Genomic DNA, 72,089 nt, shown 5'->3' on the forward strand with positions numbered 1-72,089 from the left:
AATCTTGTTCCAAATGTGGCACTGGATGCTCAAGAGGGTAATACGGTCCACGCCATAGAGGCGACCAATCATTGTACTTTTGCCATGTATACTGGTATCTGAGCCCGAAAGTGGTACCATGATTTTTCAGCTATATTGCTTTGGTGATACCGTGGAGGTTCTTTCCTAACCCTTTGCCAGGTTCATATCTGGATCATGCTAGTATGCTTACCATTTTGTTACTCCACCACTTATCCTTCTCGACGGCATTGACCCGTTCGATGTGATGATAGATTTCCCCTCCTAGCCTTCTTCTATGTCCAATGGCCGAGATAGTTTGACTAGTGTAGATGGGGTTACTTCCATCTTCGTGAATGATTACTTCCTGGCGGTTCCATTCAAACTTCACGGCTTGATGTAGTGTGAAAGGCACGCCTCCAGCAATATGGATCCAGGGTCGGCCTAATAGAAGATTATATGAGGCTGGTATGTCAAGTACATGGAATTCAACGTCGAACCAATTTGTCCCCATCTGCAAGCAAAGGTTGATTTCCCCGATCGTGGCCCTTTGGGACCCATCGAAAGCCTTTACATTCATGCTTCCTACTTGTATCTCGTGGAAACCTTTGTCCAACCTCTTCAGAGTGTCCAATGGACAAATATTTAGGCTCGAACCCCCATCAACTAGGACCCTGGCAATGAACTTGTCTTCAAATTGCACTATGATATGCAATGCTCAATTGTGATTCAAACCCTCAGGCGGTAGCTCATCTTCGTAGAAGATAATCTTATGGCTCTCCAACACTTGCCCAACCATGTTGGCCATTTCTCCACCAATAATGTTATTGGGTACATAAGCCTCGCTCAGTACTTTCATCAAAGCATTCTTCTGTGCCTCTGAATTCTGCAATAGTGACAGGATAGATATCTACGCAGGGACTTTGTTCAGATGGTCAACGACAGAGTATTCTTTTGCCTGCACTTTCCTCCACAGGTCATATGGCTCGATCTCAATAATAGGCTGCCTAGTAGTGGCCTTCTTACTTGAACCTCCCAGGTGTTCAAGTGTATAGACTCTTCCAATTCTAGTCATTCCATGTGCAGCGTCAGATTCCTCTATCTTGGCCTTCCCTTTTCATCGAGCCTCGGCAACATAATCCTAGGGTATTGCTTTTGAGTTGAATGAGGGTGTGGTTAATATTGTCACAGTAAAAGGTGTGACCACTTCTACTTCAAATGGAGCGGAGGTGGCTACGGGCGGAGCCACTTCCACCTCGAATGGATATGATGCAGTTACCTCAACCTCGATTGGTGCCTGGGTCTGAACCACAATAGGAGTAAGTGTGACTAGAACCTTAAAGTCATCGCCTTCTCGAATAAGCCCGATCGACCCCTCAGGGTTCCATTCTTCATTTGTCTCTATCACATGTACACCATCGTCTTTGTGATCAGGGGGGATTGTTGCGGATATTAGGTGCGGATATTAGGTACGACTTCCTTTGCTTGTATGACCTTGTTGTCAATCAGCGTCTAGATCTTATCCTTCAACGTTCGACACTCAATAGTGGTGTGTCCTTTCATACTAGAATGGTACGCACAAGTTTGCTTTAGATTGACCCATTGGGATGGATTTTCTAATTCCACAGCGGGAACATGAGTGACCTAACCTGCGGCTTTTAACCTTTCATACAGTTGGTCGATAGGCTCAGCAATGGCGGTGTATTGTCTGGGTGGCTTGCGGTCGAAGTTGGGTCTTGGTCTTGGATAGTTTTGGAGAGCTGGTGGTGATTGGAAGTGAGATGGTTGGGAGTTATAGGTGTGATGGACAGTGGCTGGTAGGGAATATCTGGGAGATGAAGGCTGATATGTAAGTGGTGATGCTTGGTATGTGGGTGGAGGTGTTTGATATGTGGGTGGAGGTGTTTGATATGGAGGTGGAGGTGTTTAATAGGTAAGTGGAGATTTTGGGCCCTGGGCCACCATTACTGCCTCAACATCTCTCTTCTTCGCTATGCCACCTGATTGTAGTGCCTTATTCGTGGCTTGCAGTGCCTCGAAGTTCATTATCATCCCGCTCTTGATTCCTTCTTCGATTCTTTCTCTAGGTTTGATGATGTCATAGAACTTGTGATTTTCGATAACTATCAATCTCTCACAATATTGTGGAACCTGTGCCCTGACGAAGAATTTATTCATCTATTCTTCATCTAAAGAGGGCCTGACTTTGGCTGCTTCCGACCTCAAACGAGTAGCATATTCTCGGAAAGTCTAAGTAGGTTTCTTCTTAAGATTCTGAATGTAGAAAACATCTAGTGCATTCTCTGTGTAGAACCTGAACCGGTCCATGAAATCTGATGTCATGCTTACCCAATTGGACCATTTCTTGGGATTATGTCCGATATACCAAAACAAAGATTCCCCAGTAAGGCTCCTCATAAAGAGCTTCATCCGGATCTTTTCATCTTTTTCAACCCCAACAAGCTTGTCACAATAGGTCCTTAGATGAACCCTGGGATCACTTGTACCATCGAACATTTCGAACTTGGGAGGTTTGTACCCTTCTGGAAGTTCGACATCCGGCTGTATGCACAAATCTTCATAGTTCAAACCTTCTATCCCTCTGTCACCTTCAACACCTACTCGGCTTGTTAACTTCTTAAGTTCTTCGGCCATGTTTTGAATGAGAAGGTCTTTCTTGGAATTCCGGTGTATCGGAGATTGGTTGGGTAATGAGGTATAGTTTCCACATATATGGGGTTGCTTTGATTGGTGCCCGGAACTTAGGTATAGTGATGGTCATTGGTGGAGTTTTGTGGATAGGGAATGAGTTGAGGTGTGTTTTGGGGAGTGTGGTAAGTGGTTGTTGGTGGGTACTGAATTGGTTGATGATGATGTTGTGGTGGAGTTGGTATTGGCAGCAGATTGATATTTTGGGGTAGAGTTGCATATTGATTTGGTAAAGTAGGATTTTGTGGCTGTTGGTTTTGTGTGTTCTGAGGAGGTGTTGGGTTCTTCATGTTTTGTTGGTTGATATCGGGGACGTTGAGGGTGAGTGACAAGTTTGCCAAGTTTCGAACCTGCTCAAGTTCTCCTTGCAATTCCAGTATCTTTTGTTCCAGTCTCAAAACCAGATCAATTGGGGCCGGAGTACTACGGCCATCTGAAGTCTCTGTGTTCTCAATATTTTCCTTTCGGATTCTACTTAAGTCGTCCATCTTTGTTTTTCCTATGTCTTTTGTGTTGCTTGAATGAGGAGGAGGTGGAGGGCATCTGGATCTAGTATGATATGTTGATGAGGCCAGTATGAGTGCATCAACCTAAGGGAATGGGAATAAAAATAAAAATAAGCAAAAACAAAAAAGGTAACAAGTCAGTGAGGATCTTGAAACGTTTGCAGTATTTAAACACTTATTGCAAAAATGTAAATTCGTGTCCTACTTTGGGAACCTCGTTGTGCCCAAGGTGGGCCTAGCGACAAATAAACTTGGAAAACTTTTAATGCCAATAAATGCTTCATTTCATAATATAAAAAATAGACGAATCCCAGCGACACTAAGATAATAATAAACTAAGTCACTATTAGCACTTGGCCTTATTACATTTTTAGGAAAAGCAAGTAAATCTAGCCTATTTGGTCCCAGAAGGACCTTCCCTAGATTCGATCTTCCGGACTCCATCATATAGATCCCCTAGCTCGCACAGCCCCAGCAGCAAGTAGGCTCTAGCCAGATGTCCTCCCTCAGCTCCTTCAGCGTTCTGGCAATTTTTAATCCTCTTTATGACTTTGCCTTCTAGCTCCAGTATTCCTCGCTCCAGATATTCCAGTTTCCTGTTGGAAGTGATTGCCATCTCTTTCCATTCCTCGATCAACCTCACATTCCTCTCATGTATTTCCGGGTGCTCATTCTTAGAGTTGTGGACCCTCTTGCGCAGCCTGTTGTATTTGACTTAAGCTTCACCTTCCTCATCTATGATTCTGTTCCCTTGACCGGTCCATGGTGTCACCATTCCTTTTAGATTGTCCTCCCACCATGCCGAGTATAGAGGCTCGCACCCTACATAATACCTGTCTAGCTCAACGGTGCTTTTCTTCACAATGATTTTATAGTGCCACATATGCTGAGCCTGGCACTTATAAGGGACGTCATCATCTTGGAAATCTGCCCTGAAATGACTCATCTTGACAACCCTTGGTACAACCTGTTTTCTGCCTGCTTGCCTCATAACTTGCATAGGGACATATGGGTATATCCCTCTCACCCGATCAGCACCAAGTGCGGAGCATCCCTGGACCGTATAATAAACTCGTCGGTTGAGAACCATTCAAACATCCATTGCACCTGTTCCTCGGTTAGATTGTCGAAGAACTCTACCCATTCTCTGGTGCTTTCCGGCTGAGCAAATCTATTTGGAATGTAAGTCATCTGCTTATGGTAATGGAAGGAAATATGGTCGTTCCAAGCCCTTCGCGGAAATTCTTGACGATAGCGACCATTTTGGAAATGCTCCAGCAACCATAACTGCAGCAACAAATTACAACCCTCGAAATGATTGACCCCTCTTTGATAGCGCTCCAGAGCCCTGTAGATGTCAGTTATGATCATGGGGACTATGGTATATGTCTGTCCATTAATCCCTTCCATCAGAGTTTTGGCGACCATGGCCAACCAAGTGTGGATTCTTCCCTTTTTCATTGGGAACATTATCAGGCCTAGAAAGCACACAATGAATACAAATACTCTGCGGTGGATGTGACCCAGAGAAGTGAGAGAGATCTCATCATAGTAAGTGCGAAAAGACTTGATATGGCCATACCTCTCGTACAGGTATTCGAAAGGTATGTAGGATTTCTTCAAGTACACTAGGTCGACATTCTTCTTCAGCCCCATCATCTTCAAAAATCCCCTACCCGTACAGTTTTCTGGTACCAATCGCCTGGGATTTTCCCAAGTCAATCCCGCAAGCCCTCAAATTTCCTCTAGAAGCGGTGTCATTTCTGTGTCACTAAAATGAAACACAGCTCTTTCACTATCCCAGAATAAAGTGGCAGCCTTGATCAGTTTGTTGTTTGGCTCAATATCTGGCAAGAAAGGCAGGTTACCCAGGTATTTTCTCATATGTTTCTTGTCGCTTGAGGAAAGGTCGTCCCACCAATATAGCAGCAATGGTGGGATGTTGCTAACCATACCGAATCTGGGGACCCCGTGCCTCATTTCTGCAAAACAAAAGGGTTAGACCTTACCCCCACCGGACTCGACTATTTATACATTTATGATCAACATATCGTCATTAATTCTCCAAGTTAATGCACAGAATGTGGTTGCGTCCGTTGGGATTATGGAAAACCCGATGGACTTTAGATAAGGCTTATCTTAAAGGATCATTATGTGGACAACATAACTGATCCGACTAGGTTTGACCATGATGCATGCACAATTTTAACCATAGTAAGGTTTCTATGGGGTTTTAGACTGGTACCCTCAAGCGGACAACTTGAGGGGGAAGGCACGGAACCGTCGACTGCACCGCTGATTGACTGGTTTTACCGCAAATAAGCCTTTTGGAATTTAAGGGTAGTAAATAGGAAGAGTGCAACCACTCATTAAAGTGTTGCTATAGGATTTGATACACACGAGTGAAATATGATACGGAGCATGATTTATACAACAATTAATAACATGTAGTCAAGTATTTTCACGTAGGAAAAATAAATACAACATTTAAATAATTTAAAGACAGTTACAGGAAAAAGAAAACAAAGAGGCAAGTCAGTTTCAGGGATAAAGAACTATAAATACTTTAAAAATGGTAGTTAAATTCAAATAAGGGAGAAAGGTATGGGATGAAGTATACTTGGACTAATTTGTAAAAAAGATAAGTTTGTTATGGTAAGAGCCTAAAGGTTTCCCCAGCAGAGTCGCCATGCTGTCGCGCCCCTTTTTTTCTCTGTAGAGAGAGGTCCGGGTTTCGATATTCATGAGGGGTAATAACTCCTTTCTTTTAGGGAATTGGGTATTTGAAGAGTCGTCACCTAATAGGTTATGGTGCGTTAGGGCACCTAGAGTGATTAACTCTTGGATTAGTTTGCATTACCAGAAATTAGGGTAATGGCTCGAAATAACCTCGAGGGGAAGGTGTTAGGCACCCCTCTTGGTCCACAACTGTGGGTCCCGGCTGAACTTATATTTACGAATTAGTCCATTAACAAATAAATACTTGAAAATAATTACAAATAAAGCACGTTTGTATAACTCAAATAATAAGGCAAAGGTTTTGGGCAAGTTGTATATAGAACAAAGTTTGAACAAAAGGAATTTCGAGAAAGGGAAAATCCTAGGTTAGTTAGCCTATAAGATCACCCCATACAATGTCCGGTAAACACTCCTCAATGAGGGACTACACGTGACATTAGCGCATAGTCATCATATCCCATATCTACCCTTCCCATCCCCTTAGCGGTCATTAACGCGAGTGTTAGTCAGTGATCTCTATTGCGTGCTATTACCCGTTCCTTCTTAATGGTTCTGGAGGAAATTTAGGACCTCTACCTATATGTGGTTCTAGACATACCCCTAAGGTTTAAAGGTGAAAATACTAGGGCGACTGGCAAGAACAATTAGGACCTCAACACATAAGACAAAGAGGGAGCAATTAGAGGCTCAAGTTTACCTCCTCAAACAATACAAATAAGCAGCACGACTCAAACACAAATAAAGGTCTTTTGTTAAATAGTATCCTAAGGCATGATGTCTAATTGAATATCAAGACATTGAAGATAGGCAGTTTATTCTATAAACTCAAAAGTAATGGCCCTATCAGTTGCCTACTGATTTTTTAAAGCATGTTACAAAGATCAGAACAACATTAAGTAACAAAAACAATTTCAGAGTTGCAAGATTTGGAAATGCCCTATAGGCTTGCCTACGCGTTGAATAATGGTAACTACATTTTATATAGTAAAACAAGGCAGGTTTTTAAAACAGACTCTTGAATCCTTATAGGCATGTTGTCTAATGATAGATTAAGGCAGTTTTTGAAAGAACTTGTTTCAGGAAAAATAAACCATTAATTAAACTAGTTTCGAAGTGAACTAATCGTGGACTTGGTTGATTTATTCAAACTAAAATGGTTTGAATCTATAGGCGAAATTTCTGGTGTTGTTCCCTATAGCCATGATATCTAGTTTTTTAATACTGATTTCAGAAACTTTGCAGGCATGATGAAAAACACATGTAAACACTTGTTATAACAGAAGTTGGATTGGATTATATCCTATAGGCGTGACATCTACTTGTGAAGTTGATTTTAAGACCTATAAACATGATTTCTATTATCTGAACCGCTTGAAACCTATAGGCATGATTTCTAACATGATATGTTACACCCCATATTTTTGTACATGAAAATATGCCATAAATAAATTAATAAGAGCCCGGAAGTGAGATGTCACATTTCGCAGTACTACATTACCACGATGTTGCACCCTGTAGTATTATACGTGAAATTTGTCGTAAGGTAATTGACATCATTCCAAGAAAAAGATTATTCGGAGATTATAAGGATTATGCTATTTCAAACAAGTAATAAGTAAATTCGTGAAGGTGAGAGGGGAAGCAATTCAAAGGAAACGAATTTTTGTCCAAGTTTGGTATTTGGGATAAAATACGGGTCTAGCGGTATTTCGAGCGATAATACCCGATAATTATAAACTAGTACCATAAAAGTTACCATATGAACACGGTAGTATAAGGTATAAATTATATGACCACCTAATTAAATTAATTAAAAAATTTGGATAATTATTGAGGTGAGAATGTGGAAGCTCCCCATTCCAAGAATTTGTGACTCTTACATTAGAATTGAAAGGTGACAAACAAATATGTTAGTTACATAACACTTCATCTTTAACATCTTCAAATACCTTACAACCACCATTAGAAATTCCTCCAAGCTTGAATAATTTCTCCAGAATGTCTCTAAAGGAGTAAGATAAAGTGAATAAGGTTCATACATGAAACCACACAAGATCTTAATGACAAACTCATATTCAAAGAATATTGCACATGTCCCTTTTGACCAATTTGGTGACAAAAATCGATGGAGCCATCATATCATTTTATTATTGTTCAACTTGAGGGAACACCATTTCCTTCTACTCCTACTTCAATGGATCTTGTTGGTATTAGATACTTTGAGGCTGATTTTTCCAAATCATCAAGGAATTTTGATAGTAATACAACTAAGAATGTGCCAAACATTAGTATAAATGATGGAAGGAACGGCAGAATAGAGAATAGAATGGCTTCATTGTTCCTGTAGTTATTGATGTGTCCATACAGAGTTACACGAAGCTAGTGTGGTTGTACTCAATTGTAGTAGTATCAAATGGAACTTCTGTTCCTCTTAAAGTACGATACAATCTTTCTCAAGAATATCACGTGGATTTTTTTTCACTACTTCAATCTGTTGTAACGTATTTTATCACAATTGACGTGTGTTAGAGGGATTGTCAAGAGAATCAGCTCAGGTATGTTAAGGCTATCCCTTCTATTCTTTTGGCATGATCGATACGATACGAACAAAATGTGCAAATGCACAAATTCCATGAATGACTCTATTCATAGAAGTATTAGAAATATATATGTTTTTGAATTTTCATGTGTCATAATATTTTATCAAGGGTTGCTCTGATAACTATATATATAGTATTAGAAAACTATATATATATATATATATATATATATATAGTTTTCTTCAATTTTTATGCAATTTTACTTGTTTATAAATATTTACTGTAATTATATTTATTTTATAAAAAATTAAAAACTAAATAACTATGGGGCCTACGCCCCATGCCTCGGGGATTACGCCTCGTTGAGGCATATGTAAAATGTAAGGCCCCGTGAAATTTTTACTCAAAAACCCAAAATCTCGTAGTGCCAAATTAAGAAAGTTCCAATGGTCCGATGCTTGTGAAAGGAGCTTCCGAGAATTGAAATCAAGATTGACTATAGCGCCGGTATTGACCCTGCCAGAGGGTACAGAGGGATTTGTGGTGTACTGCGATGCTTCGAGGATCGGGTTGGGTGTGTGTTAATGCAACACAGCAAGGTTATAGCTTATGCTTCTAGGCAACTCAAGAATCATGAAAAGAACTATCTAACCCACGACTTAGAGCTTGCGGAAGTGGTGTTTGCAGTAAAGAGTTGGCGACATTATTTGTATGGGGTCTATGTGGATGTATTTATGTACCACAAGAGCCTTCAATATATTTTCAAAAAAAGGAGTTGAATCTGAGACAGAAAAGATGGCTAGAGTTACTCAAGGACTATGCTATCGATATTCTCTATCACCCGAGAAAGGCCAATGTTGTGGCGGATGCTCTTAGCCGGAAATCTATGGGAATTTTGGCTCATTTAAAGGCATATCAAAGGTCATTGGCTCGGGAGGTTCACTAGTAGCTAGTTTGGGAGTTTTCCTTGCGGACTCTAATGAAGGAGGAGTAATTGTGCAGAATAGGGTTGAATCATCGCTTGTGGCGGAGGTGAAAAAGAAGAAATTCAACGATCCATTATTGGCACAGCTGAAGGAGGGGATTCATAAACATAAGACCATAGTTTTTTCTTTTGGCAGGGATGATGGTACCCTACGGTACCAAGGGCGCCTATGTGTTCCAGATGTCGATGGTCTTTGAGAAAGGATCATGGCCGAAGCTCACACCTCTAGGTATTCCGTGCACCCAGGTTCTATGAAAATGTATCATGATCTCAAGGAAGTTTATTGGTGTAACAACATGAAAAGGGATGTGGCAGACTTTGTGGCAAAATGTTCAAATTGTCAGCAAGTGAAGGTCGAATATCAAAGGCCCGGTGGATTGGCTCAAAGCATAGAAATTCCAATATGGAAATGGGAAATAATCAATATGTATTTTGTGGTAGGGTTACCATGCACTTCGTGCAAGTTCAATTCAATTTGGGTGATCATGGATCGACTCACGAAATCAGCGCACTTCTTGCCAATAAAATCTACCGACACAACAGAACAGTATGCTCAGTTGTATATAAAAGAAATAGTCAGGTTGCATGGCACTCCAGTTTCAATCATTTTATATCGAGGGGCTCAGTTCACGACCAACTTTTGGAAGAAATTTCAGCAAGGTTTGGGTACGCAGGTAAATCTTAGTACATCTTTCCACCCTCAAATCGACGGGCAAGCGGAGCAGACTATTCAGACGCTTGAGGACGTGTAGCGTGCTTGTGTTCTTGATTTCAAAGGTAGCTGGGATGATCATTTATCACTCATACGGTTTGTTTATAACAACAGTTTCCATGCTAGTACCCAGATGTCACCATTTGAAGCATTGTATGTTAGGAGATGTAGGTCTCCCATTGGGTGGTTCGAAGTTGGAGAAGCTGAATTAATAGGGGCGGACCTTGTGCATCAGGCTATGGAGAAAGTCAAGATTATTAAGGAGAGGTTGAAAACTACTCAGAGTCACTAAAAGTCTTATTCATACATTCGTCACAGAGATTTAGAGTTCAAAGAAGATGATTGGGTATTTTAGAAGGTTTCCCCCATGAAGGGTATCATGCGGTTTGGAAAGAAAAGAAAATTGAGTCCAAGGTTTGTCGGACCGTATAGAATCATTTAGAGGATCGGTTAGGTGGCATACAAGCTTGAGCTACTACCCGAGATGTCATTGGTACACCCAGTCTTCCATGTGTCTATGTTGAAGAAAGTAGTGGGAGATCCGTCCACTATTGTGCCGGTTGAGACTATTGAGGTTAATGAAGAACTGTCATATGAGGAAATTCTAGTTGCCATTCTTGACAAGCAAGTCTAGAAGTTGAGAAATAAAGAAATTGCCTCCGTGAAAGTGTTGTGGCGAAACCAGCAGGTTGAAGAAGACACTTGGGAAGCCGAGGAAGAAATGAAGAGGAAGTACCCGCATTTATTTGCCTAGCCATGTAATAGCTTCTATGAATTTGGTTCCTATGAACTTTGTATCACTTGGTTAGTCTATGTAAAACTGTTTCATTTTGATTATATATATTTCCTATGGGGTCGTGGTTGGTGTGGTTATGAATTATGTCATGTCAATAGATTGTGTATATGTTGTTCGGATATGTTTCTAGGGCTCTCTAGCAAGTGAATAGGCCTATATACAAAGGAAACTTTGGCAAAATTTCTGGAAATTTAGAGAGTTAGCCAAATTTGGGGGCTGTTGGTATGTGGTGTGAAACTGAAATTGCATAAGTTGCTGATAAGTGAAACTTGTTCCTCATTCGAGGACGAATAATCTTAAGTGGGGGAGGATGTAAGGCCCCATGAAATTTTTACTCAAAAACCCAAAATCTCGTAGTGCCAAGTTAAGAATATATGTTAGAAATTTATAAAATTCTTCGCGGCTCGCAAGCTCGCCACAGTTCAAACCTTTTGGACTGATCTGTGCATTAAAAAGTTAAGGAAAATGTTTTTCAGAAGAGAGCATTTTTGCGGCCCATTATGCGACCGCATAATAACAATGCGGGCTGCATATCTTCCGCAGAGTGAGTCAGAATATTGGCTAATTTTGAGGTCAATTGTGCGGCCAATATGCGATCGCATAATCGATATGTGGGCTGCATAGTCGTCCCATAACCTCCTTGAAATTTTTGCGAAGGGCAGTTCTGCGGTGCATTATGCGACCGCAGAATAGGTATACGAACCGCATATAGGCCGCATACCCAGGCAGTATATTCAAATCTTGAGGGCCACTTTTGTGGTCCCTTTTGCGGGCCACATGTCAGTTATGCGATCGCATATACGACCGCATATTGAGTCGGGACTCCTATTTTCTAACTTTTAAAACCCGACTCCATTCTGTTAAAAACACCCCATTAGACCCTTTTGAGATATTTTCTACTACATCTAAGGTGAGAGAAAGTGTTCTAGAGGGAAAGAGTGATCCTCACCAAGTCCCCACTTAATTCTTGCTCAAACCTTTGAAGATTATCAAGTAAAGTTACTAGGCCTTCACCCCAAGAGGTAAGAACTTGAGCCTTTGTCTTTGATTTCGAAATTCCTACTAGAATAAGTAACTAACAAGGGGGTACATGGGTATAGGGATGGATTTTCTTGCATGCATGTATGATAAAAAAGGTATGGGGAGACTATGAGCTAAAATATAACAATGGGGTATAGGATGATAGAATCTCTCATAAAAAGGTCTTAAAATCATAATGCACACTTAGTGCTTGATAATGTGCCCAAATGAGCTAGAATCTTGATTATCCCTCTAATTCTTGGTTCAACTTGTAATTCTCATAAAATAGATCGAAGTTGTTAGGAGTTCCGAAATTATTGTAAGAATCTAGGGAAAGATCTATTGATGTATATATGGCTAAAACTTCCTATTCTTAGAAATTGAGCTCCCATGGTGTCCATGCAAACGTTGTAAGTCCGGAATTTGATTGATGTAGTATTTCTTATTTCAAAGGAATTGGTGTTGCAAGAATATATGTGAAAGGTGTGTCTCAATGTGTTCAATATGCTATTCTTGGTAAATTGGGGATATGTGAAGAATGTGAACTATATGCTAAATTATCTTGATTTCAAGTCAAGTTTAAATTGTGATTATTATGCTGAATCATGTGAATTTCTCTTTATGCTTACAACTTGAATTGCTCTTGTATGTGCCCATTATCTTAAATTGCAAATTTGATGTTGAAAGTGAAAGTTATGTGAAATGTGAGTTATGGAATGTGGCCTCGTGCCAAGTATGATGCGATAATTGTGGCCCCAAGTGCCGACAAACTGATATATGTGAAATAAAGATTGAAATGAGGTGATTGATGGAAAAGGAAAAATGTCTTGGTAAGACAGCCTAGCCGATCGGGCCGTGATCGGACTCCATGCCGCACACATGGTGGTATTGTGTTGATATTGAAACCAAAAGTGAGAATGAAATTGTGACTGAGGTACATGTCTCAAATGATACAACTTAGCCGATCGGGTCGTGATCGGACTCCGCACAAGAAAGCGGTGGTATTGTGAATGATGATGCAATAGTTTGAAATATCCCAACCTAAAGCTATGGAAATTATGTGAAAGCTATGTGATTCCTTTTACTTGATGATGTGGTGATTGTTTAAAGCTCGTGTTAGTCCTTATGATTTCTTTGTTCTTGTATGGTTGTTCTTTCTAATAAGATAGTGTTTAGTTATACATACTAGTACTATTTCCATGGTACTAACGTCCCTTTTTCCGGGGGCACTATATTTTTTGAATGGATGTAGGTGGTTTCATAGTAGACAGTGCCGATCGCAAGTAGTGGAGCATCCTCCTCTAAGAAATCTTGGTGTTCCCCTTTTCTTATGGGGGTTATGTTGTACATCTTTTATTATAAATTATCACTTTTGAGGTATGGTCGGGGCCTTATTTCCGGCACTATCATAACTGTCTTTTGTATCCTTAAAGGCTCCGTAGACATTTTGTGTGGATTATGTACGGGTATTAGATGGGTCGCTAGACTATGCTGTAAGTCTAAATTCTTGTTTCCTCTAAACTGTAATTGTATGAAATTTCGGAAACTTAACTATGGTTTAAGGATTGTAATATAAAATGGACTAGCAATGTTTCATGTACGATCTTTCCTACTACCTAATTTAAATGAAAGCAGGGTTTCTTGATCATAGTAAGTTGGTAGAAGGTGTCTAAAAGGCTTGCTTAGTTGGGTTCACTCGATTGAGCATTGGTCGCGCCTCCCGAGGTTAGGGCGTGACATAAAACGCCTCGCCTTACGCCCACGCCTTTTAAAACACTGCTTACAATGCCACAATCTTCTAAGTACTTAACAAATTTAGCACATGAAAATTCACCTCCACCATCACATTTGAAAGATCTTGATACTCTTTGAATACTGTTTCTTAACCATTTTGTGGAATTTGACAAATATTTCAAAGAAATTAGATTTTTTTTAGAGGACACAACCAAGTATATCTATTGTGATCATCAACAAATAAATCATAGTATTTCATATGTTGGGATGATTCAATAGGAGTAGGTCTCCATAAGTCACAGTGAATATAGAAGTTCATTCTCAACTTTATTTCTCAACTTGAATGGTAGTTTACAACCTTTTCTCGTTTGACAACTAACACAAACTGTAGGAGTTTTATTCCAACATGTGGCATTGATAGACTTATTGTTACTAAGTACTTCTAAGGACCTAGAATTTAGATGCCGAAGTCTGGCATGCCAAATATCACTAGAGCTTCTCCTTGTCTGTGTCGCACTCAAAGCAAGAAAGTTGTCCACCTTCAAAGCATATATCTCTCCTCTTTTAGAAACCATATCCATTAGTTTCCCTGTACTCTTGTCCTATACAACAAAAAATGATTCATCAAACTCAATAGAGCAACAATTATATCTAGAAATCTTAATTACACATAAATTCCTTTTGAGCTTAGGAACTACTAGCACTTCACTCATCCTTAAACCGAAAATTGTTCCTTTTCCAACATGTGTGATATCTAGTTTTTGTCCACTTCCTACTACAATTTTATCATTTCCATTGCAAGGTTTAAGGTTGGATAAGTTACTTGAATTGTCGGTCATGTGAGTGCTTGTTCCAGAATTCATACAGTGAGCATTGTCTCCACCACTCTGACTGTTCACATTGAGTGTAGCAAGGGCCTATGGCAAATATTTTGGTGCTTGATAGGAGAGGTCCCATCTGTAGATGCATTTTGCAGTGTGATTGTTCCTGCTATATATCTGGCAGGCTGATGATCCTAGATCTGTCATTGTGAACTGCATAGGTGTTTTATCTGAGTGAGAGGCCTCTGAGTGCAATTCATCAATGTCTGAATTTTGCATTTCTACAAAGGGCTCAGCAACACTATTTGAGACCTCCACAGCCTCGTGCTGATCATATTCAATAGCATCACTGTGATCAGTAGTTGAAGCAGTTGTTTGAGCAATAACATCATCATCCTGATCATTTGAAACATTAGCTGCAACAACATCATGATCAGCTCTCAACACTTCCCCTGTTGCAGTAGGGTCTGATGAACCAGACTTAGCCTGTGATTTTGAGAAAAATTCAAAGAATGTGGCCATATAACTAGAGTCATTTGGTGCACTGTAAGTCTTGTTTTCCTGCATATAAGAAAGTGTTAGTTCATCAAAGACAACATGTCTTGACACAAAGACTTTCCTTGTGGTTAGATGGTAGTACCTATAGCCTTTATGCAGACTGTTGTAACCAATAAACACACATGGATAGGACTTAGGTGAGAACTTATGCTTTCCCTTTAAGTAAGGGAAACACCTGCCCCAAACACTTTCAAACTGTTGTAATCAGGGTGTGAACCATGCAATTTATAAAATGGTATTTCCTTTTTAAGCACTAATGATGGCAATCTATTTATCATGAATACTGCTATGAGAAATAATTCAGTCCATAAATATAAAGGTAACCTAGCATGTAATAGTAGTGTCAATCCAGTTTCCACAACATGTCTATATTTCCTTTCTGCGACACCATTTTGCTCAGGAGTGTGAGGACAAGAAATATGTCTTACAATCAGTGTTTTAAAAAGCATTTTCAGGGCGAGCCCTGGGGAGAAACGCACCAAAAACGTCCTGAAGCGATGGTGTGGGGCGAAAGTCTCAAGAGGCGTACGCCCGGGCGTTTGAGCCCTGGGCGTTTGTTGAATCAGTCCTTCATATAATGCCTAAATTCTCAAAAGTCAGCTTGGTAATTACTCAAAAGTTTTAAAAAGGAATTGAAATGTATTATATTTAAAGGTCAAGACCTTTTTTATTGATTGGCCTAATTCATGGTCTTTCCAATTCTTTATCTTGTCCTCTAGTCTGCTAATATCTCCCAAAAGTAATGCATCTTCAATTTTTTTTTACAAATGCAAAGAGAACTCCATTTCTTTTCATAGCAGAAAGTTCAAAATTCAAATTATAGGTTAGTCATCCTTTTTGTTCCTCCAAATACAAAATTTTATTCTTTTAGACTCAAGTTATTTATGCTTATAAGTAGCGTATAATAGATTGTTTTGACTAGTTTTTTATGGGGATGGAGCGCGCGTACGCACACACACATACACACACACACACACACACACATATATATATATATATATATATATATATAGTTTTCTTCAATTTTTTGTAATTTTACCTGTTTATAAATATTTACTGTAATTATATTATTTTATAAAATATTAAAAATTAAATACCTTTGGGGCTTATGTCCCGTACCTCGGGGCTTATGCCTCGTTGATGCATATGTAAAATACTTCGCCTTACGCCCATGCCTTTTAAAATACTGCTTACAATGCCACAGTCTTCTAAGTACTTAACAAATTCAAAACTTGAAAATTCACCTCCACCATCACATTGAAAGATCTTGATACTCTTTGAATACTGTTTCTTAACCATTTTGTAGAATTTGACAAATGTTTCAAAGAAATCAGATTTTCATTTTAGAGGATACAGCCAAGTATATCTACTGTGATCATCAACAAATAAATCATAGTATTTCATATGTTGGGAAGATCCAACAGGAGCAGGGCTCCATAAGTCTCAGTGAATTTGCAATAGAGGTTCATTCTCAACTTTATTTATCAACTTGAATGGTAGTTTACAACCTTTTCCTATTTGACAACTAACACAAACTGTAGGGGTTTTATTCCAATATGTGACATTGATAGACTTATTATTACTAAGTACTTCTAAGGTCCTATAATTTAGATGTCCAAGTCTAACATGCCAAATATCACTAGAGCTTCTCCTTGTCTATGTTGCACTCAAAGCAAGAAGGTTGTCCACTTTGAAGACATATATCTCTCCTCTTTTAGCACCCCTGGCCATCAGTTTCCCTGTCCTCTTGTCCTTTACAACAAAAAATGGTTCATCAAACTCAATGGAGCAGCAATTATCTCTAGTAATCTTGCTTACAGATAATAAATTCTTTTTGAGCTTAGGAACTACTAGCACTTCACTCATCCTTAAACTAGAAATTGTTCCTTTTCCAACAATGGTGATATCCAGTTCTTGTCTATTTCCTACTATAATTTTATCATTTCCATTGCAAGGTTTAAGGTTGGATAAGTTACCTGAATTGTTGGTCATGTGAGTGCTTGCTCCAGAATTCATATAGTAAGCATTGTCTCCACCACTCTGACTGTTCACATTGAGTGTAGCAGAGGCCTGTGGCAAATCTTCTGGTACTTGATAGGAGAAGTCCCATCTGTAGAAGCACTTTATCGCAGTGTGATTGTTCCTGCTACATATCTGGAAGGCTGATGATCATGTGGTTTCCAGTCCCTTAGCAGCATTTCCGGATCCTTGAGTGTTTTGATTGTTGTTCTGTCCAGCAGGCCTAAAGCCTCTACCTCTTGAACTGTAGTCCACGTTACCTCTTCTGCTTGAGAAACTTCCTCTACCTCTGTTGTATGTCCTTTGTGCTGCAAATGCCATATTGTGATTCACTTGTTGTGGATCATCTCCTTCATCCTCTCTAAGATCAAAGCCTCTTAGGGAAGTCACCAACTAACTTAGAGTTGGATAAGGTGTTTTTCCAAGCATCACTGTCCTAAAGGTTTTGTATTTAAGACCCAAACCTCTAGCAAAGTTGTTGACCTTGCTATCATCATCTACAGACTTGTGTATGGAAGCCAAGACATCACAAATGCCTTTGAATTCCTTCAAATACTCATCGATGGTTCTCTGCCAAGCTTGATGGTTTGAAGTTGTTGCTTCAATTGGAATTCCTTGTCCTTTGTTGCCTGCAGATAGATTTCTTCCAAGCATCCCCACATCTGTTTAGCAGTCATGCATCCTACGATGAGGTACATGCTCTCTTCTAACATTGTCCCAGATATCCCACTCCTTAACAACACATCTTTTTCAACCTAGTCAACAGTAGCCTTTTTGTCATTGGCTTTGTCAACTTCCTTGCCACTGTCCTTATCACTACTTTCACTGGTGCCTTCTATGTTTATAATTTCTGGTTGTCCTTCAATGAGATAATTCAACCTTATTACTTGGATAAGTTGCATCATTTGTGTTCTCTATATCAGATAGTTAGAGGGCTCCAATTTCACATGAAGCAATGAGATGATGAAGAGAGGCTGTTGAAATGGTGTTGGAAGCCATTATGGACAGTGTTGATATTGTTTAGTAAGAACTGAGTTTTGGCAGCGGGATTGACTTCAAAAAAGCTCTGATACCATGTGAAATTATGGTACAGAGACAATGTCAAGAAGGCAATGTATTGATGTATTTTCAGTTACACGAGTCTCTTGTACTTATCCAGAATATTGATCCTAAATTTTGACTATACAACATAGAGTAGGACTCTTCTAGGATAACAAATATAAAGAGTCCTAATTCTTATAAACTAAGTTAAGTAATTGCATAGTTATCAGGTTTGTTAGCTTGATCATTATCTTCAACAGATACAATACAATAGGTAACAACCATCCGAACAAGCTGTTGAAGACAGAGTGAAACTGGCTCCTGACACCAAATATAATTTTTCATGCATGGAAATAGCAATTGGCATGGCAGACATAGAAAGGAAAAAACAATAGAAGGGCACATGGGCAAATTGCAAAGAAAAAAAATATAAGAGTCCTAGTCAGAGTACGTAGAGTCACTTAATAGAAACTTTCCCTCTTGATGTACTTGTCAGTGAAATTCTCTTTTAGCTATTTTCCATATATATATATATATATATATATATATATATATATATATATATATATATATATTCCACTATTCTTATATAATAGTTTCATATGATAATGCAAAAAATAGCTTTATGTTATTCAACTTGCTTTATTATTTAATCAATCTTCTTATCCAAATGTTTAAATTTGCTTAATTAATTAGGCAACTGATTTCTATCCTATTCAGGTGTTCCCCAATTCTTAAAGCTTTCTTTAATATGTATACCTCTTTTCATCAGTGAAAATACGCTTCTTTTCTCTTTCTTAATTCCATGTTGAACATATAATTCTCAGAGAAAGAAATAAAGCAACAAGTTGGTCCAGATTTTGAGAGGGTCTCTTGAAAATAAATAGAATGGATTTTTGCACTACTTTGAGAGACTTTTAATTTGATTGTTTGACGTTATTCATAGTACCAAAATTTGTACATATTCGTCTTGCTTTCATTATATGGTCTTTATTACGATTTACGAGGACCACAAATGATGCATGTTGTCCAAAATTGAGCAATGAATTTAGTCACTTATATTGCGATCCGTCTCTTTCTTGGCTCGGAACTAAAGTTAAATTAAGAAAGAAAACTGAATTTGCCCATAAGGAAATGTTGCAGTAGATGAAACGAATGATATTACACTTTCATGTGCAAATGAAAGCAACTTGTACAACTATGACGGTTGTAGTGGGATAGGAAGAAACCCTTCGCTCTTGTTAAAGGCCTTTGGTTCGAGTTATGAGAATGAAAAAAATTTTAATGAAAAGCTTTTTCCCATTTAGTACGTGGTACGAATTGGAATTAGAGACGCCCCTGTACTAGATACCGAATGAGAAAAGAAAAAAAAAAGCAACTTGCTTAGTTGTTTATGGTTCACAATGTAAGAAGGGAAAACAAGAATGGAAAAGTTTGACAGTGTACGTACCTGAAAAACGTGAGTACGTGATAACAAATTGTAAAGTCTTTTCAACCAAATGAAACAAGCTCAAACTAACGTGAATTCCAGCTCATTCCTATTTGATCACAAACTGGAAAAAAAAAAATGAAAAAGAAAGAAAGAGAATCTCGATCAATAAAATGCAGAAAAAGTTATTAAAAATCTTAAGCTGTTGGAATCTTCAGGTCAACTTTGTGACTTGGTCTAAATAATACTTTAGGCAATTTAATTAATGCACATGCACGTGTGCTTTTGTAATTTTGAACAAAAAGATCAGAAATTCTGCACCAGACCACGTAAAATCACTGTTATAAATAAGCTAAAATACCCAAAATACCCAAAAGGAAAACTAGAAATTTGGCTCTTGGTGCTTTAGAAACTCTATTAATGTTTTAACATCGAAAGAGCCATAGTATAGATAGCAAGTAGTGAATTATTAAGACATCCAATTGGTCGCAATACATGTGAGATTTTATCTATATTTGGCCTCTGATGTTTGACATGCTCCATAAAAAAATACAAATAAATTGTCATAACATTTTTCTTAATATGGGAAAGAAAAGAAAGCAAATTCTTGTGTACTCATGTGTTAAATACTGTTCTAATAATGCAAGGAGTTCAATTAATGATCATATCCATAGTATTATTAATGCAACTTGCCTGTCTTGTCTACTACTAATATAATGGTTTCCAGGATAATTAGCCGATCCAAAACTGTTCTTTATATCCTAATGTCTAGATGCCATTCATAAAAGATAGCTAATTAATTATGAATGTAAAAAATAATTAACTCACAGCTTATTCAACATAAACCGCTTGACAAAACTCATTTCTTTCAAATACGTTAACAATGTACCATGCAATTATTGAGGCGAATCCAGGATTTATACTTTCTTAGTTTATTATTTAAGATTTTTAGCATTGAACCTATTATATTTTTAAAGTTATAGGTTCATATAATACTATTTTGGCAACTTTGATAAATTTTTACTCCGCGCTGAAAATTATGAGTTCAATTAAACCTATTACTAACACTACGTCTGCCTCTGTGCAACTACATCTTTTTGGTCTATATATTTTTATTCTTCTATTTTACGTAGATCCAATTTCTATAGTCAGGGGCGGAGCTAGTCTTGTGGTTGCGGGTAATATTATTTAAACAGTATTATTTTTATTCTGTATTTGATTGGTAATATTATTTAAACAGTATTATTTTTATACCAAAATCATAATATAATTTATCCTGAGATTGATTATCCACGGGGTTGCATATGTTTGGTTTACCATGAGTGTTAAAGTCACGCACTATACATGTTTTAGTATTTAGACTTCACTCATGGTATAATTTATCAATTTGCATAGCTTATTTTCAAGCTGCATGCCCAAAAATTATATTTTTAGCTTGATGTAATTTTTTTTCTCCATAGACAATGTTTAATTACAGAACCTTCTAGCTTTGGTCCAAATTTTATATTTGTTTTAAAAATGCATTACATATATAAAAATTATTAATTTAGAACCCAATAACTTAAAAAAAAAATTAAATGCAAACCCACAAATTTCAAATACCGGCTTTGCCTATAGTGATAATAGGCTAAATCTAGGTAATTTGGCGATTGTTTATGCTTCCACTTGATTATATTCCAATATCATAATATGGTTAATTGATAAAAAATAGGCTCTAATTGTAAATTGTATACATTTCAGGTTGAGGAGCCTATGAGATGCCTTAAAAGTGTGATTGGAACCATTTTGGAGCAAGAAAGACTCCTCGAAGCTGAGTACGCTTGAAGACAAGGAAAAGAAACGATGAAACAGAAAATTGGACATGCCCACCCAGGTGCGCGCCCGCGCTACTTTTAGCGCGTCCAAGACAGAATCCTCAGCCAACTAGCGCGGCCAGATGCGCGGCCAGGTGCGTGGTCGCGCTATTCCAAATTTCGGGAAGAATTATTTAGGGGCAAAATTGGAAATCTGGAGGAAAACCCACTTAACCTATATAAAGTCAAGTTCGCCCAAGGAAGTTTTGGGGGAGAGTCTAGTGCAAGAAATAGAGAGGCAAGAAGCAAGGAGGAGATTTGACCATCAAGTTCTTCTTTTCTTCTCTTGGTTTTTGCTATTTGGGATGAAATTGAACCTATTTGTGATGAACACTAGTATGAGTAGCTAAAACCCATTGTTCTAGGGTCATGGGTGAAACATGAATGTTGTTGTTTGAAGTTTAATTTGACAAAGTTGGTTTATCATCTTGGGTTGTTTATTTAATTCTGCTTTTAATTATTTTGCTGAGTAGCTAACAGTAAAATATTATCTACGAATCTTTAGTTGAACTCGAAAGTGGGAACTTTAGATTGCATATAAAATTAAATAGAGCAAGTTCTTGAACCCGGGCCTTGGGGAACAGATTAGCAATTGGGATAGACATATACCTAATTGCCTTGCTTGGTTGAAATACAGGAATTGTAAATGCATTCTTGTTAATCTTAATTCCATAGACATATAGGCATTGAGTTAACTTGAATAGGCGAGTAAGGACTCGACAGATTCTTATGAGTAACATTAACCCTGTCAATCAACAATCCAGGTAAATTGATTAGTCATTTTAAGCTAAGAACATAACACGATTGTTAATTAGCCTGTGACCCTGAAATACCCTCTCCTACTGTTTGTTACTCGAAATTGTTATTTGTTTGGTTAATTGCTCTAGTTAGATTATTGCTTGGTAATTAGGTAGTAAAATAATTGCATCTCTATTTTGTGAAGAAAAAAACCTCTTGAATAGACAAATTCATTGAGTTTGAATTAGTCAACAGTTAATCATAAGTCTTCATGGGAACGATACTCTACTCACTACTCTATTACTTGACGATCACGTGCACTTGCGTGAGTGTTTTTGGTCGCAACAAGTTTTTGACGCCATTGCCGGGGACTTAGAAATTAGCTACTTGACTGAATTGATCCTTTATTATTTATTTATTAGGGTTTTAACTTTCAGTTCAATTTGTTTGTGCTAATACAGGATTTTCTATTGAATGCGAAGAAGTAGAAACGCAAACAATCTCCTTCCTCTCGATCCCAAAATTGAACGAACACTTCACAGATTGAGGAGGGAGGTGGACGCTAGAACCAGAATTAAAAGAGAGTTGGACATCGTAGTTCAACCACAGCCAATTAAGATGGCAGGTAATGAGGAACGCACGGTGTTCGAAGCCACAAGGCCCAGTCTGGCAAATATGACTCAAGCTATTGTGAAGCCTGATATCACTGGGCACTTTGAGCTAAAACAATACATGGTGCAGCTGATCCAGTCCAAAAGGCTATTTGTGGGCTTACCTCATAAAGACCCGCAGAGGCACATTCAGAATTTCTTGGAAATTACGGATACTTACAATTATTCGAACGTTTCCAAGGACTATGTCAGGCTGACACTTTTCCCCTTTTCACTGATTGGGGAAGCTAAGGAGTGGTTGAATAAGGAGCCAGCTAATTCAATCCGCACCTGGGATGATCTGGCAAGGAAATTCTTAATCAAGTTTTTCCCCACTAAGAAAACAAAGGTATTGAGGAGTCAAATTCTGGGGTTCGAACAACGAGCTAGCGAGACACTTCGTCAAGCATGGGAAAGGTACAAGAAGATGCTCAGAGACTGTCCTCATCATTGCCAGACGGACGAGGTATTGGGTCACACTTTTGTAGATGGGTTAGATGATGCTTCAAAGATGAATCTTGATTCAGCTTGTGGGGGTACTTGCATGGCCAGATCGTATAGTGAAATCCAAATCTTGGTGAATAACTTCACTACTAATGATAATAACTGGCAAGGTGAGGGTGATTCACGAAAGGCAGTTAAGCAAAAATTAGCTGGGTTACTTGAGCTCGACGAAGTGTCAGCCACGAGAGCCGAATTGCAAAGCTGGCCAATCAGATGACTAGGATGACAATGCAGCAGCCACAGACAATGCAACATGTACAACAAATGACTATTTGCTGCGAACTTTGTGGTGACAGTCATATGAGTGATGTGTTCCCCACGAATCCAGAATCCATCTATTATGTGGGGCAACAGAACAGAGGTCCACCGAATCAGCATGCACAATACGGGAATTCTTACCATCCAAATTGGAGGAATCATCCCAACTTCTCATGGGGTGGAAATCAGCAGAATCAGAATCAGCATAGACCCCAAGGGAGTTTCAATCAACCTCAGAGACCACCCCAACAAATGGAAGAAAGTACCAATGATTTGCTACAGAAGTTGTTGATTGACAATCAGCAACTCAGGACCGACTTCAGAAATCTTAAAAGGCAAATGGGGCAGTTAGCAACAAATCAAAACACTAGACCTGCAGGCGCTCTCCCCAGTGATACAGAAAATAACCCTCAAGTGAATGCAGTTACACTTAGAAACGGGAGGGAGCTAGAGGAAGTGCCAAAGAAAGAGAGAGACAAGCCCATACCTGAGGGAGAGTTAATCCCTAAAGTGACTCACGAGCCAAAGAATGATGCTGCAATTCCATAGCTAGTGGAGGCCCCAAGGCCACCAGCACCTTTCCCCCAGAGATTGCAGAAAAAGAATGATGATCACATGTTCACAAAATTTCTCTCTATGTTGAGCCAGGTTCAATTGAATATCCCACTTGTTGATGTGCTTCGTGAAATTCCAAAGTATTCTAAGTATATAAAAGATATAGTGGATCACAAGAGAAGATTAACTGAATTTGATACAATAGCACTTACTGAAGAGTGCACTTCAAGGGTCCAAAATAAGCTCTCTCAAAAGCTTAAGGATCCTGGCAGCTTCACGATTCCTGTGCGCATTGGTAATATTGATGTGGGTCGTGCTCTTTGCGATTTGGGGGAGAGCATAAATCTGATGTCCCTATCTTTGTTCAAGCAATTGGCCCTGGGAGCTCCAAGGCCCACTACTGTGATGTTGCAGCTGGCTGATAGATTGATATCACACCATGAAGGGGTGATTGAAGATGTGTTGCTGCAGATTGGGAAGTTCATATTCCCTGTTGATTTCATTATCCTCAATTATGAGGTTGATGAATTGGTTCCAATCATATTGGGGTGACCTCTCTTAGCTACTAGTGATGTAATTATCAAAGTGAGAGAGGGAAAGATGATTTTGAGGGTAGATGACGAGGAAGCAGTTTTTAATGTCTACAAAGAAATCCAACTTCACCGCCACTATGAGGAGCTCTCAATGATATCTGTTGTTGAGACTGATGAGAAAATTCAATCTCCGAGTGTATATCTAGACGATTCTCTGGAGAAAGCACTTATGTTGCTTGATAGCCTAGGGGCTGATGAGGAGGTTGAGGAGATGATGCATATCCTTGATACATCTTGTGTGTACATGCAAGGGATACACCCCTTTGAGCCTTTGAATAGGCCAGAGGGACCTCATCCAAAGCCGTCAATTGAGGAAACCCCAAAATTGGAGCTTAAGCCTCTCCCACCTCACCTGCAATATGCTTATTTGGGTGACTCTGACACTTTACCCGTTATTATTTCTTCTGACTTGTCTAAATTGCAGGAAGAAAAGCTGTTGAGAGTGCTACGTGAGCACAAGCGAGCACTTGGGTGGACGATGTCTGACATTAAGGGCAATAGCCCAACCTTTTGCATGCACAAAATCCTCATGGAGGACGGACACAAGCCCAGTGTAGAGCAACAACGCCGACTCAATCCAATCATGAAAGAGGTGGTAAGAAAAGAAGTGATTAAGTGGCTTGATGCAGGTATTGTATTTCCTATCTCAGACAGCAAATGGGTAAGCCCCGTCCAATGTGTACCCAAGAAAGGGGGGATGACTGTAGTAGTTAATGAAATAATGATTTAATCCCTACAAGAATTGTCACCGGGTGGAGAATTTGCATTGACTATAGAAAATTGAACAATGCCACCCGGAAGGACCACTTTCCCCTCCCCTTTATTGACCAAATGCTTGATAGATTAGCTGGCCAGGAGTACAACTACTTCTTAGATGGTTACTTGGGGTATAATCAGATTGTTATAGCCCCAGAGGACCAAGAGAAGACCATTTTTACGTGTCCTTATGGCACGTATGCGTTCAAGAGAATGCCTTTTGGTCTTTGTAATGCACCTGCGGCCTTTCAAAGGTGTATGATGGTCGTTTTTACTGACATGGTTGAGAGGTTTGTGGAAGTGTTCATGGACGATTTTTCTGTGTTTGGATGTTCTTTTGATAACTGCTTGATGAACCTTGATAAAGTACTTGCTAGGTGTGAAGAAACTAACTTGGTGCTAAACGGGGAAAAGTGCCATTTCATGGTACCTGAAGGTATAGTTTTGGGGCACAAAGTGTCCAAAGATGGTTTGCAGGTGGACAAGGCAAAGGTGGAAGTGATTGAAAAATTGCCTCCACCGATATCTGTCAAAAGCATTCGCAGTTTCTTGGGCCATGCAGGTTTTTATCGTCGTTTCATTAAAGATTTCTCGAAAATTTCCTCTCCCTTGTGCAGGTTGCTTGAGAAAGATGTCGCCTTCCAATTTGATGATGCATGTCTGAAGGCATTCGAGGAGCTGAAGGGAAGGTTGGTGACTGCACCAATCATAATTGCTCTGGATTGAGAGCAGACATTTGAGTTGATGTGCAATGCGAACGACTTGGTTATTGGTGTTGTCTTGGGGCAAAGGAGAAATAAAATCTTCCACTCCATCTACTATGCAAGCAAAACTCTAAATCCAGCTCAGATGAACTACACAGTCACTGAAAAAGAGTTGTTTGCAGTGGTGTGGGCGTTTGACAAGTTTAGGTCATATCTTGTGGGGACCAAAGTCATCGTCTACACAGATCATTCAGCTATCAGATACCTGTTTGAGAAGAAGGACGCCAAGCCGAGACTGATTCGGTGGGTCCTACTCTTACAGGAGTTTGATTTGGAGATCCGAGATCGCAAAGGAACAGAGAATCAAATGGCTGATCACTTATCCAGATTAGAAAATCGTAATCATGTAGCTGAAGGGGGTGCAATTAAAGAAACATTCCCTGATGAGCAGTTATTGGCAATCACCTCAAGCACAGCCCCGTGGTATGCAAATTATGTGAACTTTATTGCAAGCAGGGTGACACCACCAGAATTGACACCCGATAATAGAAGAAGGTTCATGCATGATGTGAGGCTTTACATGTGGGATGATCCATTCTTATACAGGCTCTGTGCAGATCAGTTGGTGCGTAGATGTGTTCCTAAGGAGGAGATGAATGCCATACTCCATAGCTGTCACGCCTCGTCATACGGAGGTCATCATGGTGGAGACAGGACCGCCCAAAAAGTGCTATAATCAGGTTTCTTTTGGATAAATTTGTTTAGGAATGCACACGCCTTTGTTAAAATGTGTGACAGGTGCCAATGAACCGGAATGATCACAAAGAAGCATGAGATGCCACTGCAAAACATTCTGGTAGTGAAGCTTTTTGATGTGTGGGGAATTGACTTCATGGGACCATTTCCGTACTCCAATGGTCATAGGTACATCTTGGCGGCAGTCGATTTTGTGTCTAAGTGGGTGGAGGCCATTTCTCTTCCCACTAATGATGCAAAGGTGGTGGTAAGCTTTGTTAAGAAGCACATCTTCATACGCTTTGGAACTCCCAGAATGTTGATCAGTGATGGAGGAATGCATTTCTACAACAAACTGCTGAATAATATTCTTGCAAAGTACGGAGTCAAGCACAAAGTTTCCACTGCCTATCACCCCAGACGAGTGGTCAAGTGGAAGTATCAAACAGAGAGGTGAAGCGGATTCTTGAGAAAATAGTGAGTGCAAATAGAAAAGACTGGGCAGGGAAGTTAGATGACGCATTGTGGGCATATCGAACTGCATACAAAACTCCCATGGGTGCTTATCAGTATAATTTAGTTTATGGGAAGGCATGTCACTTGCCCGTTGAACTTGAACACAAGGCCTATTGGGCAATTAAAAAGCTGAATATGGATGGGGACTTGGCTGGCGAGAAGAGGTTGCTGCAACTCAACGAGCTTGATGAGTTTTGTTTTCACGCATATGAGAATGCCAAATTGTATAAAGAGAAGACTAAGAGGTGGAATGACAAGCACGTTCAACATCGAGAGTTCGAGCCAGGGCAAGAAGTTCTTTTGTTCAATTCGAGGTTGAAGCTTTTTCCCGGAAAGCATAAATCTCGTTGGTCAGGCCCTTTTGTTGTGGTAAGTGTGAAGCCTCATGGAGTTGTGGAATTGCGGGATATGAGTTCAACTGGTACTTTCTTGGTGAATGGTCAAAGGATAAAACATTACTGGGGTGGTGACTTTGCACGTCACAAGACCTCGGTGGACTTGACGGATGCTTGAGAACGTGTTGAGTCGTGCCGCAACGTTAAATCAGGGGCTAGATGGGAGGCAACCCATTGAATTGTTGTAACCGTTGTGCCACGACGTTAAATAAGGCGCTGGTTGGGAGGCAACCCAATGATAGTAGTAGTGTTAATTTTGTGTTTTAGGACGAGCTAACCAATGCAGGTGATAAAGGGTAGGCTCTAAGGCAAATGAACGAGGTAAGAATAGGTGAAAAGTTGAAGAAACAAATTGCCCAGATGCGCGCCCGCGCTACTGGATGCGCTCCTGGGCGCGCTAAATTGCAAAGTTTCTGCCTTGGCCGTGCTAAAATGAGCGCGCTCGCGCATGTGACGACCCGACCCGTCGTCTCATGAGTTACCACCCCGTTTCCCCCATTTTATGCCTCTTCATATTTCGTTATCGGTATTCGGTGTTAGAGTTAAATCGGATTGGCTTTGATAGGAAATGAGACACTTAGTCTCTTTAAGGAAGGCTTGTTTTGGAAAAGGTCAACCGGATGTTGACTATTGAGTTAGAGGGCTCGGATGTGATTTCTGGTGATTCGGTTAGCTTCGGGGGATGATATGTGTCTTAGGAGTGTGATCAGAATTTATTTTGGAGGTCCTGAGTAAGGCTTGAATTGGCGAAGTTAGTATTTTGACGAATTCCGGTTGGCAGGTGAGATTTTGATACGGGGGTCGGAATGGAATTCCGAGAGTTGAAGTAGCTTCGTTAGGTGATTTTGGATGTGTGTGCAAAATTTCAGATCATTTGGAGCTGTTTTGGTCGGGGTTTTGATCAAATGCGTATTTTAGAAGTTTTTAAGAAATTAGGCTTGAATTCGATGAGTTTTGGGTAATTTAATATTTTTTGAGGTGTTTTGATGATTGGAAGAGGTTTGAATAATGTTATGAATTATGTTGGCATGTTTGGTTGGGGTCCCACGAGGCTCGGATAAGTTTTGGAAGAGTTTTTGGAAGATTTTTGTCGTTTGAGCATAAGCATGTAATGATCCAAAGGTCCATTTTTAGTTCTAGAGATCGAAATTTTATTTCGAGATTTCCAGAATTTAAAAAATGAATTATAGGAGTGATCTGGAAAGTTTGGTCTAATTTCATCAAGTCGCGATTGGGTTTTTGACACGAAACATGAGTTAATTGTTTAACGAGAAAAATGGGTATTGAACTGAGCAAAAAAGCTCCGAATTGAGTTCCGATTGAAGGTCTATGTTCGTACTATTATTTTTGATTCTTAGGAACAAGAATCATCGAATTCCGAGTTCGTATGATGAAGTTAGAGCAATTTTAGTGAAAAGAAAAGTGCTGTAATTTCTTTGGCTGCTGCTGTATTTTTTTTAGCAGCGTGAACAGTAACCCCCACGCGTGAACAGTAACCGCGCGGGTGAACAGTGACCACACGCATGAACAGTAACCGCACACATGAACAGTACTTCCGAAAAAATTTTGGGCAGTGAGTTTATAAAACACTTCATCCGCGATTTTGGGTCATTTTTCCTCCATGGTTGATCATTTTGAGAGCTTCTTGGTGGAGATTAAAGAGGGATTCAAGGGGGAACGACTTGAGGTAAGTTTCTTGGACTTAGAACTCGTTTTTATTGTGAATTCCACCTAGAGATTCATGAAATATAAACCTACAAATCAAGAATTAGGGCTTGAATTTTGAAACCAAACAATTAGGATTTGATGGGTCATTTGAACTCGGATTTGGGAGTTCTTGGTATGTATAGACTCATGGAGAGACAAGAAATCCGGTGATGGTAATTTTCTGAGTTTTTGAGACGTGTGCCCGGGGCTAGGGTTTTGTCAAATTCGTGAATTTTGATATTTTTTGAATGCTTTCGATTGGGTATTGTCTCTTTAGCATAATGCGACGTATTCGTTGTGATTTTGGGCAGATTCGTTGCACGAGGAGGATAATTTGAGAGGCAAGGGCATAGCGAGCTAGACTTTGACCGTCTTGAGGTGAGTAATTGATGTAAATGATGTCCTGAGGGTTTGAAACCCCGGAATTTCACATCGTAACGCTATATTGAGGTGACTTGCACGCCGGATAACGGGCGTGGGGTAGAGCACCATTGGGGATTGTGACTTGGTCCGTCCCGAGAGATGTTTTTACCGTGTTTTCTACTTGAACTAAATTGAGAATCATCCTTACTTAGATTTAATTGTTACATTTGGGCTTCTTGCCAATTATTTGAATCCTTCAGGGATTGATATCACTGCTTTCGCATATTTTGCATATCATTTGACCTCAGTCCAAGGTTTTAATACTGTTTTGCAAACTCAGCCATCTTTCTAAGATTTAAAAACTTAAATGATATTTCTAAATGATATTTCGGGCTGAGAACTACTGTTTTACAAATGCCCAAGGGGCTTATGATGGTTTCTGGACTGAGCATGGATCGGGTTGCGCGCCGCAGCAGTATTACATTGATATTGAGGCCGAGAGCCTGGTTGAGTACATTGATATTGAGGCCGAGAGCCTGGTTGATTATATTGAGATTGATATGAGGCCGAAGGCCTATATTTGATGCCACGAGCTGGCTTGATATTGTGCTTGGGCTGTAGGAGCCCCTCCGGAGTCTGTGCATACCCCTAGTGAGCGCCGTCGACGATAAATAAATGGATGGCTCGGGCTACACGCCACAGTGGGTACTAGAGTGTACCATCATATGCATTGCATTGCACTCATGCATTTGTTTTTATCGGTTATACTTGTCTCAGTATTTGGTACTCTGATTTAATTGACTTGTTGTTTCACTATTTGTTGTTCTAAACTGCCAGTTATAGTTTACTTTGTATTTTTCCATGACTTCTTATTCTCAGCCTTTATTTATATTTATTACTCACTGGGTCGGAGTACTCACATTACTCCCTGCACCTTGCGTGCAGATCCAGGTACACCACAGGCTGAGTGAGAATTTATTTAGCTGAACAGCAGTATCCGGGAGTATTGAGGTAGTTGCATGGCATTCGCAGCCTTGATCTGTCCCCTCTATCTCTATCTTTTATTCCGCATTTTTCCTAGACAGACTTGTAATAGGTGGATATTCTGTATTAAAGGCTCATATTAGTGACACCGGATTCTATTGGGCTATGGTGTGGTATTTTAATTGAACTTCCGCAGATTTTATTATTAATTATACACTTGAATGTAATGACTTAGTAAATTCTCTGTGATATTTATCTATAATCTGAATAAGAATTTGGGTTAATGTTGTTGAGTGGTCGGGCTTGCCTAGCAGTGTGTTGGGCGCCATCATGACCGGGGTTGGGGTCGTGACAGCGCACCTGGACGCGCTACTAGAGCGACCGCGCACCTGGGCGTAGGGGTGGGCGTTCGGTATTTCGGTTCGGTATGTAAGAATTTCGGTTCGGTATTTCGGTATTCGGTTTATCAATTGTGTATACCAAATACCATACCAAAATATTTCGGTACGGTTCGGTATTTACCATTTTGGTTCGGTACGGTTTCGGTTTAACAATCAATGAATATTGAATAATCAATGCTAAATTGCTAAATGTTAACGCCTAACCTAACAGTGCACAACTGCACATGCAGTCATGCATAATTGGAACTTGGAAGAGGAATCACAAATGCAGTGTTTTCAGTTTTCACAATCGAAATTCTAAAGTGTTTGCACTTTGCACAACTGCACAATGTGCACAAGTTTGAAAACACTGAAAAGCCTGCACAGTGCACACTGAAAACACTGAAAACTTTGCACAAATTTGGAAGAGGAAGCACAACTGCACATGGCTCATGGCTGAAAGCCTGAAACAAGAATAACATATTATTCTGCAGACAACAACTTCACAATCTGGCAACTGTAGATGCAAACTTGCACGTCAGATATGGCAATCAACTTAATAGATAACACTTAACACTCACAGTGCAATAAAAACACAGTCCAAACTTAAACACATGGCAGCTGAACACTTAAATTGTTAAACAATTAAACTGCAGATGCTAACTTGCACAACTGCAGTCTGCAGATGCTAAACACATTAACCCAGTGCAATAAAAATAGTCCAACAAATGCAGTGTTTGCACAATCGAAATTCTAAAGTGTTTGCACTTTGCACAATGTGCACAACTGCACAACTGCACATGGCTCATGGCTGAAAGCCTGAAACAAGAATAACATATCATTCTGCAGACAACAATTTCACAATCTGGCAACTGCAGATGCAAACTTGCATGCCAGATCTGGCAATCAACTTAATAGTTAACACTTAACACTGACAGTGCAGTAAAAAGTTAAAAACACAGTCCAAACTTAAACACATGGCAGCTGAACACTTAAAACTGTTAAACAGTTACTCTGCAGATGCTAACTTGCACAACTGCAGTCTGCAGATGCTAAACTGCAGTGCAAACTGCAGTCTGCAGACAACAAACTTGCGAACTTCTCCGTTATCTTCTTTCACCACAAAGTATTCCCAAATATCGGAGCGTTGAGCAGTAGCACGGGGCATGATTGCACTTGAACTTGAACCTAAAAATAATATAAATCATATGTTAGAATATTATAGTTTGATGATAATAAAACAAAACTACAAACTATTAAGTATATCATTATCACCAAACAAATAGAGTATTAAACTTATCACTCAAGATGCAAGTTTCAACTATACATCAAACAATGCTAGTAGTGCTTCTATTATTTTCCATATCTAAAGATAATACGACCAAATATGTCATATAAATGAAAAGGCATGATATATTATTTTGAATTAAAATACACACAAAATATTAAAGCTTACCAAGCTCGAGTTCCTCAAGATACTTCAAGTCTTCTTCAACACTAATAGGATTCTTCTCTTCTCTAATCCAATCTTGAACACAAATAAGAGCTTGCACACATTTAGTAGTCAATGAACTCCTAAATGAATCAAGAATACGGCCACCAGTGCTAAACGCGCATTCCGACGCCACACTAGAAATTGGAATTGCCAACACATCACGAGCCAACTCCGAAAGAATAGGAAATCTAGGAGCATGTGTTTTCCACCAACTCAAGATATCAAATTCTTCACTAAAAGGCTCTTGTTCTTCACTAATGTATTTATCCAACTCCGATTTAGCACCCCCACTTCCATTGTCTTCCTTTTGTTTCTTTAAGCTAAGCTTAGTCCTAATTTTTGATGCACTTATAACACTCCCACTAGGTGTATTAGATGTGTTGTTAGATGAAGTAGAACTAGATGGAGATTGATGACAAGATTCGGTTGAATACTTTTTTAGATACTCCCCAAACAAAGAATTCATATAAGCATACACCTCAACATTTATTTTCTTCCCTTTTTCCTCCCCAAAAAGTTCTTCAAGTGCTCCCTCAACATATTCAAATTTGTTACGTGGATCCAAGACGGAAGCAATAAAAATCATTTTATTCATCTTTTCAGGCTCACCCCAATACTTCTTGAACTTTTCTTGCATTTGCTCACCCATTTTTCTCAAATGCCCATCCTCACTAGCTAAACACATTTTCAAATGACAATAAAGTTCAGATACATCCTCAAAATGAGAATTACAAGTGACATAACGTGAACCTGAAACTTTTTTAGTTAGCTCGTGAAATCTTGCAAGAAACTCTATCACATTCCTCACATTCACCCAATCATCAGATTCAAGAGGACCTGCATTACCACCATCTTCACAAAGATGAGAACATTGATATGCAGAAAATCCATCATCAAAAAGATGCAACTTGTCAAAGGCTTTTTCAAAGTGTTGAGCTGTATCCAACATCAAATAGGTGGAATTCCACCTGGTAGGAACATCCAAACACAACGTTTTGGTACATTCTACCTTTACATGTGCACAACACTGTTTAAACTTTAAGGTCCTTGCAGGCGAAGATCTCACATACCTCACAATATTTCTAACACGTGTCACAGAAGCATCAAGTTCTTTCAAACCATCTTGCACAATTAGATTTAGTATATGAGCCATGCATCTCACATGAAGATGTTTACCACTCATCATATTAGTTTTCCACATATCTAACTGTTTAGACAATTCTTTGACAGTTACATCATTTGAAGAAGCATTGTCCACAGTAATAGTGAAAACCTTGTCTAATTTCCATTCAAGCAAACAATCCCTAATAGTTTTAGCCATCTCTTCACCCTTATGACTAGTGATAGGGCAAAAATTAAGTATTCTTTTATGCAACTTCCAATCCCTATCAATGAAGTGGGCTGTCAAACACATATAATTTATTCTTTGTAATGAAGTCCAAGTGTATGTTGTTAGGCAAATTTTTGGATGTGATTCTCTAAAAGAACTTTTTAGATTTTGCCTCAATTCACCGTAAACTTCATAACAGTTCCTTGTTATTGTTCTGCGAGAAGGAATACAAAATAGTGGTTGAGTTTTTCTCATAAACTTTTTAAAGCCTTCATTTTCTACAAAGCTAAATGGTAGTTCATCAGTAACTATCATCTCAATTAAGGCCCTCCTAACCACTTTTTGATCAAATTTCCAAATTGATCCTTCATCATTTTGGCAAGATTGAAAATTTATCTTTGTTTGACTATTATCTTCTGCAATTTTAAGTGGGTATTCTTTGCATCTAAGCAAATGATTCTTCAATCCTGTTGTTCCATTCTTAGATGAATTAGCAGCATAAGCTTGTTTACAATATCGACACCGTGCTTTCCCAACCCCATTAACCTCAAATTTATCAAAATGGTTCCAAACGTCAGACCTAGGTTGCATTGCTTTCCTTTTCTTGGAATCTTCACTATCAATGTTGTTGGTGTTACTATCTACCGTAATAGGTAAACTTTCAGTAGAACCAACATCACTTACTTTACTTGTATCTTCCATCTATACAAAATTAAACAAATATAAACATAAATTAACAATCAACAAATTAACTAATAACTACCTTGCTATCAATAACAATCAACAAATTAAGTACCTTGCTACCTTACAAAATTAAACAAATACAAGTATTATCTACCTTGCTACCAAAGTAACATGAGTTTTCTTATGTGTGCACATTATAAGTCTAGGATTAGCATTTTCACTTTCAGTGGTTATTAGTTATCTTCAAGTATTATCATTTTCTGACTTTTTGAATATCAATAACAATTTCCTGTAACTTAGAATTTGTTGTAGAAACATTATTCTTGATAGTTTCTAAGGTCTTGATTACATCAATCATAATTGTTACACCAATTCTTGATAGTCACTAACAATAGAGCTGATGTAACACCATTGAGAACTCCAGCTCAGCTGAGAAGCTAAGAGAGTGACTAAATCTTTTCTTGAAATTCTAGAAGCCAACATACTAGAAGATAGTCAAGATACTGTATTTCATGATTTTCAAAGAGAGGAGTCTGCTATTGTTAGTTGCTCATATGAATATGATATGGTAAAGTTCAAAAAATCAGACCTAAACAAGGTAATACAACCAAAAGAAAGAGTATGAACGTGATACAGATGATATTTTCCTACTAAAGGGAAAAGCTCGGAACATCAGTTCATTCAATCAGCAATACAACCAAAAGAAAGCGAAACATACCTTTGAAATTGAAATTGAATCGAGCTCGGAAGACTGGAATAGGACAGCAGCGTCTTCGACACTTCGTTTGCCCGGAATCGAATCGAGCTGGAAATCGCCGCCTATAACCCTAAAATAGTTTGATGCAGAAAATCAAAAATTAAATCTCAACAAAAACCTCAGAGAGTAGTCGAGTACTGGGATGAGATCATGAGAATGAGATGAGACTTACAAAACTTACAAAAGTAGTGAAGTTAACCGGTGAAGATGAGATGACACTCGAGCTCGAACGTCGACTGGTCGTAACTCAACTCGCAGACTGATATCCTAGAGTCGCAGTCGATTCTCGTCTTCTTCTTCTCGTTCTCGATGATATCTCCTAAGCACCGAAGGCTGAAGCAGTAAGCAAACCCTAATACCCTATCTCGATCTGGAATTCTCGATGATATCTCTGACTCCTCCTAGCCCTAGACCCCAAGTGTATTAACACCAAAACTCTGAGTGTTGGACTGTTGTGTTGAGTGTTGGGAAAATGTCTAAGACTCTAAGGTAGAATTGGGTTTGGGGCAGGGGCACAGCTGGGCCTGGGTGTGGGCGTGTAGGTTGTGGCCTAAAGTCAAATAAAATATGCAATTGGGTTTGGGCCTTTGGGCTGTATTAATATTACCAAATTTTGGTATTTCAGTAAACCGAAATAATTCAATTATAAAACCGAAAACTGAACCGAAATACCGAAATTCAAGTACCGAATTAGACCGAAATACCGAAAAAAACGAAATCGAAATACCAAATTAATTTGGTTCGGTTCGAAATTCGGTTTTTCGGATTTTATGCCTACCCCTACCTGGGCGCGCTAGTTGCTCAACGTTTCTGTGTTGGCCGTGCTAAAATGAGCGCGCTCGCGCACCTGGGCGCGCTAGTTCCATCAAAACTTTGGCGTTTTTGGGTAAATTTTTTCATTTTTTTATTTGTTTAATCTGTAGACTAAATTACCCCTCCCCTACTAACCCCCTCCCCGTCTCTTCTTCCCTTTCAAATAAAAATGCCCAGTCAAACACACACAAAATCAAAATCCTCTTCCCCCATTCTTCAAATCGAACCCCACCAACAAAAAAAATCCCTGCCCCATCTCACGACTCCTTTCCCCCTGAGTTCACTAGCATCTTCCCCATTCTCCTTCACCACAGGTATGATCCCTAATTTCTTTCTTCTCTTTTTTTCTCTTTATTTTTCTGATTTGTTTGTTGTATTCTTATGCTTATGTTGTAGTAGTTGTACTTAGATTTTGTGTAGAAATTGGTGCAATGTATTTTGGTGTTGGTGGAGGATCAGTGTGGGGTGGAATCCCACTTGATTTGTGTTGTTGGTGAATGTATGTGGGTGGTTCTTGTTCTAAAAAGCTTAAAAGGTGTTGTGAATGCCTAATGCCCACAAGGTGGTTGTGGAAAGGTCCCAATGAGCATGATTATGTAATTGTGACCACTTATGCGTGTGAAGTCTGAGTAACCGCATTAAGTCACAATATTTTTGTTGGGCTGGGCTAATGTGTTGCCATTTTGCAGGCATCATGACTCCATCTAGGAAACGACGCGCCACAGTAGCCTCGTCGAGCAGCCAGGCTAGTTCATCTAGGTCACGAGGGGCTGCACCTGCACGCTCCTTTGATAGTTCCAAATTTGTTTCGGCCAATGCTCAGGCCCGCTTTGCGGAAAAGGCTCGTAAAAAGCCAATTACGGAGAGAGGTAGTAACGTCAGACAGCTCTAGAGACATTGTTCTCACATGTACGAGGAATTGGTGAGGCGAGGGTTGCACATATTCATCAATGAACCCGGTGAGGGCAATGCAACAGTTGTGCGGGAATTTTATGCGAATGTGCCGGAGCATGATAATAGAGTAGTCACGGTGCGCCGAAGGGCAGTGAATGCTTATATTGAGGTGATACGGACGGCCTACCAGCTGCCTCCACCTCCAGCTGTTTATGATGACTTCTATGAATACGGCCGCAACCTAACGAATGAAAAATGGGCACGATTCTTTGAGACTATTTGTGCACCCAGGAAAGAAGTGGTCTGGATGGACTATGGGGAGAAGTTTCACTCTTCAGCACTCACCTTTGAAGGGAAGTGTTGGCTGTACCTCATAAACAACCGCTTGATTCTATCTCACAATACTACAGAGGTCAATGGGCCCCGCGCTGCGTTGATTTTGTGCTTTGTAAATGGTCACGACTTCGACGTGGCCAAAGTGATGCATGACGAGATTTCGTCCGTAGCCAAGTCAAAAGGTATGGGTTCTTTTTCCCTTCTTTAGTTACTCAACTATGCAGGGATGCTCAGGTGCCCAAAAATCTAGTTGTGGATGGGTTGGTGAAAAGGGAAGGCCAATTCCGCGTTGATAAGGTGACCACGGGCAAGGAGCCGGAAGTCATTGAGGAGGGGGCGAGAGGTGGCCGGTTGGCTAGTAGTGATTTTAGTGATTCTGATGACGAGGAGGATGCTGAGGAGAATGTGGGTGACGCACCACAAGCTCAGGAGCAAAATGTGGCAGCAGCAGGACCATCTGGGACTGCAACATCTTCGGGAGCTACTCGGGTGTCCCGTTTCACTGCTATGGAGGCAGAGATGGCTGGTTTGCGAACCTCCATGATTTGGGCACCCGCATGGATGTGTTAGCTGACCGTCAAGCTAAGTTGGAAAAAAAATTCATGGGTTGGCTGCGAGCTCTGGGGCGTGCGTACAACGTAAACCCAGAAACCGTCTCCGACCAGGAGTGAACCCTTAGGGAAGTTCCTTTACCTCACTGCTCTTTCAAATTTTAAGCCATGGGGACATGTCTTCATTTTTTAAGTGTGGGGTGGGGATTTCTTCAGTGTATGTGGTATGTAGTTGTATTGATTGACTGTTTGTTTTGTTTTGTTTCATTTTGACTTGATAGTTTTGATGATGATTGAGTAGGAGTCGTTTGTTTAATTTAGATAAATGGCTCGTCCCGACGATGGATCCCTTTCGGTGGGGTTTTTGAGGGACTGAGTCGAAACAAAAAAAAAATTGGAAAATATGTAGACTCTTCCTGATGACGGATCTTTTAGACGATTTTCTTGAGGGAAGTTAGTCTAGAGAAAACACCAAAAAGATTTTTTATTTTTTCTTAGGTAGTGTAGCAACTCCCCCTTGGTTTTTCCTTAGGTAACGGTTCTTTTCCAAGGGTTTAGCTTGAACCAGGTATAGGTAGTTTTTTTATTTTGTTTTCTTTTTGATTTGTAGATTAGGTTAATGGACTACAAGCTAGAGAATCAAAAGAGAACCCACAGCGTTGACCCACCTGAACACAATAAACCCTAGAGTGTAACGCTTAGTCTTATTTGTTGAATCTAACTAAAAGTGCCTTAATCTGCATGTTTGTTACTGAATTGAATGCTCGTAATGGAGCGTCTTGATGAGCTGATCTGAATGAGTCATATGCCATGTGTGGTGAGTTTTTGTGTAGTCCACGTATTGTACTTGTGTCTAGAACTTGCCCGGTATGTGAGTTGAAGCGAAATTTTAGGTGATGCTCGGTTTGAAAAATGATTTTAGGCTTTCTTTGACCTTTTTGAGCTTAATTGCTTATCACAAATAAAATTTATCCCTAGTTAACCCTTTTAAGCCTATAGACTTTTGTTTGGCACCCGCATTACAAGCTTATACCCTTTGTTCTTAATTGACATTGTTTTGATCCTTTTACCTCTTAAAGCACTTTAATTGTGAGATGAGCACTAAAAGAAGTAAGAAGGAAATAAGTGTGGGGTGGCTTTTGAGTGAAACTAATAAAAGGAAGAAAGGTGCACCTGTTTTGTAGAATAATACACCACTAGCGGAAAGTGAAAAGAAAAAGAAGAATAAAAGAAAAAATGAATACATTGTGTCTTGTTCCAGCTAGTGGGTATGAATTAATATAGTGCTTAAAGAAGAAGGGAGTATTTGTAGGGTGATATTGTTTGTGAAAGTGAAGTGGGTTGAAGAATTTGCACGAAAATTGCTCTTGTGGTGTGTTAAAGTGCTTAGAAAGGTTAGTCACTATTCCTAAATATATCCTACCCCTCCCTTAGCCCACATTACAACCATGAAAAAATCCTAATTGATTTTGGGTCGAGCAAGCCTACATTAGTAGAGATTTACATTAAGGGCAAGCTTATGGTACCAATTGCATGCATGTGACTTCTTTTGTGAGGGTGAGTGATTTCTTTGATATATGTGAGTATATGACTCGAATGTGTGGATTGATTTCAATTTGCGTTGATGTGATTGTGAGGGCATATGATTCGTGAAGGAAAAGCAAGTCTTGACTTCTGTGTAGAGTATGTTGAGGAAGTATGAATATTGCATGGCACTTGAGAGTCGGCCTTTGAGGCTAGGATTGTTCACTGCTAGGCGTAATGTATGTAAATTGTTCTAGGTGTAAAGCGTTAGGGGAGATGGTTGAGTGGAGAAACCTTTAGAATGCATAGTTTGATTGCTCGAGGACTAACAATGAATTAAGTGTAGGGTGTTGATAATAGGCTAAATCTAGGTAATTTGGCGATTGTTTATGCTTCCACTTGATTATATTCCAATATCATAATATGGTTAATTGATGAAAAATAGGCTCTAATTGTGAATTGTATACATTTCAGGTTGAGGAACCTATGAGATGCCTTAAAAGTGTGATTGGAACCATTTTGGAGCAAGAAAGACTCCTCGGAGCTGAGTACGCTTGAAGACGAGGAAAAGAAACGATGAAACAGAAAACTGGACATGCGCGCCCAGGTGCGCGCCCGCGCTACTCTTAGCGCGTCCAAGACAGAATCCTCAGCCAACTAGCGCGGCCAGATGCGCGTCCAGGTGCGTGGTCGCACTAGTCCAAATTTCGAGAAGAATTATTTAGGGGCAAAATTGGAAATCTGGAGGAAAACCCACTTAACCTATATAAAGTCAAGCTCGCCCAAGGAAGTTTTAGGGGAGAGTCTAATGCAAGAAATAGAGAGGCAAGAGGCAAGGAGGAGATTTGACCATCAAGTTCTTCTTTTCTTCTCTTGGTTTTTGCTATTTGGGATGAAATTGAACCTATGTGTGATGAACACTAGTATGAGTAGCTAAAACCCATTGTTCTAGGGTCATGGGTGAAACATGAATGTTGTTGTTTGAAGTTTAATTTGACAAAGTTGGTTTATCATCTTGGGTTGTTTATTTAATTCTGCTTTTAATTATTTTGCTGAGTAGCTAACAGTGAAATACTATCTACGAATCTTTAGTTGAACTCGAAAGTGAGAACTTTAGATTGCATATAGAATTAAATAGAGCAAGTTCTTGAACCCGGGCCTTGGGGAACGGATTAGCAATTGGGATAGACATATACACAATTGTCTTGCTTGGTTGAAATACGGGAATTGTAAATGCATTCTTGTTAATCTTAATTCCATAGACATATAGGCATTGAGTTAACTTGAATAGGCGAGTAAGGACTCGACAGATTCTTATGAGTAACATTAACCCTGTCAATCAACAATCCAGGTAAATCGATTAGTCATTTTAAGCTAAGAACATAACACGATTGTTAATTAGCATGTGACCCTGGAATACCCTCTCCTATTATTTGTTACTCGGAAATGTTATTTGTTTGGTTAATTGCTCTAGTTAGATTATTGCTTGGTAATTAGGTAGTAAAACAATTACATCTCTATTTTGTGAAGAAAAAAACCTCTTGAATAGACAAATTCATTGAGTTTGAATTAGTCAACAGTTAATCATAAGTCTTCATGGGAACGATACTCTACGCACTACTCTATTACTTGACGGTCACGTACACTTGCGTGAGTATTTTTGGTCGCAACATATAGCATGCTACCAAGAATTCACAAACGACAAAATCACTGTCACCATTTTATTTCTTCTTCTTTTTTATGTGAAAAGTTTGAAATATGCGCTTAGACTAGACGCAAGAGGAAAATTGATTGATTTGGTAAAAACCAAAGTGTTGACCAGCGAAAAGGCAACCAAAAAAATAGTGTAAGAGCTAGTAATGCTGCCGATCCGCTTTAATTTATTGAGTTCATTCAATAAATTAAACTAACCTTAACATAATAGAGTAAAGAAAGGAATTCTTGACCTCATTAATTGTTACTGAAATCTGAAGGCAGAATAACTAGCTAATTATATTATTGTGAAGTAATGACGACTTAATTAATCAGTCAAATCTGTGTTATTGTCTAGTCTGTTTGGGAACAAGAACATGTTGCACGAGAGTCTTATACTCCCTCCGGTTCACAATAAGTATCCAATTTGTCTTTTCATTTTGGTTTTAAAATAAGTGTCCAGTTATGTAATCAAGAAGAATTCAATTTGTTTTTACAGAATAACCCCTATGTACATATTCCTAAAAAGTTTTCTTACTCCTCACATTAAATATTTAATTAGGCGTAGTTTAGTTATACTAGGTATTTTTGCATAGAATTTAGTATTTTCTTAACGGGCGTGCTAAAAGCAAATTGGACACTTATTGTTGTTTAACCAAAAATCTGAGTCTTTGGTCAAAGCTAAAAAGAAATTCGGGTTACTGATAATCAGGAGACAAAAATAAAATACTTTTGAGAACGATGGTAAAAACAAATAGATGTGTATTTCAATAAATTCTCAATAGTATTCCGTGTCCTTACAAATGATGATACTTCTTCCTTTTATAGATAATTCTAGGTAAAGGAATGAAGCCTTAGCTTTAATGATATAATCATGAGTAATAAATGACATTAAATATGCCGTTATACAATCATTCCTATTAAATACCAATTTTGTAACGTATCAAGTATTTAATAATAAATTTGGACTCCTTTCTGTCATCAGATCTTTGCCTTCAATGCCTTCTAATCCGTTGGCTGTAAATAATTTAAAGTGGTACGAGACTCGTATCTATACGTCGTCTCGTGCCTATTTAAATTCTTCTTCCCGTGGTTGTCTCCATCTGTGCCTCTTTAGTCAATTGTTGTGCCTTGACCATTTAACTAATCCACGTGTCATGCCACATCATCTTTAATATAAAGTCAGTTTTTTCCCAATACAGATAGTCCCCCCACTTTCCATTTTTTTATCAATTAAATAATTGGGAAGTGGATCTTTATGTAAAAGGAATTTTTGCCACAATTAATGCTCATGACAGTATTAACGTCTCAGCAGTCTTTTCCATTTAATGTTCTGCCCATGTGTCATTTTCTAATTGATTCCGCTATTCATACCCTTTTTCGAGACTTCTTCATTCTCACTATTTACGAAGTGATAGCTGCCTTTATTATAGGCTTTTCATCATTACACTTCTAAAGTTGACGGTTCCCATTTTACACATAACTTTGTCTTCCTTTGTCTTCTTCACAAATCTTCAGCACATACTTCCTTCTTAACAATGTCTTCTTCAAACCCTAACCGTAAAAAAGTTCCAATTCTAGATCAATTCCCCAACGCCCCTGTTAGACACAGAAGAGGCGGAGGAGGTAGGCTTCGAACAGGGTTAGAATCTACGCGAGGCGGCTCCTCTGGTTCTTCTTCAAGGAGTTCTATCCCAAAAGCCCCTTCTTCTAAAAGTAGGGAAATTCTTGATTCTTCTCAAGAACCCTCAGTTGATGATATAGTTCCCAGCGATTTGTCTTTTGAAAGTGACAAAACGTCTCTTCAAAAACAAATTAAAAATTTAGAAAGAGCCGATACTTACCCAACAATAGTAATCGAGCTTACAATCCCCACCATAAGAAGAGATTGTAACTGGAAGGATAGTCTCTGAATGTCAATTCCTTCCCCAAATCAAAGAATTTCCTCTTTTAGAAGTGGGTATTGTTCTGTTTACACTTACCCCTTCACTTTAGGTTTTAATCCTCCAATTGACTCAGTTATTCTCGATTTTTGTCGTTTCTTTACAATTTGTTTGGCCCAAATCGGTCCATTGGTGTGGAGAACAGTGGCTTGTTTGAGATATTTATCCTCCAAGGCCAATGTCAATTTCACCTTTTCTCACCTCATTCATCTATACCATCCTAACTTAATACGCCATGGGGTTTTTACCTTAACTGCAAGGAGCAAAAAAGTTTTGGTAAATCCTGAGGATGACAAAGATCGTGGATGGTATATCCGTTACGTTGCTGTCCGTACAGTGGACTTGATTGGCGAAACAAATATTCCCTTCCCTGAGAAGTGGAATTTTGAACGTAGGTTTCCTTTTATTTACCGTACCTACTTTTGAGAATTTCAAAAGAAAGTTGTTTTTAACCTCGTCCCTTCTTGGTTTTTTGTAGCAACCATGGGAGATGTGGAACCTATTCCCAACTTTCGTGGTTGGGTAGACTCACTTTTGAAGATTGCTTCTAGGGAGCAGAGAACTTGGAAATCAATTTCTTCCTTACATGGCTGGAAGGTCAAAACACATGGTATCCCCCTTTTTATATGAATTTTTTTTTACATGTTAAGCACTTTTTCCTCAACTTTAATCATGTATATCCATCCTTTAATCAGGATTTGGCATTAGAGGAATGACGGCTGAAGTAGCTATAGCCATTCGCATGTCTGCGAATGCTGCTCTTGATTTGGATAAGGCTCGAGCCTTGCTGCCTAAAAGGAAAGCTACAAAGGAAAGTTCTGAAGAAGAAGAGGAGGGTACCTCCCTAATTACCAGGCCAAGGGTCAGGAGACGAATAATCATTGATGATGAAATTGAAAACACTCCTGCTCGAACCTCCACCACCGAGCCTGTTTTGATTCATTCTGACGAGGACGCTGAACCAAGAGATAATAATGAGTCAATTCAGCATCTTTTTGACAGTGGTTTCGGGAGTGGCAAGCTCGGCCCTGTTTTTGATGAAGCTCCTCTTTCCTCATTTGTTCCTATTTCCTCCATTCCTCTGCCAACCGTAAGTATTTCTTTACCAGTTTTGACTACTTCCGTTCTTTTGCCAGTTTCTACCACTCCTATATCCGTTCCCTTGGCTGTTTCTACCGCACCTGCTTCCGCTCCTGCGTTGGTTTCTACATCTTTTCCTTCCATTCCTTCCATTGCTCCTCTTCCCTCTGTTCATCATACAGAGACAGGTTCTAGCAGTGGAAGTATGACTATGAGAAGTGTTACTTTGGAGGTTCCTGCCAATCATAGCCTCTTGAGGAAGACCGGTAGAGCCGATGTTTGGCTCGAACCTCTAATTGGAGATATCGAGAAGAAGAAGATGGAGAGCCATAGCTGCTTAACTCTGATGAATGACGTAGTTCATTCTACTTTGAAGGTATTTTTACCAACAAGTTTTTTTTTTAAATTATCTTCAATCCCTTATTTCTATGAGTTATCTCTGTAGGCTAACCTTATTGGCACGGAATTAATAGGAAGAATTTCCCTACTGGAAAGAAAAGCTCGTGAGTCTGAAAAGACTGTCCACGAGGCCGAAGAAATAGCTAGGGGAGCCCAGCTTGAAGCAACCAATTGGAAGGAGCAGTTCGAGAATGCTCAAGGGACCATAGAGGAGTTGCAAGAAGATAAAAATCTCCTGGAGCAGCAAAACCGTGGTTTAACTTCTGAACTGGCAACTGTCAAAGCCTCTTCAAGCCAATTGAAAAGAGACAAAGAGCTTTTGGAATGCTCTTTGTCAGAACAATTATCCAGGGCTAGTGAAGAAGTTAGGGAGCTGAAGGCACTTTTGGCTAGGAAGGAAGAATATGCAGGAGAGTTAGTGCAAAGCTTGACTCAAGCTCAGGCTGACTTACAGACTTCTTCTGACGAGATTCATGCCTTGAAGAGTTCTCATGCTTCTCTTGAAGCTTCCCTTGATTCCCATTTAGCTGAATATCAAATCTTAAAAAACGATCTTGCTATGTGGGAAAAGGAATATGGACTTCTAGAGGAAAATTTTAACATAGAGGTGAGTTGGGCTTTCCTGAAATCTCGTCGTGATGCTTTGACGGAAGCTGCTCAAGAAGGTTTTGACTTGCAGTCTGAACTGGCCAAAGTCGTAGATACCATCGAGAAAAGCCAACAGTCTACTGATACTCCTTCTCCTGCACTTGAAGTTCCTGGAACAGAAGAACTTTTAAATGAAGAAGTGAATACTGCAGCAATTGGGATTACAATTCCTGCTTCAGCTGAAAATGTTCCTGTTGCTGCTTCTTCAGAAGTTGCCACCGTGCCTGTGGCTGAAAGTGAAATTAATATTGCAACTTCTGATGTGCTAACCCCTTCAATTGGATGATGGTTTTATCCCTTAGTTTTTAAGGGATTTTTTGGTGAAAGTCCCCAGTTATCATAATGGGGCACTTGTATAAACCTTTATTGACTAAGTTTCTACTTAGTCTTTTTAATTATATTAAGAAGTTTTCGTTAGTACTTCAATGTGTTCTATTCTTGCCTTTTCCTTACTTATTTAGGACTTATAGAGTAGTTTAGCATTTTTATCCTTTGAAAATGCTTTATGATTCTTCTCATGACTTATTAACATGAGGCTTATAAAAGAGGGCCCTTTTATTTTATCGACACTTAATGAAGAAGACGTCTCAACTTCATAATGGTGTTATAATACGATGAAAGAAATAGGAATACACACGTTTTGTATGAAACAACTTTGGCAAGTTTTTATTCATAAACTTTAACAAGTGTTTGACTATTACATGTATTACAATACATCTACAACTTTCTCGTAATTGTTTTTCTTGTAACAGATTTGTGAATAACATAAAATAAACAAGGTTTTTCTTCATAACCTGTTTTAGTACATAGTCATGAGCCTATCTTTACATATTAAGAAGGGTTTGAGAGGTGACTTTGTTTATGAGTTTGAGAGATGACTCTGTTGTTCTCATGAATGCTGAAGTTTTCTCAACACTTGACTTCTATCGTTCGATATTCGTATCTGCATTTCTACACGTATCTGTGTACAATATTGTAGTCCCCCAAGTGTTTGAGCGGTGAAGTATGAAGCCTCAAACACTTGTTTATTTCTTTTACTTTAGCCCTTTTTCCTGAAACAGAAAAGATATGCGGGACCCGAAGGTGCGATTATAGATGAAGACCGCCTAACTCGTGTGTATTTCCATCAGATTAATTGTAACCCTGGGCTAGGAATTTAAGAATACTCCATTTTGCCTTGCAGGTTGTGACTCATCATTTGGCACGAGTTAGGATATTTTGCCTAGCATCTAAAATCGTTAGTAAAATATTAATAAACCAAGAGAGAAATTTTAACACGATGATACCTGACCGTAGGTACTTTCTCAAAAGTAGTATCGTGTCTCAGCTTCCAATAAGGACTTACTTACATAATAAATAGGAGATTGTTTACCTTGGTCCTCGCGGACTAAAACAGCACTTACTGCGACTTCAGATACGGCCAGATAAATGAGAAGTTTTTCCCCCACCTTCGGTTTTGCCAACAACGGTGGTTTTGACAAATAAGCTTTCAAATTTCTAAGGGCTTGTTGACAATCTTCATTCCATTCAAAATGATCTTGCTTTTTAAGTGCAGAGAAAAACTTAAAACACCTTTCCGAGGATTTGGAAATAAATCTCCCCAAAGCTGCAATTCTTCCCGTTAATCTTTGTACTTCCTTTTTATTAGTAAGTATATCCGGGATTTCTTCTATTGCTTTGATCTGAGAAGGATTCACTTCAATACCACGATTAGAAACAAGAAAACCCAAAAACTTACCTGATGCAACTCCAAATGCACATTTTTCTGGGTTGAGTTTCATATTAAATTTTCGCAAAATTTCAAAAGTAACAGATAGATGAGAAATATGATCATGAGATTGCTGGGTTTTGACGAGCATATCGTCTATATATACCTCCATTGTTTTCCCTAAATGTTCTTGGAACATTTTGGTGACCAACCTTTGATAGGTTGCCCCAGCATTTTTGAGGCCAAAGGGCATTACTTTATAACAGTAAGTCCCCCTGTCTGTGATGAAAGAAGTTTTTTCTTCATCACCAGGATCCATTTTAATTTGATTATATCCTGAGTATGCATCTAAAAAACTTAAAAGTTCATGACCTGCGGTTGCATCAATTAGTTGGTCTATATGCGGTAAGGGAAAGGAATCTTTTGGACAGGCTTTATTTAAATCGGTATAATCTACACAAACACGCCACTTACCATTTTTCTTGGGTACAACCACCGTGTTAGCTAACCAAGTAGGATATTTTACCTCACGGATTGATCCGATTTTTAATAATTTTTGGACTTCATCCTGAATCACCTGGTTCTTGAAAGCACCTTGTTTCCGTTTCTTTTGCTTTATTGGTGTGAAAGAAGGGTCCTCATTGAGTTTGTGAGTCATCACATTTGGTGGTATCCCTGTCATATCAGCGTGGGACCAAGCAAAGCAGTCTAAGTTAGCTTTTAAAAATTCGATTATCATACCTCGCATGTTCGTGCTTAAATTGGCCCCGACATAAACCTTCCGTTCAGGCCATTGATCAAATAACATCACTGCCTCAAGCTCTTCAATTGTCGTTTTGATGCTTTCATTTTCTTCAGGTTCTTGAATTGTGTCAGGTCTTGAGTCCAAATCCGTCTTTTCTTGTTCAGTTGAAGTTTGATCATTTTTACCTTCAACTGTTTCCTGTAATTGCTACTTTTCTTTATTTTCGGCGCTCGTACTTGTTACAGTGTTGACACTTTTAGCCATCTGCTGATCCCCACGAATTTGGCAAATTCCCCATGGTGATGGGAATTTAATAACCTGATGTAGAGTTGATGGGACAGCGTCCATATCGTGTATCCATGGTCTCCCCATGATCATATTGTAGGTCATTTCCATATCAACTACCTGAAATTTAGTTTCCTTCACAACACCCATAGCAAAAGTTGTTAGAAATACCTCACCTTTTGTTACTACACTTGAATTGTCGAAGCCTGACAAGGTGTGCGCCTTGGGTATCATTTTGTCTTCAGCTTGCATTTCTCGTAGTACCCTTAGTAATATAATATTTACAGAACTCCCTGGATCAATCAAAACTCGTTTTACATTAGTATCATGTACAAGTAAAGATATTACCAGTGCGTCATTATGTGGAGTTGTCACTCCTTCGGTATCTGCGTCATCGAACGAAACACTTTCATTTTCAAGGACCTGCCGCACCTGTTTACCGTGTGTAATCGTTACCTTAGAAACCTTGTTGGAGGCTGTGTAGGTTACGCCATGAATATCTTCTCCCCCGCTTATGACATTCACTGTCCTCTTGGGTGAAGGAGGTTGTGGTGGCTCTTGTCTATTTTTCATATAAGCTTGTTTTCCTTTCTCACTAAATAACTCAGTGAGGTATCCTTGCTTCAATAAATGATCCACTTCACTCTGCAGGAATCTACATTCTGAAGTTTTGTGCCCGTGATCGTTGTGAAATTCGCACCAATGATCCGGATTGCGTCTACTTATATTTGACCGCATCTCTTTTGGCGACCGTACCTTATCTCTCATGCTTCTTAAAACAACTACGAGCTCGGAGGTAGAGACATTAAAATTATATCCACCGAATCGTGCCTTTAAACTTCTGTCATCATCTCGTGATTCTTGTCTGTTCCGATCATTCCTGAACTTTGAAGAAGAGCCAGAATCCCGGTTCCTCGATTTTTGATCATATTGCTGGCTATCTTGTTTCGACCGTAGGTCCTTTCTTGCGGGTCCCATATATGGATCGTACCTGTTTTTACCTGATCTTTTTTCGGTTTCTGACCTTCGGGTACCGCCCCTTTCTTCATGATGGAGCTTAGGTACGGTATCTTCTTCGATTCGCAGCTTCGTGCTATACCTGTTGTAAACATCATTCCATGTGGTTGCAGGAAATTCTCGAAGACTTTCTTTGAGTCGTCTCGTGGCTTCAGAACTTTTGTCATTTAAATTACTTGCAAAAGCTATAGCAGCCCAATTGTCAGGCACACGAGGTAGAGTCATTCTTTCACGCTGGAATCTATCAACGAAGTTTCTAAGCAACTCCGAATCCCCTTGTTTGATTTTGAAAATATCTTCCATCCTTTTCTCAACCTTTTGTGCTCCCGAATGTGCTTTAATAAAAGAATCTGCAAGCTCAGCAAAAGAATTAATAGAATTTTCAGATAAAAGAGAATACCAGGTTAATGCACCCTTGGTGAGTGTTTCTCCAAATTTCTTGACCAATACTGATTCAATTTCTTGTTTGGTCAAGTCGTTGCCTTTTACGCCGGTTGTAAATGCAGTCACGTGGTCACGTGGGTCTGTAGTACCATCATATTTCGGGATGTCAGGCATTTTGAACTTTTTCGGAATTGGAAGGGGAGCAGCACTAGGCTTCCATGGTTGTTGTGAGTATTTGTCCATGTCTACTCCTTTTATTACAGGTGGAACTCCAGGGATTTGTTCAATACGCTCATTTTGTTCCTTAAGCTGTTTCTGCAAGGTTAGTACTAAATTTTGCAAATACGAATTATTTAAATTACCTGGTCCCCCTTCTTGTGGTTCACTGGGGGTTGCTCCGTTTCCAGAATTATCAAGACCAGAACGGGGGTTCTCCAATGTATTATTATTAGGAGTTGGTGTAGGTGGCGCAGCAGGCAATCGACTAACAAGTGCCTGAAGAGCTTTGCCGACCTGTGCATCAATTAGCTTTTGCAAAGCTTCAGTTGTAACTCCTTCAAAATGTTCAGATTGCTCTTGTTGATCAGCACGGGATTCAGTAACAGGAGTGCCTTCACGAGATTGACGTGGTGAATTTAGAGGAGAGGGAACCACGTTATCTTGATTTTGATGTATTTGATTCTCATGGTTTCCCAATGTGTTATTACTATTGTTGTCGGCGTTGTTGTTTGACATGGTGACGACAATAGATAAGATATAGCTTAAAAGGAAAGATTATCAGATTCCCGGTAACGGAACCAATTTGTTTAACCAAAAATCTGAGTCTTTGGTCAAAGCTAAAAAGAAATTCGGGTTACTGATAATCAGGAGACAAAAATAAAATACTTTTGAGAACGATGGTAAAAACAAATAGATGTGTATTTCAATGAATTCTCAATAGTATTCCGTGTCCTTACAAATGATGATACTTCTTCCTTTTATAGATAATTCTAGGTAAAGGAATGAAGTCTCGGCTTTAATGATATAATCATGAGTAATAAATGACATTAAATATGCCGTTATACAATCATTCCTATTAAATACCAATTTTGTAACGTATCAAGTATTTAATAATGAATTTGGACTCCTTTCTGTCATCAGATCTTTGCCTTCAATGTCTTCTAATCCGTTGGCTGTAAATAATTTAAAGTGGTACGAGACTCGTATCTATACGTCGTCTCGTGCCTATTTAAATTCTTCTTCCCGTGGCTGTCTCCATCCGTGCCTCTTTAGTCAATTGTTGCGCCTTGACCATTTAACTAATCCACGTGTCATGCCACATCATCTTTAATATAAAGTCAGTTTTTTCCCAATACAATTGTGAACAGGAAAGAGTACTAATTTAGAATTAAATTTGTTTTATTATTGTTAATGTCCGCGTTACTCGCATGAGCATTTGACAAGTTGCAGAGTGGCGGACAAACGAGCACAACTGAATCACCATTATTATTTTTTGACAAATCAACTTAATTTTTTGTTGTTGAATTTGACGGATGAATAGTACATTGAAAATAACACAATTTTTCCACAATTCATAGGATAGGATATATGTCTCTATCTCTTAATGACTACGGGGTTTGGACCACAAGAAAATTAATTAGACACTGGGGCAAGCCAAGCTCTTCTAGGACATGTACTCTACCTCCTAACTAAATCAATGTTCTTTGGAATCACACTAAGTCACAAATTTCCAGGGGAGGATGCACCGACACCTAAGCAGTGTCATCGCTTCGTCGAAATATTTTTCTAGATATACAAAAAGAAAAATCTGAAAAACGGTATACAACAACAATAATATATTCAGTGTAGTCTCACAAATAGGATTTGGGGAAGGTAGAATATATGCAAACCTTACTCTTGCCTTTAAAAAGGTTAAAAAGCTGTTTTCGGTGGACCCTCGACTCAGAAATTTGGAAAACAACAAACAAACAAAAATACTACTACTAATAAACAAGTGACACTGCTTAACGTTAAACTTGCCTTGATTAACCTATCCATCATCATCCTTTTCAGTTTGCACCGTTGTAGTAAGTGAATTGCTACTTTTTCCTTCATTCTCTCTTTTTTTTTTTTTTTTTCTTTTTATAAATTTTACTTTTTAGTAGTTAGAAATTCTTAAACTTGTTTTACTTTATTTATGAGTATTCTAATTTGTAATTCTGCTTAAAGTTGAATAGAAATTCTATCCTATAACATCTTCCAAGCCAATAAGTCGGAATAACATGTACATCGCAAAGTGAAAGAGTTGATTAAAATTCCTTAAATGACTATGGTGCAATAAGAAGCGCATATCAAAAGATCATTTTTAAGCTCCAAATTGCAAAAATTTTAATGGTGAATTGTATCGCGGTATTGAAAAGGTCATTTGTTTACTTTTTTAAATATCACACCACTTTAAAAAAAAACTTGCATATGCCACCATAGGTTTCACTATTCTGTGCAATAAAAGCACATCTTTTACACCCACTTTTGATGCAATATTTAATTACACGAGGCCATACTTTTGTATTCCATGTACATAAAGATAGTTTTAGGCAAGGATCCATGGTAGATTAAAAAAATTCAAAATATTATATTACGGCAATACAATATAACTGTGCGAAATCGCATTTAGACAATCAGCGCTTCAAAGACTAGCATCGCTAGATGCTTAGGTACGAAGCAATTTTATCTGAACATAACAATATAATTGAGTAAATGTCTAAAGAAGTTGTAACGAAAATTGCATGTTATAGAAAGCTTCTAACACCACCTCCTCATCCTGTTATTCTTTCACGATATATGTGTATTTAATAGAAAGCAGTTACACACAACTAGTAAGGTGTTTTGAAATATATTTTCCTGAAAAATTAAATGTTTGGTGGGAAAGTGAAAAATAATTTCTAAAGAAACAGATTTATTAATGATTGATAATAATATTAGCAAATAGCAGTTTGATGAGATAATTTATACTAAAGATTGATAGTAATATCTAATTGTTGGTTACAAATATGATATATGAAGTTAAGAGTTAAAAACTATTTACTATTGTGAAGGAAAAATAGCTTCCACCAAAAGTAGTAGAAGTATTTTTCTCCTATTGGTTGGGAAAAATATTTGTTTTAAAAAAATATTTTGTAGCAACCAAACATAGGAAATGACTTATTTTCTTGAATACATTTTTGAAAAATATAAAATACTCGGTGAAGTGTACCTCAAAACTTTGGTAGCGAGCAAGACAATTACCTGATTCAATAATGGAACAATGAAGAGTCAAGCAAGGAAAGCCAGACCCAAAGACCAACTAATTATTAAAAAATAGATTCTAGTTCTTTTCAATATCGGTAAGTTAACTAATTTTTTCTTCTTATGTATGTAATTGACTATACTTCATAATTAATGTACTTGAAAAGAAGTAAACAATATTCACCTTGAAATGTTAAATATCAAACCAACTTAACCAACTCAGCAAGTCCAAGTGACCAAAATACTACGCACCGACGAATTGACCAATTCCTTTAGCTAATTAGCTTAACAGAAGAATATATAAAGTAACGATTACTTTTTCTCAAAGGCAACATGTTCTAAGCAGGCCCAGAGAAGTCTGCATTTTCACATCAACAAGAAATATTGATGATGATGCTCAGATTAAATTTCCCTGTGTAACAATTTCTTCGTTGTCACAATCAATGATTTTCAATTTTTGTTATTGCCCTAGAAACTAGACTAATATACGAGTAGCTCTACAAAACACCAGCCAGTCTAGGCAGCTTTCTAGTTAGAATTAAGTTATATGCACAGTAAAAGTTTTATATACTAAACAGTGAAAAAAGGTGAGATTTTTATATAATAATTAATTGTCTTATAAATAATTGAGTGTGTGCGTAAGACTCCATAAGGGTTTTCAGCTATATATGCATTGAAAATATAATGAATTTTAACACCATTGCTGCAATTTAACCAATTATGAAAAATTATACATTCTACTTTAGGGTATGATATCATATTATTATGTTATTGCAAATACCGTAACTTGATAATAAAATGATAGTGTACGTTGATATAGTAACTTGAGAAATTAATTAAAAATAGGTTACGCCTTATTAAATTAAAGTAATAATAAACAATTTACACTATTTATGCGTGTAACTTGATCAGTCCAAGGAAGCTGGAAGTAGGAAGATGCGTCGGTGGAATCTGTTCACACGCGCCGTTCAAATGGCTTTTAGATGGGCAATAGGCCGCTATCTCCGCCGGCTACCACCGCATCAGCACTGAGTCAGCATTCGGAGGGAGGTGTCACTGCCACCTCACTAACTTGTCAGTTAGTCCAAAACTTTTGCGCGGGGTCCATCAAGTGCGGTTAGTCCACATCTGAATTGTGGACACGTCAACTACGTCAACGTCGTCGTTTTAAATAATTTAAATCAAATCAATCAATGATTGTCTCTTTTTTCTTTTGTCCTCTATAGAGATGACAACGTTTTACCTCGTGTATCCGAGGTGGCTACATGAACCGGAGTTGCAATATTACTTTCTTAGCCAGCAAGAAAATAGATCCAAATTCGTATTTAATTTGAAATTGTCAAGACTTATGTTGTGCCAATTGTGCAAAACTTTTTAATAGACAATTAGAATATATACGCACTTTTTTTTAATTCATATCCGTATTTGATACTATTATTAAAATTTTGCGGATCTATCAAAAACAGTCTTTTTATCTATAGTAGGTAGGGGTAAGGTCTGAATACCTATTATATTATCCTTCCTGTATAGGTCAAAATCTGACCACAGTAGTTGACCCAGCTGGGATCCCGCTTAAGTGGCGGGATAGCGAGAGACACCACGACCTACTTCAGTCCAAGCACCAACAGTGTACGTTAAGTTAAAAGTAATACTCAAGTAACAACAAAAAAGATCGTAGCGTGAAGATGCATCAGCCAGAGAATATAGCAAGGGTCCCAGAACTATATATAGAGGGGGAATTCTCGAATAAGGGGTTTTTTTTTTCTTCTTTTTCTCTCTATTTTCTCTATCAATTTCTTTCCAAAAAGGAGGCAAAATGAATCATCCTCTCTGTCTCGTGAAATAGGGCAAACATAAATAAAGATTGATCATTCCTATGTTGTTTTATTCATTATTTTCCGATTCATCTTCAGATCTGGAGTTTATTATGCTTGGCCAAGATTTACCTCATCATTATTATTAATTGTTTTAATCAAAAAGGTTTTGATGTCTTTTGGTCAAACAATTTGGCGTCGTCTGTGGGGATTTCTTAGTCAAATTTCCTAGTCTCTTCCAGGTGAAAAAACGAAAACATAATCACCCACCAAAAAGAGCGATAAGTAAACCTCACGTGCTAATCTAGATCATGATTCTACATACAAGCAGAAGTTACAACCAACATCCTCCCACACACACCGGGCGGTCCATGAACAAGCTAAGACGAGCCCAACCCACGTGGAGCTAGAGCACGAAAAAGAGGGGGAAAGAGAGCTGAATACGACCACCGAATTTAGCACCACCCCATCAACCATTTAAGCGTCAGGCAAAGCGAGCAATGCCATAGATCCACCCTCATTCACCAACTCATCGGATCGGGGTAAGGAAAAATTTTGGCTCACCTTCCGTTGTTTGTTCAAACAGGAATACAAGTGTCGCGCGAGCAAGGGAACATCTTAACTAGAGAATGGGAAACTACTACAAAATAATTGAAAATATCGCTCACCTGACACTTCAACTTTTAGAAAATGATGTCCCTTAAGTCGTACTTTCTCTCCCTTACCCAGGAGTTGTCCCAACATGGTCTTCCCAGGGAGTTTTGGACCGAATCAATAAAGGGGACGTCACCGAGTTCGAAGTATAATTCATCGCCCTGCCTGCCAATGACATCTCCAGACCGTAAAGCAAAAGGACTAGACGAGGAAACTCCAATATATGCATGAAACGAACGTGAGCAAAATAGCAACGTTCTAAACCCTCCGACATTATACTCTCCGATGCAAACAAAATCAAGCAAATTGGGCCTCACCCAGGAAACACAGAGGTTGAGCAAAATTGGGACTCCTCCATAGGATACCCAAAACTCCCAAAAAAAAAACTGGGACTCCGGACGGGTTAACATGTCGACAAAAGTTCGAAATAACACCCTTAAGGCCAAGGGCCATCGCCAAAAAGAAGAGTTCGACCTCGATCGAACAACGACGAATTAACATTTCGACAAAAGTTTGAAATAACATCCTTAAGGCCAAGGGCCATCGTCAAAGAGAAGTGTTCGACCTCGATCGAACAACGATGGGTTAACATTTTGACGAAAGTTCGAAGTAACACCCTTAAGGCCAAGGGCCATTGCCAAAGAGAAGAGTTCGACCTCGATCGAACAATGACGGGTTAACATTTCGACGAAAGTCCGAAATAACACCCTTAAGGCCAAGGGCCATCGCCAAAGAGAAGAGTTCGACCTCGATCGAACAATGACGGGTTAACATTTAAACAAAAGTTCGAAATAACACCCTTAAGGCCAAGGGCCATCGCCAAAGAGAAGAGTTCGACCTCGATCGAACAACGACGGGTTAACATTTCGGCGAAAGTTCGAAATAACACTCTTAAGGCCAAGGGCCATCGCCAAAGAGAAGAGTTCGACCTCGATCGAACAACGACATGTTAACATTTCGACAAAAGTTCGAAATAACACCCTTAAGGCCAAGGGCCATCGCCAAAGAGAAGAGTTCAACCTCGATCGAACAATGACGGGTTAACATTTTGATGAAAGTTCGAAATAACACCCTTAAGGCCAAGGGCCATCGCCAAAGAGAAGAGTTCGACCTCGATTGAACAACGACGGGTTAACATTTCGACGAAAGTTTGAAATTACACCCTTAAGGCCAAGGGCCATCGTCAAAGAGAAGAGTTCGACCTCGCTCGAACTATAACGGGTTAATATTTGGAAAAGCTCAAAATAACACCTTTACGGCCAAGGGTCGTTGCCAAAAAAACGAGTTTGACCTCGTTCGAACTACAACGTGTTAATACGTTGACCAACCCAAAATAACACCTTTACGGCCAAAGAGCCATCACAAAAGGAAAAATTCGAGCTCGATAATGCCTTTGCAGATGTCGGCCACCGTCGCACCTTTTTTCCTCCCTTCTTATTGAAAAATTGACTTCACTACAAACTCTAAGTTCGACCTTGCTCAGATATGTGTATAAAAATAAAAAGAAAAAGCAATTTCGCCCGAGTCAACGAAAGTTTGAACCCACACGAATGACTCAAGTCAAGACTAACTTCATCCAAAACAACGAAATTGTATCAACTCAGTTGAGTCAAAGACAAATCTGCTTAGAGCAATAAGCCACCAAGTCAATTCCGCCCCAAATAGGTGAATCAAATGGGACTCCATTAGGACTCACGATGAAGTCCCCCTCAGTCCGGTTAAAATTGGTTCCCCTGAAAAATCAGGAATCCACCATGCAAAGATCCGAAACTTTACTCCAAAGATATGTAAAACAAAGGGGGGAAAGAAACGAAGGACGTACGACAATGAAAGCTCCTTTATTTAAACAGTTGTGCAAATAGCCGCAGGACACACATGGCTAAAATTGGTCCAGTACAAGGTTAAAAAATATAGTGACAACAACAAACAAAAAAAACAACAAAGATAACTTTTCACTCGGCACCATCACCGTTGTCCTCCTCATTGATGTCTCCAAGAAACTCCCCCTCAACATCAACATCCTCGTCAGCCTCCGACGTCACGGGATCATAACCACAGTTAACACGAGCCTCTCGTGCCTTCGCCCGAGCTCCTTCATAAGCAGCCTCAAAAACATTGCCTGCCACCCACAAACTCTTGTATATGTCCCACTAACCTTTGGCATGAACCCAGAGTTCATTTAAATGGCGAGGAACAGCGACAGAGGTAGATTCAACTTGGGCCAACAATTGTGCCTTTTCGGCCTCAAGATCAGCGACCCAATCTCCCAAAGTTGAGGCTTCTCGGTCAATGTCACCAATACGCTCTTCGAGCCTCGCCTTCCTGAGCATTGTCGTCGCCCTCTCAGACTCCTTCTCAGATTTAAGGACATAGATAGCATCCTCTAAAGCTGCCGCTTTGGCCGACGCCCAGGCACTCTCGATACTCTCCAACTCAGAGACCTTTCTCTCCAGCTCGGCTAATTTCCCCATCCACTCTATACTCAAAGTCTCGACTCTGACTGCATTAAGGTCCAATTCGAACTACAACGACTGCACATTCGCCTGAAGATGCTCACACTCTGTGGCGGCCCCTTTGCCCAATTCAAGTCCTTCGTCCTTTGCACGAAGTTGCTCCTCGAGCATGCTATTCTTGTGAATAGCTTGCATCAAATCTTGATCTCTGTTCTCCAGTTCCTCGCCAAGGGATTGATTACTAGCGTTCGCCCTCAAACATTCATGCATCTCACGACACTTGTTGCGGTAGCGCCAACAATTATCCAACATCATCAGGAAAATTATGGCCCAGGTGTCAGCCCGACGAGCACTCTCAATCTCCACCATGTGCGTCTGAAAGACAAAAAGATTGGTTAAGGCCAAGGTCGCCAAAGACCAAAAAAGCACAAAAGAAAGGAGAAAACTTACCCTCAGGCCCATAGCGGCCACTTCATGCATCAAATTAACGTCACGGACGTCCTAGAGAGCCTCGCTCTCGGCAGCAAAACACAAAAGGTCAAACTACGGTACCAGGTCTTCTGTATCCCCAGGAGGTTAATATCCGATGAGTATACAGGAGGGGCCTCCCGCATGTACCACTGTACCAGTAAGGCCCTCTTCAAACATCCTGATGTCATCAAGATCAAGATCAAACTCAGATTCGTAGTCATCGACCACGATGCCTTTTCCCCTCTCTACGGCCGAAAAAGAAGCACGACCTGGTCCGGAAGATGAAGGTCCAACCAAAGTAACAGCAGCGGCCTCAGGGCTCCGACTACCCATCGCAGTAGTCTGTTGGTCACTTATAACGGCCAAAGTTTCTGTCGACGGGTTGGTCACGGTGACCGGCTATACCTCTGCAGATGGGTTAGCATCGTTCCCCGTCTCAGACTCCTTCAAGGGGATGCCGCCCTCTAAACATACCATGGCTGAAGGGAACGTTACGGACTCCACTCGTCGTCTCTTGGACGGCCCCTCACCATCCTCAACACAGGAAGACTCCCCCGTTGGGCAGATAGTAGAAGTCAGAGCCCCAAATTGAGGAATAGTTTTCGTGCATACGGCCATGGCTGCAGATTCAACTGGAGTAGCCCTTGCCATAGGTCGGGCAGCAGGCCTCGGTACGTGCCGAGTAGAGGATATCGGCTGACGAAATGCAAGTGAAGGATCCCTCGCCCTTCGTACTCTCCCTGCTAACGATAAACATCATATAAGCAACAAATCCAAATTGCAAAATAAAAACAAAGACTGCGGTAAAGCTACTTACCAGTAAGGGACTTACGTCTATATTTCTCGTAGAAGGACGACACATTCGTGAACTCCCGCCGTATGAGGAAGAATGACATTCACCCATTTGCGGATATCATCAACAGGCATCGGGGGTAGTCTCGCGACTACAAAACTAAAAATAGTTCAATACCTCCCAAAGAAAAGCGGTCAACTATCATTCTGACCAAAGATACAAAGACTTACGTGCGAAGTTCCATCTCTTAGGGAATCCTGCAGGATCCGTCACAAGGTGCTCGGTCATGTCATGCCCCAACCTCGGGAGGCACGACCGGCGCTCAATCGAGTGAACACAATTGAGCAAGCCATTTTAACAAGTTCTACCTAGCTTAATACGATTAAGAAACCATGCTTTCATTTATTTAGACAATAGCAAAATCGTACATTCAACATTGTTGATTCATTTTATATCACAACCTTAAACCGTAGTTAAGTTTTCAAGATTCCATACAGTTACAATTTAGAGAAACAAGATTTTAAGATTTCAACCTAGTTTATAGACTCGTCTAACACCCGTACATAACCCACACAAACGTCTACGGAGCCTCTATGGATACAAAAGACAAATTATAACAACGCCGGCAACAAGGCCCCGGCTATACCTCAAAGGTGGAAGTCTACAACAAAAGATATACAAGATAACCTCTTTAAGGAGGAAGGGGCTCACCAATACTTTGATAGGAGGACACTCCGCTACGCGCGATCGGCATTGTCCGCTACGGAGCCACCTACATTCATTTAAAAATGTAGCGCCCCCGGCAAAAAGGGACGTTAGTACCATGGAATAGTACTAGTATGTATAACTAAACACCATCTAGTTAGAAAGAACTTTCATACAAGAATAAGGAAATCACAAGTATAACTCAAACACTTTAAATGATCACAACATTATCAAATAAAAGAATCATACAATTTTTACATCATTTTCCCATAGCTTTTAGTTTTGGGGCATTTCATACTGTTTATCATTGTTCACAATACCACCGCTATCTTGAGCGGAGTCTGATCTCGACCTGATTGGCTAGGTTGCCTCATTTGATATATACACTTCGAACACAAATACAATACCACTATGTGTGCGGCATGGCGTTCCATCAATCATATCATGTCATCATTCCCAATTTCAATGTTAGATTTGTAATTTAGGATAATATGTGCACACAAGAGCAAATAAAATTGTAAGCATAGATGAGACTTCACATAGATGGCACAACATATGCAGCTTCAATCTTAATTTAAGGTCTAGGCATTTCAATACATGATGCATATTCATTGCACCTTTTCAAGTTATCAAGAATAGCACTTCGACTACATTGAGACACATCTTTCACGCCTATAAGGTTGCACCTCCAATTCATGCGAAACAAAAATCAATATAACAATCCAACCTTAATCTTACCGCATTTACACAAACACCAACGGAGCTCAATTTCTAAAAGACGGGATTTTAGCCATACATACCTCGATTGAGCTTTCCCTTAATCCTATAATGTTTTGGAATGTTTGCACTTCAATCTATTTATGCAATGTAGCACAATTGAACCCATAATCAGGAAAAGGTCATAATTTAAGATCACTTGATCATTTTATCAAACATTGAGTGTTCATCAAAGCCTTATAGTCCTTGTATGCAAGATTACACTATCCCTTTCCCCATGCCTCTCTATTTATAATTCCCCCATATTTTTTAAGAACACATGCATGCAATGTAATCACCCTTATCCCCATGAATTACCTCACTAATGGCCCCTTATAGCTATGTTTAAAATTAAGAGCTTAGGTGATGAAGTCTTACCTCCTGGGATGAAGATTTAGGTGTCTCACTTGATTATCTTCAATGTTTTAACAAGGATTTGTGGAGCAATTTTGATGAAAGGCACTTCCCTTCTCTTAGACCCTCTTTCTCGTTCTAAAAGCACCAAGAAAATAGGTTCAAAATGAGCTATTGCGCAGGATATAACAACAGGGAGTCGGTTTTAAAATTTAGAAATCTGGAGCCCCGACTCAAATCTATGATCGAAAAATTGACATGTGGCCCGCAGAATGGACCGCAAAAATGCTTCCAAAAACCTGAACAAAATGCCTGGGTATGCGACAAGAATGCGGTCCACATACCTGTTCTATGGTCGCTCAATGCACCGCAGAACTGCCCCTCGCAAAAATTCCAAGGGGATTATGCGATGACTATGCGGCCCGCATATCGACTATGCGATCGCATAATTGGCCGCATAGTTGACCTCAAAATTATCCATCACACTGCCTGACTCTGCGGCGACTATGCGGTCCGCATATCTATTATGCGACCACATAATGGACCGCAGAAATGCACTTTTCTGGAAAACATAATTTCTTAACTTTTTAATTCACAGATCCTCGCCGCGAAGAATTTTATGAATTTTTAAAACATGATCCTAACTTGGCACTACGAGATTCGGGTTTTTACGTAGAAATTCATGGGGCCTTACTTCCTCCCCTACTTAAGTTCATTCGTCCTCGAATGAGGATCAAGGTTCACTCATCGGAAATCTTTATGCAACCTCAGCTTTTCACAACATGAAACATATCAACAACCCCAAATTTGGTTAACTCCCTAAATTTCCAAAATTTTCGCCAGAGTTTCCTTTGTATCTAGGCCTATCCACCTGCCAGAGAGCCCAAAAACATGTCCTAATAGCACATACATATTCCACAGACATAACATAACTTGTACAATACTAATCGAGGCCACATAGGCATTCATATACCCAAAACAAAATGGGACAGTTCTACATAGATCAAATCAAGGGTACAAAGTTCTTAGGAACCAAATGCATAAAAGCTATTACATGGCTATACAAACAAATGTGGGTACTTCCTTCTCATTTCTTCCTCGGCTTCCCAAGTGGCTTCCTCAACCTGCTGGTTCCGCTATAACACTTTTACGAAGGCAATTTCCTTATTTCTCAATTTTTGGACCTGCCTGTCAAGAATGGCAACTGGAACTTCTTCATAGGATAGTTCTTCGCTAACCTCAATGGTTTCGACTGGCACAATAGTGGATGGATCTCCTACGACCTTCTTCAACATAGACACATGGAAGACTGGGTGTATCAATGACATCTCGGGTGGCAGCTCGAGCTTGTACCCCACCTGACCAATCCTCTGAATGATTATGTACGGTCCGACATACCTTGGACTTAATTTTCCTTTCTTTCCAAACTACATGATACCCTTCATGGGGGAAACCTTCAAACATAACCAATCATCTTCTTTGAACTCCAAATCTCTGCGACGAACATCCGAATAAGACTTTTGGCGACTCTGGTAGTTTTCAACCTTTCCTTGATAATCTTGAATTTCTCCATAGCCTGATGCACAAGGTCCGGCCCTATCAATTCAGCTTCTCCGACTTTGAACCACCCAATGGGAGATCTACATCTCCTACCATACAATGCTTCAAACCGTGCCATTTGGATACTAGCATGGAAGTTGTTGTTATAAGAAAATTCTATGAGTGGCAAATGGTCATCCTAGCTACCTTTGAAATCAAGAGTACAAGCACACAACATGTCCTCCAGCATCTGAATAGTCCGGTCTGTTTGCCCGTCGGTTTGCGGGTGAAAAGCTGTGCTAAGATATACCTGCGTGCCCAAACCTTGCTGAAATTTCTTCCAAAAGTTGGCTGTGAACTGAGCCCCTCGATCTGAAATGATTGAGACTGGAGTGCCATGCAACCTGACTATTTCTTTGATGTACAACTGAGCATATTGTTTCGCTGTGTCGGTAGATTTAACTGGCAAGAAGTGCACTGATTTCGTAAGTCGATCCACGATCACCCAAATCGAGTCAAACTTGTGCGGAGTGCACGGTAATCCCACCACAAAATCCATGTTGATCATCTCCCATTTCCACATTGGAATTTCTATGCTTTGGGCCAATCTATCGGGCCTTTGACGTTCGGCCTTCACTTGCTGACAGTTCGGAAATTTTGCCACAAAGTCCGCCACATCCTTTTTCATGTTATTCCATCAATAAACTTCCTTGAGATCATGATACATTTTTGTAGATCCTAGGTACACGGAATACCTGGAAGTGTGAGCTTCTGCCATGATCTTTCCCCGAAGACCGTCGGTATCTGGAACACATAGGCGGCCTTGGTACCGTAGGGTACCATCATCTATGCTAAGGGAAAAAGCTGTGGTCTTGTGTTTATGAATCCCCTCTTTCAGTTGTGCTAATAATGGATCGTCGAATTGCTTCTCCTTCACCTCTGCTACAAGCGATGATTCAGCCTTATTTTGTACAATCACTCCTCCTTCATTAGAGTCCGCAAGGCGAACTCCCAAACTAGCCAACTGGTGAACCTCCCTGGCCAACGGCCTCTGATATGCCTCCAAATGAGTCGAACTTCCCATAGATTTTTGACTAAGAGCATCCGTCACAACATTAGCCTTTCCCGGGTGATAGAGAATATCAATGTCATAGTCCTTAAGTAACTCTAGCCATCTTCTTTGTCTCAGATTCAATTCCTTCTGCTTGAAAATATATTGAAGGCTCTTGTGGTCCGTAAATACATCCACATGGACCCCATACAGATAATGCCGCCAAATCTTTAGCACAAACACCACTGCCGCAAGCTCTAAGTCATGGGTTGGGTAGTTCTTTTCATGATTCTTGAGTTGCCTAGAAGCGTAGGCTATAACCTTTCCATGTTGCATTAACACACACCCAAGACCGATCCTTGAAGCATCGCAATACACCACAAATCCCTTTGTACCTTCTGGCAGGGCTAATACCGGTGATGTAGTCAATCTTGATTTCAATTCTTGGAAACTCCTTTCACAAGCATCGGACCACTAAAATTTAACTGCTTTCTGCGTCAATTTAGTCAATGGAGAGGTAAGAGTAGAAAACCCCTCCACAAATCTCCTATATCACCCAGCCAAGCCTAAGAAACTGCGAATCTCCGTTGGAGTGGTAGGTCTAGGACAATTCTTCACTATCGAAATCTTTTGAGGATCAACCATAATTCCTTCCCTGGAGATAACATGACCTAAGAGCGCGATAGATTCAAGCCAAAATTCACATTTTGAAAATTTTGCATACAATTGATGTTGCTGGAGAGTCTACAGAACTGCCCTGAGATGGTCAGCATGGTCCTCCCGACTTCGGGAATACACAAGAATATCGTCAATGAACACTATCACAAAGGAGTCTAGAAAAGGCTCGAAGACTCGATTCATAAGATCCATGAAAGCTGCCGGGGCATTTGTTAGCCCAAAAGACATCACCAGAAATTCAAAATGCCCATACCGAGTCCTGAAAGCTGTTTTTGGAATATCCTGCTCCCTTATCTTCAATTGATTATACCCGGACCGCAAGTCAATTTTTGAGAAACACATAGCACCTTGCAATTGATCAAACAAGTCATCTATTCTTGGTAGAGGATATTTATTCTTGATTGTGACCTTGTTGAGTTGTCGGTAGTCAATACACATCCGTAGCAACCCATCTTTCTTCCTTACAAACAAGACCGGTGCGACCCACGGTGACACACTCGACCGAATGAAACCCTTTTCTAGAAAATCCTTCAGTTGTTCCTTTAGCTCTTTCAATTCTGCCGGTGCCATCCTGTAAGGTGGAATTGATATAGGTTGTATGCCTGGCATCACATCGATCCCAAAATCGATCTCCCTGTCTGGTGGAATCCCAGGGAGTTCATCTGGAAAGATATCGAAATTCATTCACAACTGGCACGAACTCAAGGCTAGGCGCCTCGACATTGGTGTCCGTAACCCAAACTAAATGATAGATACACCCCTTTTTGATCATCTTCGTGGCCTTAAGGTAAGAAATAAACCGACCTTTTGGTACTACATTATCTCTCTTCCATTCAACAACGGGCTCATTAGGAAATTCAAGCCTCATAGTTCTAGTTCGACAATAAAGTTTGGCAAAACATGAATAAAGCCAATCCATTCCCATTATTACATCAAAATCGACCATCCCTAGCTCAATAAGATCGGCCATGGTATCCCTACCCCGTACCGTAACAACACAACCTCTATAAACTCGAGCAGCCGTAATTGACTCACAAACCGGAGTAGACACCGAAAATGGCTCATAAAGCTGATCAGGTTCTATCCCAAATTCCATAGCAACAAAAGGTGTAACATAGGACAAGGTGGAACCATGGTCAATAAGTGCATACACATCATGAGATTGGACAGTCAGAATACCTGTAACAACATCTGGAGAAGCCTCTGCGGTCTGGCGACCACTCATAGCATAGAACCAGCTGGGTCCTCCTGAACTCTGCGCACCACCCTTAGCTGCACCACGCCCTGCGGGTACTGGGGCACCTCAAGCTGGAGAGGGGGATGAAGATGTAGCAGTTGCTGGACTGAATGGCTGAATTGTGCCCCTACCAGCTCCCTAGCGGGAGACACGATAATGCCTCTGAATATGACCCCGTATCCCATATACATAGCATATAGGCAACTCTAAATAGCAAGTCTCTGAGTGCATCTTCCCGCACCTGGGTCACGGGGACCTTTGCTGCTGCTGGGATCTCTCTCCTGACCGACCCCGTTGGTGGGATCCCCTATTGCCATGACTGAGACTGAAACGACTCCACTACTACTGGTTGGGCCCTGACGGTACACTGGTTGAAAACTGTGCAACAGACTAGGACGGCCCTGATGATCCTCCCTTGAAGGCAGATCTTCCCCTACCTAATGACTCTCTCATGTTGCCCGTAGACCGGACCTTACTATTATCCTCTCTCTCTATTTTGTTCTTCAGCTTATGGTTTCCTATGGCCTGAGCAAATGCTACCATCTTCCCATAATTCATGTCGGAATTCAGTGCAGCCGTAGAAGCCTCATTAATAGTCAAAGGGTTAAGGCCCTGAACAAATCGGTGCACCCTAGCCTCCATCGTGGGCAACATATGAATGGCATACTTGGACATGCGAGCAAACTCCATGTGGTACTCCTACACACTTCTGCTACCTTGCTTCAGATTTTCAAACTTTGTTGCACGGGCTTCCCTTGTCTCAGCAGGCAAGAAATGATCTATAAAGGCATCAGCAAACTCGCTCCACCTTACCGAAGGGCTCCCCTCCTCACGGGAATCTTCCCACAACTCAAACCATGAATAGGCTACCCCTTTCAGACGATAGGCAGCCAACTCTACTCCATCTGTCTTATTTGCACGCATAACCATGAGGGTCTTGTGCATCTCATCAATAAAATCCTGAGGGTCTTCTTCTGGATTGGCACCCGAAAACACTGGAGGGTATAACTGAAGAAATCTATTCACCCTGGAACTGGTGGAATCCCCTTGTTGGCTGAATGAACTGGGCGCAACATTGGACCTCTGGGAGTAAGAGGCCACTAGCTGGGTTAACATCTGAATAGCTCGCCTAAGATCCCCATCAGAAATAACTGAACCAGAAGCTGGGGCTAGAGGCAGAACAGGAGTATCAATAGGAGGGATAGTGGTACCCTCTGCAGGTGTAGGAACTGGGGTAGTCTGCTCTGGAATAGAAGAACCAGGCAAGGTGATAGCAGGGTGACTACCCTCACCCGCATTATCAAGCAATGATTCCTCAGCCATTCCTAAGGTGGTATTGGATCCTTGGCCAATTCTCGCTTTCTTCTTAGGTGCCATTTACTGAAAGATAGAATAATGCACTAGTTAGAGGGGGAATAGTTTCATAACAAGTTTTGCTGCACGATCCAGAATATCAAAGAAGGGTGTTATTCCTAAATGCCCAAGTAGCCTCCAACTTATAGATGTGGTCGACTACACACCAATAAGAAGGACTCTATTAGGCACGGCTTCGAGATATCCTAAGACACTTTAAAACTTGGCTCTGATACCAAGTTCGTCACGCCCCAACCTCGGGAGGCGCGACCGGCGCTCAATCGAGTGAACCCAACTGAGCAAGCCTTTTTAACAAGTTCTACCCAGCCCAATATGATTACGAAACCATGCTTTTGTTTATTTAGACAATAGCAAAATCATACATTCAACATTGTTGATTCATTTTATGTCACAACCTTAAACCGTAGTTAAGTTTCCAAGATTCCATACAGTTACAATTTAGAGAAACAAGGGTTTAAGATTTCAACCTAGTTCATAGACCCGTCCAACACCCGTACATAACCCACACAAACGTCTACGGAGCCTCTATGGATACAAAAGACAAATTATAACAACGTCGACAACAAGGCCTCGTCTATACCTCAAAAGTGGAAGTCTACAACAAATGATATACAACATAACCCCTTGAAGGAGGAAGGAGCTCACCAAGACTTCGAGAGGAGGACACTCCGCTACGCGCGATCGTCACTGTCCGCTACGGATCCACCTACATTTATTTAAAAATGTAGCGCCCTCGGCAAAAGGGACGTTAGTACCATGGAATATTACTAGTATGTATAACAAAACACCATCTAGTTAGAAATAACTTTCATACAAGAATAAGAAAATCACAAGTATAACTCAAACACTTTAAATGATCACAACATTATCAAATAAAAGAATCATACAATTTTCACATAATTTTCCCATAGCTTTTAGTTTTGGAGCATTTCATACTGTTCATCATTGTCCACAATACCACCGCTATCTTAAGCAGAGTCCAATCTTGACCCGATCGGCTAGGTTGCCTCATTTGAGACATACACTTCGAACACAAATACAATACTACCATGTGTGCGGCATGGCGTCCGATCTCGGCTCGATCGGCTAGGCCTCCTTACCAAGGCGTTTCCCTTTTCCATCAATCATCTCATTTCAATCTTTGTTTCACATATATCATTTCATAGGTACTTGGGGCCACAGCTATCACATCATATATTTGGCACTAGGCCACATCTTACATCTTTCCTAATTTCAATGTTAGATTTGTAATTTAGGATAATATGTGCACACAAGTGCAAATAAAATTGTAAGCATAGATGAGACTTCACATAGATGGCACAACATATGCATCTTAAATCTTAATTTAAGGTCTAGGCATTTCAATACATGATTCATATTCATTTCACCTTTTCAAGTTATCAAGATAGCACTTCGACCACATTGAGACACATCTTTCACGCCTATAAGGTTGCAACTCCAATTCATGTGAAACAACAATCAATATAACAATCCAACCTTATTCTTACCGCATTTACAGAAACACCAACATAGCTCAATTTCTAAAAGACGGGGTTTTAGCCATACATACCTTGATTGAGCTTTCCCTTAATCCTATAATGTTCTAGAATGTTCGCACTTCAATCTATTTATGCAATGTAGCACAATTGAACCCATAATCAGGAAGATATCATAATTTAAGCTCACTTGAGCATTTTATCAATCATTGAGTGTTCATCAAGGCCTTATAGTCCTTGTATGTAAGATTACACTAGCCCTTTCCCCATGCCTCTCTATTTATAATTTCCCCATATCTTTTAAGAACACATGCATGCAATGTAATCACCCTTATCCCCATGAATTACCTCACTAATGCCCCTATAGCTATGTTTAAAATTAAGAGCTTAGGTGATGAAGTCTTACCTCCTGGGATGAAGATTTAGGTGCCTCACTTGATTATCTTCAATGTTTTAACAAGGATTTTTGGAGCAATTTTGATGAAAGGCACTTCCCTTCTCTTAGACCCTCTTTCTCACTCTAAAAGCACCAAGAGAATAGGCTCAGAATGAGTTATTTCACAGGATATAACGATAGAGGGTTGGGTTTAAAATTTAGAAATCTGGAGCCTCGACTCAGTGCAAAATTGACAAGCGGCCCGCAGAATGGACCGCAAAAGTGCTCCCAAAAACCTGAACAAACTGCCTAGGTATGCGACAAGAATGTGGTCCGCATACCTGTTCTACGGTCGCACAATGCACCGCAGAACTGCCTCTCGCAAAAATTCCAAGGGGATTATGCGATGACTATACTGCCCGCATATCGACTATGCGATCGCATAATTAGCCGCATAGTTGACCTCAAAATTATCCATCACACTGCCTGACTCTGCGGCGATTATGCGGTCCGCATATCTATTATGCGAACGCATAACCTAACTTGGCATCACGAGATTCAGGTTTTTGAGTAAAAATTCACGGGGCCTTACATCCTCCCCCACATAAAATTAGTTTTCATAGAAGCGACGGTTGGCCCTGTCATCCATCTTCACCACTAGACTTTTTGTCCCTCGATGGCGCATGTGGATCATCGTGCCTCGAATGAGTTGAGGGGATAAGATATTGAGTATGTGTCTTAGAGTGATCTCCCGATCAGCAAGCTCCGTGAACTTCAACAACATAAGGAACAATTTGTACAAGTACAGTGAAAGTTGAGCCGAAGATACCTCATAGAAACAGCAGAAATCTACCACCAAGAGAGGGAGAGGAAGCGTGTACCCGATAATAAAAGGATAGGCGTAGAATGCACAATATCCCGGCCGATCAAAATGTATAATATCGTATCCCACCGCCGGTAGTGATCGAGGCCAACCCTGTACTACTATAAAGTAGCAAGAGAGGTCAGAGCAGCTTTTACCCAAGAAGGTCGGGATCGATTTCCACAGGGAGCTAGAGATTGGAGTTGAGATTCTATCTAAATTGGTGTTGCGTAATTGTTCCTAATTACACTTCTAAACATTGTTGGTTTTGATTTTACTTCTGATTTTATACTACTAAGATACTAAATTAGGCTAAGTAAAGCTAGGATTAAACTATTGGAAGTTGTTCAAATAGATAAAAGGCAATAGGCTTGTGACTTGCTCCTAGGTGGATAATTGACGGATTCTTGAGTCTAAGACTAGATTGTTATAGTTGGGGAGTATGATATAACCATTGCACGATTCTACTCACTCTATACCTCTCAGTAGTTTGAGTGATTTTGCCCAAATTAACTTTCTCAAGACCAATTGAGTATGATAATTTGTGCAAGCAATTGAGGTTCAAGTAGGGTATTACTATCTCTAGGTTTAACCCTTTAATTGGGGCTATCAATCTCTTGAATATGCCCCAATTCTTTGTTGGACCAATTTTATAGACTTAGGCTCTCTTTCTCAAGAAGAGCCAAAGTCAACTAGGCATAAACTAGTGTTTGCAACTACTAATTCAACATTAAAACCCTAAATTGGTCCAAATATCAAATACCCATAAACAATCAAGCATTAAAACACAAGACCCATCAATTACCCACACTAGAGTTGAGCCACAACCCTAGCTAATGGGTTTAGCTACTCATGATTATAGAAGAAAATAATGAAATAGATGAAGAAAAGCCTATAATAATTAATTACTAGATAAAACTTGAAGATTCAATGATGAAACTAAGCAAAAATTACTCCAAATGGTAAATAAGAACTGTTCACGAGCGCAGCTTCAGTCCAAAATACAACTGATGACCTAAAAATGGAAAAAGAAACCATTTATACTAGGTTGAAAATTCTAGACAAAAATACCCCTGCGGGGCTAGTGCGGCCGCACTAAGGCTCTTGCCTGACTAATCGGCTCTCTGAAGTTGGCCACCGCGGATCGCACAAAATGGACCACGGTCGCGGTGGCTTCCATTGCGGTCCGCACAAAATTGACTGCGGATCGCATTGGGCATCATCCTCCAACTTGGCAACTCTCTGATCTTGAGCTTTGCGGACCGCACAAAGTCGAGTGCGGCCGCAATGAAATCAATGTGGTCCGCACAAAATACTTTGTGGCCACATTGCTTGGTTGTCTGAAATGCTTGCTCTCTGAACTTCATCTTTACGAACCATACAGAATGGTGTGCGGCCGCACTGGCCTTGTTTGACTGAGCTTGGCCTTGGTCTTGGTACTTGTGCATGTTTCACTCATTTTTGAATTGGTTTTTGACAAATTGTCACCTTGTTGATCAAACCCTGCAATCAAGTACAACATGTGAGCCTTTGGGACTATTTTGTACACATTTCTAATCAAAACTTAAGCAAGAAGGAGTGTAGAATGCATCATAATCCCTAGTTATCAACTCTCCCAAACTTAAGCTTTTGCTTGTCCTAAAGCAAACAAAATAAGACAGATCTTGGAGGTGTATCCCTCAACCTATTCCTCTCCGTCCAGTCAGGAACATACTCTGGCTCGGAGTCTGAAGAGGCCTCCCAGGAAGTCTCATACTCACTCCTCGACTGGTCAACTGCTTTGTTTGCAGCTCTTATGATTCTCCTTGTGTTTTTTATGTTTTGTCTAACTTGGGGGGTTAATTTTATCATTCCTTGTTTATCACCCCGGGAGGACTCTCCTCTTCTTGTTTGTTCACCACCTTTGCCTCTTGACTCCACCATGTCTGCAAACAACATTCAGTCATGCTTTGTTCGTATCAATAGAAACAATGAAATTCAAAGTTGCAGAAGAAAGTAAGTTGCAGACAGTTTTAATATTGCAGAGTGCGGACCGCACAAAATGCAGTGCAGCCGCAAAGAGGCCACCGCAGACCGCACGAAATCCATTGCGGTCCGCACAGAGGTGGGGTTCAGACTACCCACTCTCTGAATCTATGCACCGCGGACCGCACAAAATGCCAATGCGGTCCGCATTGAGGCACCGCAGACCGCACAAAATACATTGCGGTCGTGGTCCTCAAGTACCAGTATTCTAAACTTTGTCCATTGTGGTCTGCACAAAATAGCATTGCAGACCGCACAAGGGCACCGCGGACCGCACAAAATCCACCGCGTTCCACACTGAGTGCCCAGCAGCAATACCAACCTAGGGTTCATGTTTTGATCAATATTAGTCCAATTTTTCACCTATTGATAAGTCCCTAAGTGTTGGATCAGTGTTTTAACTACCTAGTCTTAATTAAAATATTATTTAACTAACCTAAGCTACAAAATTGAAGGGAAAATGGGAAGGGAAGGAAGAAAAACGAAAATTCAAAGAAAATAATAAAATTAAACAATTGAGAGGGAATTAAAGGTACCAAAAGTGAGATGTAGTGATGATTAATGAGCCTTAGCAGTTGATTATGTGCAATTTAGAGAGATGAACA

At 39.8% G+C, this 72,089-nt stretch overlaps 3 protein-coding genes across 3 annotated transcripts; 2 read left to right on the forward strand and 1 right to left on the reverse strand.

Moving 5' to 3' along the window:
- Positions 1-24,245: 24,245 nt before the first annotated feature.
- Positions 24,246-24,716, forward strand: LOC104248756 (uncharacterized). Its single transcript, XM_070155188.1, has one exon. It carries the CDS (start codon positions 24,246-24,248, stop codon positions 24,714-24,716), a length of 471 nt encoding a protein of 156 aa, XP_070011289.1.
- Positions 24,717-27,507: 2,791 nt separating this feature from the next.
- LOC138876280 (uncharacterized) lies at positions 27,508-27,981 on the forward strand. Its single transcript, XM_070155190.1, has one exon. It carries the CDS (start codon positions 27,508-27,510, stop codon positions 27,979-27,981), a length of 474 nt encoding a protein of 157 aa, XP_070011291.1.
- A 3,567-nt stretch (positions 27,982-31,548) lies between these two features.
- LOC138876281 (zinc finger BED domain-containing protein RICESLEEPER 2-like) lies at positions 31,549-36,675 on the reverse strand. The gene is made up of 6 exons (XM_070155191.1): positions 36,638-36,675; positions 35,525-35,633; positions 32,754-34,824; positions 32,311-32,485; positions 32,184-32,196; positions 31,549-31,761 (listed from the first exon to the last, which is right to left on the reverse strand). Exons 1-6 carry the CDS (start codon positions 36,673-36,675, stop codon positions 31,549-31,551), a joined length of 2,619 nt encoding a protein of 872 aa, XP_070011292.1.
- Positions 36,676-72,089: the final 35,414 nt, after the last annotated feature.

This window comes from Nicotiana sylvestris, chromosome 8 (assembly GCF_000393655.2).
Source record: "Nicotiana sylvestris chromosome 8, ASM39365v2, whole genome shotgun sequence".
NCBI lineage: Eukaryota > Viridiplantae > Streptophyta > Magnoliopsida > Solanales > Solanaceae > Nicotiana > Nicotiana sylvestris.

Excerpts from the sequence above, each read along its gene's own strand:
- LOC104248756 (XM_070155188.1), top strand. The coding sequence starts at position 24,246 with ATGTTGAGCCAGGTTCAATTGAATATCCCACTTGTTGATGTGCTTCGT.
- LOC138876280 (XM_070155190.1), top strand. The coding sequence starts at position 27,508 with ATGGGTGCTTATCAGTATAATTTAGTTTATGGGAAGGCATGTCACTTG.
- LOC138876281 (XM_070155191.1), bottom strand. The coding sequence starts at position 36,675 with ATGGGGAAGATGCTAGTGAACTCAGGGGGAAAGGAGTC. Across the intron at positions 35,634-36,637 it reads AACTCAGGGGGAAAGGAGTC|GGTTATAGGCGGCGATTTCC; the intron begins GTGAGATGGGGC and ends AAACTATTTTAG. Across the intron at positions 34,825-35,524 it reads ATTCAATTTCAATTTCAAAG|ATGGAAGATACAAGTAAAGT; the intron begins GTATGTTTCGCT and ends AATTTTGTATAG.